Below are 72,089 nucleotides of genomic sequence, written 5' to 3' on the forward strand. Positions count from 1 at the left end.
TTATTATGTTTTTTGAGATATATACAAGAGTTGTTACATTCTTGTACAGCCACTAGTACGCGTAGCGTTTCGGGCAGGTCCCTGGAATACGATCCCCGCCGCGAAGAATCGTTGTTACAACCAAGTACACATTTTACTGTTGCGTTAAACAGAGGTATAGTTAAAGATTTGCCCCCAGTAAATCCTCCCCGGCCAGGATACGAACCCATGACAAAGCGCTCGCGGAACGCCAGGCGAGTGTCTTAATTACCACTACACCACGGAGACTGGTAGACGGATCATACAGTGATTGCATGATCCGTCAAGCTCGCCTATAACGGCCTTCCCGTCATTACCATACCTCAGTCACAGGGCCAACTCCAGGCCCTCCAGAAGTTCTTATACCTACTCCACTTCAACTTCCACCCAGCATTGCATTCTCCACAGAACCCCCTGCATCACAAGCCAGCGCCTATCTACCCACCATAGAAAACGCGCAGACCATCCGTTCAGTGCACCCCATACTACAAGAAACTCAAACTATCGAGCCCACTGCAATACTGCCCATTGCTCTTGTAACAAGTATATTATGTCAGTAATATACTTTTCTCTAAACTCTCATTAGTTTATGTGCAGATAATGAGATGGGTTTGTTAATTCTACTTGGTCCACTAATTACGAATTCATATTTCTTGTTGACCAAACTACACACTATTAATAAATTACTATTAAGTTTTAGCCAAAGCAGCCAAAGGCGTATCAAGTGACCACTGTTCCAATGATTATTATCTCCCTAACAGAGATCGTCAGCATGATGCTTGACAAAGTATCTCAAGCACTGGAACAGACCAACCCTCAGTCAAGGAAGGAAATGTTAACAAAGGTAAAAAAATATCTGCTGAACTTATTTCTTCCACACCTCTACAAGCCCTACCGGACAATGTCGACGAAGTCGAAGAAGGTGACGAAACAGAATTGTTTCAGCATCCAATGGCAGTCTCCGCTTCAACAAAGAAGACACAAGCCGTAAGGGAAATCATTCCATTAGAATCCACTAGGGACTCAATGAATTTAATTACAACAGAATAATGAACAATAACGACAGTCTCAAGATTATGCAATGGAATATCCAAGGATTCAAAAACAAACTTCAAACACTCAGAGCAGTGCTTCTCAAGGACAACATTGATATTGTTTTACTTCAAGAAACACTTACCAGGTCTGAAAGAAGTATTAATATCACAGGATATCAAGGTTACCACTGACCAATTGCACAAGGTGGCACCAGAGGCATTTTAGTACTAGTAAGAAATCATATCAATGCCACGGCAATCACAGAGTTGCCTAACTATGGTGAGGACGTCGAAATTATGGGTGTTAATCTCACTATGAGGAACTCAATGCTAATGAGGAACACACAAATACTTCTTCAATGTATACAGGAACCATTGAGAACACGATTTGGATCTCTCAGCCATCTTTGAAGTTGAGGTTTGTTGAGCTTAAAACCGTTGTTGCTTGTTTGTGTTACATCTGACCTTCTGAAGAAAATATCCTGATCAACATCCTCTTAACTTGTGCAGTATTTGTATTCTTACTTGTGCAGTGTAGTATACACTGAACGAATTCGCAATAAATCCCGCACTATATCACTTTCAGGCCATTCTTAAAGATTATACACGTTGGAAAACGCCCATTGCGAGTACTTGGGGCAAGAAATTGAAATTGAAATAAGTTTATTGAGGTAAAATACACACAAAGGGATGAGGTAGCTCAAGCTATTCTCACCCCGTTCAGTACAAGGTGTTAATACATACATAGACACACATCACAAACAATAAACATATTACCAAACCTTCTGAGAGATAAACATATACATTTCCTCCTTCACAAGTAGTATGTTATCAGACGTACACCCAAATACTTTTATGACCTAGATATACTGTATAGACAATTTGCAAGAGACATGCAGATAATTCAACAAAATATTACAGTCTTGGTGCAAAATTCTTATATCTCTCAAGAATATCATCAACCTTTCCGTTGTGACACATCCAGGCTATTTGTTCAGGAACAGTCCTTATCTCAGATTGGGGCAAGGTTTTTGGAGGCATGACTTTGGATCTTCTTTTGATCTGTTTTGGGCGTTTTCTTTCGTAGTTTCTTCTGACTAATCATATTTCCCGGTTGGCTGAATTTTATGCCCTTTTATATATATATCATAATCTATGATGTTCATCGTTGATTTATACCGTCTCCAGAGGTTCCGATTAGCTAACAAAGCTCTTTTTACTACTTATGTCACCCATCTTGTTCCCTTTCTTTTCTTTTTTCCTTTTTGGCACATATCTTTGAACGAGTTCAGTAATGACCTTTCTGAAACTTTTCCACGATGCTTCCATGTCATGATCACCTATCAGTTCCCTCCATGAGGTGTTTTACAACTCCTCTCTCATTCCTTGATAATCTCCTCGACGGTAATCTAGAAAGTCATCTGCGTGGACCTTTACGCGAGTTTCTGTAATTGTATGTGAATTCAACACCAGTAATTCCATCTATCATACTATCATACAAGAGGCGCCACACATCTATGGTTGATCCAATAAAATCAGCAGACTTCTAGATGTTACTACTGCTCAGCATTGACTCGGTTACAAGTATCTCTGGGAATTCTCATTATCTGCTGATGTAGACCTGACCAAATGTAAACTGTCAACAAAATTATTCGCACACCCTCCGTCACTATGTGATGGAGCGCGGAAAGATACGCGAATTCAGAGACAATTCTATAACCAATGTTCCAACGATGTGTAAATATTTCATTCAAAATGATCTGCTACCAGAAATGTTAGCTAAATATCCCCAGTCTGCTAACTGTAGGTAGTAACTAAGTGACTGTAACCTATCCACCGCTGCCCACTGGATGGGGGGCGGTGTGCAGGACAAACATAAATTGTGACACTAGGTCTCCACATATGTCAGGTTGCTTAATTTAGAACCTGTACTTGTGGTAGATCTCGAACCCATTGATGATGTGACGACTTATACTGAATTTTGTAACTAGCTCATCAAGATTGTAACTTGCTTAGCTTAATAAAATGTGAGGTTCAGTCCCTGAGCCCATTATGTGCCTCTGTAACCCTTTCCACTACCGCCCATAAGATGGGTATGGGGTGCATAATAAATGAACTAAACTAAAAAACAAAATATTCCATCTTAGAATATTAATGTAACAAGTGTAACACAAACAAGGAGCAACCATAATTAATAATTTTGTTGTATTTGTGTCTAGCTTCAGACACGAGCTTGTTACAATTATGTCCTAAATACTCGATAAATTAATTGTAAATGATTCTTTATCATTTATGTAAATGATTCTTTATCATTCCTCTTAATTCAGTAAGGAAGGAGTCTGAAGGGGGTTAATTTCATAGGGTAACGTTTCTATGGGCTTATAACTATTGGTGAAAAATTATCTCCTGTTTTATATCCTACATTGTGGCTTGCTCAGCTTGAGACCGTTGTTCCTTGTTTGTGATACATCTGATCTCTTATAGAAGAGGTCTGGAGTAATATCCTGCAAATTGTTCAGTTTATATTTTAAAAGTTTCGATGAGATCAGCCGTCATGCCTCGTTTGTAGTGCTGTTAGCCCTCTGCAGATATGAGTCGACTTAGTTCAGGAATGATTTTAGTTACCCGTCGTTGAACTTTCTCCAAAGCATGTATGTCTTTCTGAAGATCAGGGGTCAGATTCACGTAAGCAGTTACGCACATACTTACTGAACGTATACATTTTTCCTCGATCTTTAACGACTTTGGTTACATTTATTAAACAGTTTACAAGCATGAAAACTTCGCAATCAACTGTTGTTATTGTTATAAACAGCCTCCTGGTGCTTCGGAGCTCATTAAATGTTTAATAATTGTAAACAAAGCCGCTAAAGATTGAGAAAAGATGTACAGGTTCGTAAGTGCTTGCGTAACTACTTCGTGAATCTGGCCCCAGGTCTCCGTGCTTGGATACAATAATCTAGATGTGGGCACACAAGAGCTTAGTACAGTTGTACAGCTATCTTCTTTTACTTGGTCAAAATTTCGTTTGGGTATTCCTAGGATTTCCTTTCCTTTTTTACTGCAGTTCTCACTTGTGCAACTTTCCGTGATTGATGGATTCTGACTCCAAAATCCTTTATTCTTCATCAATCTGCAGCAAGGTTGAAAATTGAAAATGTTAATTTCCAATTTTGCTATAAATTACCTACTTAAAATTATATGTTAAAATAACGACCTGCCCGAAACGCTATGCGTGTTAATGGCTTTACAAGAATGTAAAAACATCAATGCTATGTACTCTCATAAACCCATTGTACCTTCAAGTTCAAGTTCAAGTATGTTTATTGAGATAAGCAAGAAATACATCTCAAAGGGATAGAGTAGCTATTTCTACCCCCTCTACTTCAAGTCCCTCAAGGGGCGCACAAATTCAGTGAGTACAAATAGACAAATAACATTATAAGAATCCCATTTAACATTGCAGGTTAATATAGTAAGTACAGCATATAATTGTTACACTATTGGGGCAAAATTCTGTGTAGCTCCTAAGTATCCTGTCTACCATACCTTCTTGTATATAAATAAATAAATAAATATATAATAATAATAAATAAATAAATAAATAATAAATAAATAAATAAGCTGCTGTTGCTGATTTAGTAGTTGTGTCGTGCACTGTTATGCCCATATAAATATGTGGCTGTTCTTGCATGATAGCATAATAATGAATAGAAGTGCTAGTTTAAATTTCACTTTGCCTCAAATTGACAAGGTTTTGTTGAAGTTCTTAGTGTATTGCTGTTCTAAGGTTGCTTATAGACAATCTAAAGTTATAGTCAACACCTTTGATGCCAAATTCTTTGGTTAGCATGCATTCAGATGACATCGTGAAATGGAATCCACATGAAATTGACTCTATTAATATGAATAATAGTAAAGTTTAGTATATTCGTGTCTAGCTTCAATGCAACAAGTAAAAATCACGTTTAATGGGGCGGGGGGGATGAGGTTAGTCGGTGTCGGGAGTGGTCGCTGGCAGCGTTCGCCACTGCTCGTCAGGATACTGTCAGCTGCTGGACATCAACAGTCGTCGCCACGGAATATTTACCCTTTCTTTTGTTCCAGTCCCAGGGACATCTTATGTCGAGATATAGGATATTTTCCCCTACCAGGGCGACAGGTGAGAGGGTTTCAGAGTGTGAAAATCTGGCGGATAGGGTAAATATGGGACAAAAGAGTGACGTCCTTGGTCAGCAGGCTGGAGTGGACTTGTTTACAACACCCTTGTTGGGCTGAGGGTGAGTCAACAAGTGTGGCCACTTCCCTCAACACGTATCTGGGGAAAATAGTCCTTTGGGAATCATATTTTATGTTAGAATTGGAGCTGTGTAAAGTGTAAACTGGATCAGTTTACACACTAGTGGTATGAGAAAGTGGGTAGAGAGTTGGGTACAAATGATGCTTTTCTTTGGCCTTGATGCCATAAGGCTTTAAATATACATTAGATACGGCAAACAAATCCATTGTCCCATAGTAAGATACATTTGAAGTCTAATAATTTGTGAGTATTGTATTCAGATGGAACTAGCCCATGTTGGATGTTACTTTTTTCAAGGACTGTACATAACTCCAGTTTACAGTCTCCGTGGTGTAGTGGTTAAGACGCTTGCCTGGCGTTTCGCGAGCGCTTTGTCCTGGTTTCGTATCCTGGCCGGGGGAGGATTTACTGGGGGCAAATCCTTAACTGTAGCCTCTAACTCGACAGTAAAATGGGTACTTGGTTGTAAAAACGATTCTTCGCAGGGGTCGTATTCCCAAGGACCGTAGGATTGAGGACTTGCCCGAAACGCTTTGCGTACTAGTGGCTGTACAAGAATGTAAGAACTCTTGTATATATCAATAAAAAATAAAATGTTGTTGCCTGCTACTCTTAAAATATTGGAAATATTGCAAGGGATGCCGAGTTGATTATATCATCAGTCATGTTTGGATAGTTCTGATGATTTTTTATTTTCATTAATTTATATATACAAGAGTTCTTATATTCATGTACAGCCACTAGCACACATAGCGTTTTCGGGCAAGTCCTTGATCTTAATATTCCTGAAAAATCGCCAAATCGTTTAACAACCAGGTACCCATTTTACTGTTGGGTAAACAGAGGCTACAGTTAAGGATTGGCGCCCAGTAAATCCTTCCCTGCCAGGATACGAACCCAGGCCAAAGCGCTCGCGAAACGCCAGGCCAATGTCTTACCACTACACCATGGGGGGCCTGCTGATATTTGATGATTGGAATATAGACTGATATTTGAATGTACTGTATTGAGATTCTGGCATGTCGGTAACTTGGCCTTGGTGAAGTTCCTATGTATGGACCACATTTTATTATTAGACATTTCAAGTTAAATTACTTTAAAGGTCCTTATTATGTTTTATTTTGCAGTGAGAAACATTTTATTGTGTTGTTGCTCCTCGCATTCACCGTCTTAACAGTACAGTACTGTAGTGGTTAAATCTTAAAGAAAACAAATTTCTTTCTAAATTAAAGAAGTAAACCAGATCATTGTTGAATTAAACTTGGTAAAAATAGATTTTTTTTTTTAAATTATTGCAGTACAGAACTTAAAAAAAAAAAAAAGGAAAAAAAAAGAACCATCAGCTGTAATATTTAAGGACATGTGTCAAAAGTACTATTATTTTATGTATATACAAGAAGGTACATTGGGTTGTGAGAGTACAGTACATAATATTGGTGTTTGAGTGTTACATTTATGGAAAAAACCACTAACATGCATTGCATTTTGGGCAGGTCTTTAATCTAACTGATAAAATTAAGTGATAATAGGTGCATTGTAGCAAAATTTGAGTTCAACAAAGCTACAATATAAATTGATAGCATTGATTATATAGTACTGGTGAAGATGCCTCTCTTAAGTACCAAAATTTTGGAGTGGGTAGTACAAGGTAGTACCATGTGCATTTGGAGCACAAGATAAGAAACTATAAGGATGCAATTGGGTACTTTTTGGTGTTTCTTTTGAATAAAGTATAGGGTGAATTTTTTTTTTTTTTTTTTTTAATTCATTAGGGAGCGAGTTTCATAGACTGGGGTCCTTTCATTTGCATGGTGTTTGCACAGATTTAATTTGACTAGAAATATCAAAGGTATAACTGATGTGGTGGTCTTATTACATCTATCAAGGACAAATTTCAGATCAGAATTACCATTTAGGAATAGGGTTTTGTACATGTATATAGTACAAGAGAATGTGTGGAATGGGTGTATGTTTAGGAATTTAAACAGAGAGGCTGTGTTGTCTGAAGACAGAGTTATAGTTCTGATGGCAGATTTTAGCTGGGTTATAATGGCTTGTTATGGAGAACAGTAATTGAATTTAAAGCCCGTGGAAGCTTTTCACCACGCAAAATATTAGCTGGGTTAGTTTTGGAATGGCAAAATTTATAATCATGTGATTCCTATTTGACTAGTTTCATGGTATTTAAAGCAAATCAAAATATGAAAATTGGAAGAGTTGAAAAATTGGAAGAGTTCTTACAATCTTGTAAAGCCACCAGCATGCATAGCATTTCAGGCAGGACTTTATTCCTAATTTTTCCCAGGAATGACCCGCCAAATAGTTTAACAACCAGGTACCTATTCACTGCTGGGTGAACAGAGGCTACAGTTAATGATTGGCGCCCAGTAAATCCTCCCCGACCAGGATACGAACCCAGGCCAAAGTGCTCGCGAAGCGCCAGGCGAGTGCTTTACCATTGTGCCACGAGAACTGCAAGACCAATAATAACGAAATTGTTTTTACTAAAAATTGAAAAATGGGTGAATCCTAAATTATTCCTGAACGTTTTTATGTATTGTTTCGATTAGGAAAATACTGGATTGAAATGCAGTTACAGTATTTAAATTGGTGAATTGTTATTTAGATGTGCTGTGTCCAGAAAGAGAGATCAGTTTCATTAGCCTTCTTCATGCTGTTTCAGAATTACTTTCCATTTAGGTCAAGGTATCTCTTTTAATGAATTTGGAATATACTGTATGGGTATTGCAACCATTTAGTCAGATAATTGTTTAATAAGGCAGGTTGATAAGAAATTTAGGTTCATTTAGTACATTACTGTGTAATAGATGTAAATACTGTAGTAACTATAACTTATTTGGACCATATGGGAAGGACCGCTCATCAGATAAGCAGGAATTCTTACCGGCAAAGTAAAAAAATTAATATACAGTATTCTCAATTTTTTGTACCACAATCAACATGATTCAAATTTACATACACACACAAACTATAAATAAAAAATATAATTTAAAACAAACTTCAGTTACCTTGATATAGTTGTCTTCTTGAATTATATTGTAGATCTTGAAATATGTGGTTCCTGAAAATTTATGTACAGTAACTTGACACAACACAACACTAGAATTACTGTGCATGAGATTGGCAAGGTCTGTTTTGACTGCTAGCTGCTGAAGCATCACTAGTTGAAGGCTCTTGGTTTTCTGGCGAGGCTTCACTTTTCCTCTTCACAATATTATGCCTTGCTTTAACCCTGCAATGGTGCATTGCAAGCAGGGTTGTTTCATTGATGGTGTGCCCCAGCAAGCATGGTTGTTTCATTGATGGTGTGCCCAGCAAGCAGGGTTGTTTTATTGGTGGTGTGCCCCAGCAAGCAGGGTTGTTTTATTGGTGGTGTGCCCCAGCAAGCATGGTTGTTTTATTGGTGGTGTGCCCAGCAAGCAGGGATTGTTTTATTGGTGGTGTGGCCCAGCAAGCATGGTTGTTTTATTGGTGGTGTGCCCAGCAAGCAGGGTTGTTTTATTGATGGTGTGGCCCAGCAAGCATGGTTGTTTTATTGATGGTGTGCCCAGCAAGCATGGTTGTTTCATTGGATGGTGTACCCAGCAAGCAGGGTTGTTTCATTGATGGTGTGCCCAGCAAGCAGGGTTGTTTCATTGATGGTGTGCCCAGCAAGCATGGTTGTTTTATTGGTGGTGTACCCCAGCAAGCATGGTTGTTTCATTGGTGGTGTACCCCAGCAAGCATGGTTGTTTCATTGGTGGTGTACCCCAGCAAGCATGGTTGCTTTCATTGGTGGTGTACCCCAGCAAGCATGGTTGTTTTATTGGTGGTGTACCCCAGCAAGCATGGTTGTTTTATTGGTGTGCCCAGCAAGCATGGTTGTTTTATTGGTGGTGTGCCCAGCAAGCAGGGTTGTTTCATTGGTGGTGTGCCCAGCAAGCAGGGTTGTTTCATTGGTGGTGTGCCCAGCAAGCAGGGTTGTTTCATTGGTGGTGTGCCCAGCAAGCATGGTTGTTTTATTGGTGGTGTACCCCAGCAAGCATGGTTGTTTCATTGGTGGTGTGCCCAGCAAGCATGGTTGTTTCATTGGTGGTGTGCCCAGCAAGCAGGGTTGTTTCATTGGTGGTGTGCCCAGCAAGCAGGGTTGTTTCATTGGTGGTGTGCCCAGCAAGCATGGTTGTTTTATTGGTGGTGTGCCCCAGCAAGCATGGTTGTTTTATTGGTGGTGTGCCCCAGCAAGCATGGTTGTTTTATTGGTGGTGTGCCCCAGCAAGCATGGTTGTTTTATTGGTGGTGTGCCCCAGCAAGCATGGTTGTTTTATTGGTGGTGTGCCCCAGCAAGCATGGTTGTTTTATTGGTGGTGTGCCCCAGCAAGCATGGTTGTTTTATTGGTGGTGTGCCCCAGCAAGCATGGTTGTTTTATTGGTGGTGTGCCCCAGCAAGCATGGTTGTTTTATTGGTGGTGTGCCCCAGCAAGCATGGTTGTTTCATTGGTGGTGTGCCCCAGCAAGCATGGTTGTTTCATTGGTGGTGTGCCCCAGCAAGCATGGTTGTTTCATTGGTGGTGTGCCCCAGCAAGCATGGTTGTTTCATTGGTGGTGTGCCCCAGCAAGCATGGTTGTTTCATTGGTGGTGTACCCCAGCAAGCATGGTTGTTTTATTGGTGGTGTGCCCAGCAAGCATGGTTGTTTTATTGGTGGTGTGCCCAGCAAGCATGGTTGTTTTATTGGTGGTGTGCCCAGCAAGCAGGGTTGTTTTATTGGTGGTGTGCCCAGCAAGCAGGGTTGTTTTAGGCCTATACAGATTTAGAACTCCCACACGAACATGGGGCTCATATTTGCTTCCTCAGGGCTTCCTCCAGTAACCATCTCCTAATTAAAAAAAAATATATATAAAGTCCCTCTCTTTCCTTGTAGGGCCTTAGTAGGAAGACGAGGACCATGTCTGGCACATCACCATCTTAATGTGCTGGGCTGCCATAGTAGGAACCATTGAACTTTTAACTGCAAATGAGTGATTATCATGTATATACAGTATTTACAGGCAAACTGTGTGCTGTGTGTTATAAGATTTAGGCTTATAATTATATTGTGTAATTAACTAAGTGTAGTTACAGGATGAGCTATGCTCATGGTGTCCCTGTCTTCCTAGCACTGTCATATAATGCTTTGAAACTACTGTACTGACAGTTTTGGCCTCCACCACCTTCTCGCCTAACTTGTTCCAACAGTCTACAACTGTTTGCGAAAGCGAATTTTCTTGTATTTCTTCTGCATCTTTATTTAGTTAGTTTAAATCTATGACCTCTTGTTCTTGAAGTTCCAGTTCTCGGGAAATTTTCCCTATCTATTTTATCAATTCCTGTTACTATTTTGTATGTAGTGATCATATCGTCTTTTTTTTTTTTTTTTTTTTCCTTCCATATTCTAGTATTAGCATATTTAATGCTTCTAACCTCTCCTCATAGCTCTTGTCCTTCAGTTCTGGGAGCCACTTAGTGGCATGTCTTTATACCCTTTCCAGTTTGTTGATGTGCTGCTTTAGATATGGGCACCATACAACCGCTGCATATTCCAGCTTTGGTCTAACAAAAAGTCGTGAAACATTTCTTTAGTATTTTGCCATTCCATGTATTTAAAGGCAATTCTGAAGTTAGAAAGTGTACCATAAGTCCCCCTCACACAATGTTCTTAATGTGATCCTCGGGTGATAGTTTTCTATCTAGAACCACCCCTAGATCTTTCTATATCGGAATTCTTTAAAGGTTTCTCACAAAATTTATATGTTGTGTGGGGTCTGTTTTATTCCACATTCCATAACATGGCATTTATTCACATTAAGTTCTATTTGCCATGTGGTGCTCCATATACTTTTCTGTCCAGGTCTTCTTGAAGGGTATGACAATTATCTAAGTTTCTTATCCTTCCTATTATCTTAGCATCATCAGCAAACATGTTCATATAATTTTGTATTCCATCTGGTTGATCGTTTATGTAGACAATGAACATTACCGGTGCAAGAACTGAACCCTGTGGTACTCCGCTTGTGACATTTCTCCAGTCCGATACACTTCCTCTTATTACTGCCCTCATTTTTCTATGTCAGAAATTTTTCATCCATGTTAGCAGCTTACCTGTCACCCCTCCAATGTGTTCCAGTTTCCAGAACAACCTCTTACGTGGAACTCTGTCAAAAGCTTTTTTAGGTCCAGATAGATGCAGTCAACCCAACAATCTTTCCTGTAAAATATCTGTGGCTCAATCACTAGAAACCGAGTAAATTTGTTACACAGGATCTTCTAGAATGAAAACCATACTGACCGTCTGATATTATATCGTTTGTCTCCAGGTGTTCTATTCATTTATTTATTTTTTATTCCAATACTGTATTTTGACTGTTACACTTGTCAATGGTACAGGTATATAATTGAGGGGGTCTTCCCTGCTGCCACTTTTGTAGATTGGAAATGTGTTAGCCTATTTCCACACGTCTGCCATGACTCCTGTACACAGGGATGCCTGAAAAATCAGGTGAAGTGGAATGCTGAGCTCGGGTGCACATTCTCTCGGAACCCATGGTGAAACTCCATCTGGGCCAACTGCTTTGTTCTTGTTAGCTCTTTAGCTCCACTTCATCTCTAGACACCTCTGTGCTCTTATGTTATTCTCTGGAATTCTTATTGTCTTCTTCTCCGAAGATTTCATTTTGCAGAAACACACTTTGGAACTTTGCGTTTAATGTTTCACACATTTCATTTTCTGTGAATCTGTACCATTTTCAACCTCTGAATATTATCCTTTACCTGCATTTTGTTGTTTATGAATTTGTAGAATAGGCCTGGTTCTATTTTACATTCATCCGCTATCCCTTTTTCAAAATTTCTGAATTTGTGTGCGCGCACCTCACACAAGTTAGGACACTGGTGGTTACCAAGTCCATCAAAATGAGGCTACTCTGTCCCTGGAGACCTTGGCATTCGCAGGTTCAAATCAAATGCTAGTAGACTTTAATCCATCGTTCATATATCTAAGCATTCACAGGCAGAGTTCTATACTATATTGCAGAAACCCCGAAATTTATCACAAGCGCAGTCCACGGCTTAAAGGTTTAATCTAGATGTTTGGTTTCTGGACTCCAATAGTTTGAATTTCAGTGAAATATATTTTATCTAGCCATTGTATTTGAATGGATTTAATTGCCATTTTTTTAATTCAACTTCATTAACAAGATATCAAAAATTTGCTTATTTGAAAGGTAATACTGTATAAGAATTTTAAATATCTTTACAGTGCAATAATTTAATATAAAAACTTCATTAAGTATTTTCCTTTTTATATATTGATTTTTTAACTTTATTTTAATTTACATTTTTGAGATTTGCCTAAGGGCTGCAGTAGGAACTAGTGTTCCACTTCTGCCCTTATTTGACAGGTTTTCTATGAATGTCGGAAGGAACAGTGTCGTGTCGCCTGCCATTTGCCAGCTGTCTGGGTCCGTCTGCAGAAGACTCGGACGACATTGGATACACCAATATGGCGCGTCAACCAGTTATACTCAACGTGTACGATATGGTGAGTACTGGGAAAAATTATTCTTTTTTGATAATTTTAAATTTTCCAGTGCAATATTTGAGTTAAGTTTGTAGTTTAAAGACTATGAAAGCAAAGGTGCTTTTGAACATGTTTGTGAGATATTCAATACTATCTGATGCTGTTTTTGTGTGTATTAGCTTGGAAGAATTTGGAAGTCTTAAGTCGTCCAGGGAAAAATCTAGTATGTGTGTGTTGGGGGGTCTAATTTTCAGCCATGTTATTGTGACTTACTATCTGCATATGGATAATAATTGGAGAGAAATTGTAGCGTTTTTTGTCGACATATGCTATGCTGTTCTTGTATAGTAAAAATCTCTTTTTAATTACCTTTTGTGAAAGGTAAAATAATGCATTTGGGCATAATGAAAAATCAAAAAGCACTTGAATGCATTTATGCAGCCATACAGTACAATAATGTATTCTCAGTTTTATATTTTGTGATTTTTAAAAGTAATTTTTATTTTTTGAATTTTTTTGAGGTGGCAAGTGGATGTGTTAAAAGAAGGTTTGTTCATAGATATTGTGATTGTGCTGTATATGCCATGGTATTGATTCATTTATAACTTCACCTGGTAATTCTTATAATTTCAGTACTGGATAAACGAATACACCTCTTCCATTGGTCTTGGCGTGTTCCATTCAGGGGTAGAAATATATGGCACAGGTAATCAAACTAGTCCATGAGGACTAGTTTTTTGTATTTATATCATCTTTGTGCTATAAATAAATCCCAATAATTGAAAAAAGTAGTCAATGTTAATTTTTAGAAGCAAATAATTGGCAGAATAATGAATCATCCTTCATATTTTTGTGAATAATTTTGGTTACAGTATCATATCTTGTCACTAGTACCACATTTGCTCTTTTTGATTACCTTCTCATTCTCCTATCAAATGTCAAGTTATTGACAGTACAGTGATTGGAACATGCACTAACTCGGGTGCCTTTTCCAGACTTATTTTATTTTTTATCTTCTTCCTCGAAGACTTCCATTTATGATAGTGTTTTATATTTTCAATGTTAATTCCTCTATATTTGATCCTCTTTGACGATGATAATTTTCAAAATCGGACAAATTTATAGATAATTTTTAATTAGTAGTACTGTATATTGGGATATGACTGATGAACTTGCCATTCTATTGTAATGTTAGCTGTATATTAGTTAACTTCTGTTAGCCTTTTGTGTGCATTATATATATGGTACTGGGATCAGTTAAGCCCAGAATTAAAATTGAGTTTGAGAGTATTATTGCTAGGGTTTTATTAGGCCTGAGAATGTTGTGTATAAATGCTGTATCGCAGAGAAATGATGATGACTGTAGATTGAAAGATAAGGTTGTAGAAAGATAAAGAATGTAGAAGTGGAATTGTAGGAAAGCTGCAGATAAGAGAGGTTGATAAAATGGAATGGTGTGTATGGGGGGTAAATGGTGTATATGGGGATGGGGGGGGGTTATGGTGTTTGTGGGGGTGGGAAGGGTGTGTATTGGGGAGGGGGATTTACCAGAAGGTGCACAAAAAAAAAAGGTAAACCTTGCCAGAAGGAAACTTGGACAAAAATAAAAAGCTGTGATTATATTAGTGTATATAATACATAGAGAAACATGTAATGGACAAAGTGCATTGCAGGATAGTAATGGCAAGATTAAATGAAATAATTGAGAAATTGGTCAGTGATGTAAATGGATGGTTTCCATGGTAGAGTAGTTGTGTGGATCAGAAATTTGCTTCTTTAAGAGCTAGTGGAGAAGGAATGTGAAAGATTGTGTGATGTACAAGGTTTTTATGGACACAGAGGAAGTGTGTGACAAAGTTAATAGAGAAGGCATCTGGAAAGGGATGAACATGTTTGAAGTTAATTGAATTCTGTTAAATCATGAAGATATTTTTTTGGTAGAAAGTAGTGCATGCATTATTTAATGGTTTAATGAGTGACTGGGTTGATATTAGTGTATTCCATGGTGCAATGTACCCATGGTTCTTCAAAATTTGAACAACCAATTGTGTAATTTAGAAGACTATATCTTCAAAAATTGTGATCATTAGTGGTATTTGTCTTTCCCAGAATTTGCATATGGCGGGCATCCATTTCCATTCTCGGGTGTGTTTGAGATCACGCCCAGAGACGCGGAAGATCTTGGGGATCAGTTTAAATTCAAGTAAGTATTATTTTCCCAAGTGTACAATACTGACTTCTCTCAAGAATATTTTAACCTGTGTATGTTTTAAATATTTATCGCAAGAAAAAAGGGCAAGCATATATTTAGCAAGATAAGTTGTTTAACTTTGGCGCACACAGGTCTGTATTTGAGGGATATTTATTCTGGGTAAAAGGGAGGCATGTGTGCCCTAATGTGCATGTGTAGAATAATTTGAAATGTGCAAATTACTCTGTAATACCATATATTTTCAGTAGGCTAAACTTATCAAAGCCTAGACATTATAGAAAATGTTTCATGTGTTATTGAACAAACTACATCAGATAATGAAGAGTTCCTTCTCTGGTAATTTTGTTGTCTAAATAATGAATCCCAACATAACCTATTTACCTATTTGGATACAGACTCACGGGGGTGCGTGCGCTTTCATGTAGCGAACGTTCATGGTGTAAATTTCACGTGGCATGACCACACCCTTTCACACCAAAATCTTGCACATCACAAATGTGGTGTGTTGTGCTAATTGGCGAGTTCTTTTTGGTCTATTGTACATTCTTCTGAAAGAAGTTTCCATGTTGTATACATGCCTTGGTTTATTCTTGCAAAATGTTCAGCCCAAACCTTGCTCAACTCCTTCCACATCTTTAGTGAGTGTACAAATCTATTTTATACAGCATATTTGTTTGTTAGGCAGTGGTGAGTGTACAGTATTTGGTAAGACAGTAACATTTAGGTATAGGGGTACTCAGTTTAAGAATTTAATCCGTTCCTGGAGACAGTTCGTAACCCGAAAATTTGTACTGTAAACTGAAGCAAATTTCCCATGAGAAATAATGGGAAATGAATTAATCCATTCCTGACTCCCCAAAAACTTCACATCAAGTAAGTAAATTTTATACCTAATTCACCCAAATCTTCACTACAAAAGTATGTTCAAGTTATTACTTACCCTTGCTGATGACTCCTGTTGGTGTATGGAAGATAGTGAAGAGGGGGGGAAGAGGAGAGATGTTACTGTTTGGAAGGGGCGTCCTCTGCCATTATAACATCTGGCAGTGAATATTTCTCTGGAATGCACTCTCTGGCACGTTTTGCCTGCATACCATTAGGTCCTGGTTGTGGCTCGCTGCTCGATTTTCTCACTTTACTCACAAGGAAACGTTCCATTGAAGATTGCTTTTCCCTTCTTTGCAACACTTGTCTGTAGTGAGGCATCACATTGTAATTAAAAAGATCAATACAATGGCCTACTACAGCTTTACCTGGGTGATTATTTTCAGCAAAACTTTGCAGTCCTTCCCATACTGCACACATTTTCTTAATTAATGAGGAAGGGACATTCTCTACTGCCTCCTTCTTCCCCTAAAGATTTGTTGTACTGCCTAGCTAGTTCAACAACACGAGTACCATTTTCATGCTTATGAATGATCTCTTGTTTTTTCTCTATGGTCATTGTCACATGATTTCTTGCCTTGAACCTTACCACTGGCTTTCTTCAGACCCATGGCGAGATATACAATAACAACTTTTATGCTCAAATAGCCGAAAATCCGACAAAAAACTAAATTCTTGTGAAGAATTCAGGCGGGATAGTCACTGGGCATGAGGCACTGGTAAACTGAGGCGCAATCGCTGTGCCACCATGCGGTAGGTCGGCCGTACGCATATCAACAAACTCGTATCCCAATTCAAATTTTCCTAACAAATCGGGCTCGTAACCCGAAAAGTTCGTAAACAGGGGCGTTCGTAACCCGAGGTACCACTGTAGTTGTTTTATTGTGATGGTGGAAAAGACTGACGTTCATTAGCCTCTGAAACTGGTTTGTTGTTCTATATATCACCTCGTCTATGTAACATGTTTTCTAAGAATTGATCAGAAGAGAACGTACTGTATCACCGAACTGTTTGTTCAGTTTGTTTTATTCTATATTTTTTTTTTTTTTTTTTTTTTTTTGTAGATATATACAAGAGATCTTACATTCTTGTACAGCCACTGGTACGCGTAGCGTTTCGGGCAACTTCGGGCATCCTATGGTCCTTGGAATACGACCGCCACAAAGAATCGTTTTTACAACCAAGTAACCATTTTACTGTTAAGTTAAACAGAGGCTACAGTTAAGGATTTGCCCCCCAGTAAATCCTCCCCGGCCAGGATGTGAATCCAGGACAAAGCACTTGCGGAACACCAGGTGAGCGTCTTGCCACTACACCACGGAGACTGGTAAAACTGTTGGTAACTGGTAAAACTTAAAAAACTGGTAAAAAAATGTTGTACTGTATTCAAATGGTGCAGTGCTCCATAGTCTGTATCCAAATATCACGTTTGCCATTGGTATGTATGCAGATATCAGTTGTCATGGGTATCTAAATAGTGTAATGCAGCACCTCAGGAAACAGTATGCAGCATCTTCATTATTCAAATGGTTCTCAAATTACTGCCGTTTGTGGGTTGACCTTCTGATTTGACCAGATGCCCTTCAACGAGTAGAAAAATCATACTAGAGTGTACTAAATTTACATGCATTATGCATCGAGAGATTGATGTAAAAAAAATTTAGGTCCTTGATATTGCTATATACAGTACTGTAGAGGCATATTATGACAGTGGTAAGTTTGTCATATAATAAGTTGGTTATATTTTCACTGTAAGAATGGAAAAACACTAGTAGAGTGCTGGTAAGCTTCATATTTTTTTTTTTTCCTCTCAGTAGGAGGGTTACAGGTACAGTAGAGTATTTTAAATGTTGGCTGTGGAAGAAGGCGAGTTAGAGATACTGACTGACTTGCTTCATACATTCTTTAGACAAATCCCTTGTCCAACCTGCCACTGGATTGTCTTGCTCCATAGTGGATACTTTTTCTACATCTTGGATTTTAACATACAACTTATAGTTAAAAGAATTTTATTTTTCATATATCTATCTTATCTAAAATTTCAGACAGAGTATCCATCTAGGTTACACCGACTTCACTGAAGACGACACGAAGCGAATTGTTGCAGAACTAGGCAAGGATTTCCGAGGAGATCGATATCATTTGATGAATAAAAATTGTAATCACTTCTCGTCTGCCCTTACACAGGTGAATATAAATTTCTTGTATATTTTATTGTTGATTTTAGATTCTTTGATTTAAATGCATGCTTTTGGTGACTTATGCAATATCTTTTCAGAAAAGTAATTATTATTAATACAGTATACAGTAAATTTACAGGGAATGCAAAAAACTCTACAGTACATAAATTTCATAGTAGGCATTTGTATTTTTATAAAATAAGTGTTTTAGGCATACCTTAAGATTAATGTGTATAGAAGGAAATCGCAATAATGTGATACATCAAATGATACATCGATTGATTCTCATTGTTAGTATTTGAAGGGAGCATATGGTGAACTGTTACCCACTGCAGAGTGCATGGGGGTTGTGTAAAAACTTGGATGGGCTTCAGCTCGAGGCCTCCACACTTCCTGTGGATACAGTGGAATACCAGTTTGTATAATCTTTACCACATGGTGGTCCAGGGGTAAGGTACTCGGTTGGAAGTACCCAGCAACCTGGGAGTACAAGTGGAGCAAAGCAGGTTCGAATCCCTGCATTGCTTCAATTGACTTTCTCAGTGATGTGTTTTAATTAGTACATTTTTGGGATAATATTCTTGATACTATGAGGGATTTTAACATGTCCCTGTCATGTACAGTGCATCTTTTCTTACATTCACAATTATGTCCTCCCTTGAGGCTTTTGGGTACAGAAGAAACTAGGCATTACTTTGAGTTTGTAAACAGCATCCTGAGCTGCATTGTGCTGCTGCTGCCATGGGTTTCACGATCTGTGTGTGTTGGGTTAAGATCATGGTACAGTCGGATAGGACACGTGTGATGCTGATGCTACCAGGCATCAGCACAAATGCATGGTATATCATACCATGCATTTGTAAGTTCATGTACAAAAGGTTAGGGAGTCACCAGAGACCAAATCAATCTGATCAGGATAACACATTCAAAACAGTCTGTTCTCAAGCTTATAGTAATTAAGACCAGCACTGTACTGTCACACATGTGACCATTAATGAGAGCTCAAACTAGTACAAATACAACTCAAAACATTACACCTCATACCCCTAGCCCTTATCACAACCTGTCCTCTTAAAAAGAACGTCGCTTTTGGCCGTTTGCCCGTATGGCCGAATTTGGACGTAATTTGAAATTGAAAAAAATATGAAAATAAATTTGGGATTTTTTTTTTCAACAACAGTAAGTTAAGGGTCCTCTGATAGGTTAGGTGGGCAGGAAATTCTCATAAAGTTTCAAAACGTTATGAAAAACGTTAATTTAAAGTGTCCTGTTATAACCTCTGCGCATACGCCGGACGACTCAAATAGAAAACGGAACAGAACGTCACTTTTGTGAGTGGATTTCATTTCAAATTACGTCCAAATTTGGCCATAGTGCGCATACCAGCCAAAAGTGACGTTCTTTTTAAGAGGACGGGTTGCTTATCATAGGTCTGAGTTTGTAATATTGGGGCAAAGAAGTTTTGTCTGGTTTCCTGCAAGAATATTAAATATCAAGGCTTCATATCAACTCGGACGTTTTATTGCCTTGGCTATACCTTTGTGTGTTTCTCAATCGTCTTTTTTTTTTTTTTTTCCAAAGAATAAAACTAGGTCTATTGGGATAGTTCCTGTTATGGGTAGAGCTTTGTTCGTCAATCCTGTACCATTTATTGTTCAGTAGTGTTTCCATTAGTAACAACTGTCCACAGTTGTTATCAGTGGAACAAAGTGCCTAAAGCGATGGCTCGGGGTTCGACTGAACTTTGGCAGCATAGGTTGTCTGATGGAGTCTGGTGATGCAAAAAGAAATCAGAGATCCGTAACGTCAAATTTTATTTGATGTGGCGCTGTATAGGCGGAGGATCCTTTTATGGAGATGACCTGGTTTGCCTATATGAGGGAGAAATGTTTTTCTGGAAACACTGTGTACTCAACATCTAATTTATTAAACATAAAACATAGAAATACTTATACAATGGGGCCTCGACTGCCAATGCTAATCCGTTCCCAGAGACAGATCGGAAGTCAAAGCGAATTTTCCCATAAGAAATAAAGGGATTTGAATTAATCTGTTCCCCACCCTCCAAAATATTAACATAAAAATACATTTTATACTGAATACAATGTTTTTTTCTAACTACAATACAGTACCAAAGTTACTCTTACCTTTATGGAGGGCTCTTGATGGCGTATGGAAGATGATGGGGGAGGAGGAGAGTTGTTACTGTTTGGAAGGGGAGTCCCCTTCCATTATCACATCAGGCAGTGATGTTTTCTCTGGGGTACTCTCTCTCTCTCCTATGTTTTGCCTGAATACCACTAGGACCTGGTTGTGGTTCAGTGCTTGTTTGTCTCACTACAAATTTGTCAAGAGACATTTGTTTTTCCATTCGTTTTAACATTTGTCTGTAATGATGCACCACTTTAGCACCTATAATGTCCTTTTTCTTAGCTAGTATGGTGGATATCGTTGACTGAGATTTGTTGTACTGCCTGGCCAGTTCACCTACCTGCACACCATCTTCATATTTACGAATGATCTCTTGTTTCTGCTCTATGGTCATTCTTACATGGGATCTCGTATGTTGAGCCTTACCACTGACTTTCCTGGGACTCATGGTGTATTATATAATAATTACTTTAATGTTCAAAATGCAAAAAATCACCACAAAAGCGGAATTTCTTATAGGCGCGATCGTCACTAAGCGGGTAACTGTAGTAAACTGAGGCAGGTCGGACCGCCTGACCGGGAACCACGCGCTCGGTCGACCCGAACGTGTACCAACAAATATCGGATGTCGACGACACCATCGGATGTTTACGACACCATCGGATGTCGAGTCGCATTTTTCGATGAAATTTATATCGTAACTCGAAATTATCGTAAGTAGGGGCAATCGTATGTCGAGGTGCCACTGTACTGTACATGGAAATGGAGTAATTGTCTTTAAAGAGGTGTCATAGGCAAATCTACATGCAGTATGTCATGCTCTAGACTCTGAAACACCTGACAGTTTTGGAGTTTGGGCAGGGTTTAGTTGTGGGTATAGCTCAACTGCTTCCAGAGTTTTGCCCCCCTTCTATCTTGACAGCAGATACAGTTGAACCATCCCTTCCTGCCAGGGATACAAAGCTTTCTGTTTCTCGGGGGGGGGGGGGGGTTATATTTAGCTCCAATCCTTTAGTATGAGATGATGCCTTCCTTTCTGCTCAGGCGTCGGGGTGAGAAACACGGCTCTGCTCTGGGGTCTCTTTCCCGGATTAACTTCCTTGTATGTACTGTCAAGAGTCCTTGGATATATGGGATCAGAACCCCCACTTCCTATATTACATGTAAACCTGTTTTTGGCACAGCTCTGAGGGAGTGTCTTGCAACCCATGCTTTTGCTGCCATTCTGTTTGTAATGTCCAGAGATTTAAACAAGAAAACTCAAATTGTGATTTAACTGCAGGCTAGTAATACATGAAACCTCTTTGCTTCACATAGAAAGCAATTATAAGACAATGGAAGAAATTGTTAATAGGTTAATTCCATTCCAGCCACATAGATGTTTATCAATACAGTAATTTGTATAAAATTCAGGCAATAATGATTAAAATTGGCAAATGAATATAATTGCAGTGCCTTATGAAATGAACATATAATGATTATTGATCTTTAAAGGTAAATGTCACTGCAGTGTTATTCTGGTGCTAGGGAGACACCGGAGAAATGCTTATTCGGCCTAGTGACTACTGAGCACCTAGCTCACTAATAGCAAATTTGCCAACTTGGCTTCAGTTGCCAACAGCCTCTGCTTCGGGACTAGGTCCTTGGTTTTTTTGGCTGGTGGGCAAGCCTTGTTTTTGGTGGGGGAAGTGACTGCAGTTTAAGTCCAAGAATGAAAAGAAGGCCTCTTGGCATTTTTTTTTTTCTCCCCAAAAAATATGGTGCTACCAAGTGGCATTCTGGTAGCACCATATTTGAAGTTCTCCCATTAGTGTAGCTTCACCTCATTGTAGGAGGGGGGGGGGGGCAGCTTAAATTGTACACTCGCTCATTTTTGTGTAATTAAGTTCTTTGCCTGCCAGGAACATTCGACTTTCCTCGGGTGGTTTCTGAGTGGGGTCAAGCTGGAGGATGGTAGAGTAAGTTATTGCATTTGTCTACTTTGGTGGCAACCTTATTAAAGATGCTTGCACTGATCCTTCAGGTTGCAATGCATGGCTGCTGTTGCTTTTTTTTTTTTTTTTTTCTTTACCCTTAGCATTTTACTACAGGAGCACTGTGTTTACTTAGTTCCAAGAGTCTGGATGTTTTTACTGTTAAACTGCAGATGAAAAGTCATAATAATATAGCTGAAGAAATGATGATAAAGCCATTAATCAGAAAATTAAGAAAAGGTGACATTTTGGTCCATCCCAGACCATTATCGAGTAATGGTTCAGGACAGACCAAAACGTCTCGATTTCTTAATTTTCTGATATGTGGTTTGGTCATTATAGTGTTAAACCCTTTACTGTCTCATTTGTGTTTTTTTCCTGAAGTACTTTAGGGTTTGGGTGACATAAGGGCATCCAAATGAAATGCATGATGTGCTCTTTGTACAGAGCTCATTATCTGTTTATTAAAATGTAAACAAAGCAGTCATTATTGAGGAAAGATATACTGTACAGGTTTCTCGTGTAAGTGATTCATCAAGCCCCCAGGGCTTGATGAATCTAGGCCTCGGCCTAGATTTTATTCTATCGCTTGGTTTTCCTCGGTTGTGGGCAGCCGTTCTTTCTTTTACTGTGTTTACATTTGAGAGAGGTTGTACAAAGGTGGGTGGTTGGCATGATTCACTCTTTGGGTTCAATCTTGGTTCCTACCTGTGGTGTAGAAAAACTTGTTCACTGTAGTTTGTCCAATCTCGGGTACATCATACACTCTGTCCTGTCACTTCCTTGTACTGATACAGTATTTTTAAGAATTCGTGGTCTCAATATACGTCTCTTCTTTAACACTCGCACCATGCTAACTTTTACTGTGACCCATGTTTGTTGGCTTCGTGTACATGACTTTTGTAAATTTGATGCTCTCAAGGCATTCCTGCCAGTGATGTCCTGTTTAGACATAAACATTTAAGGCTTCTGGTAGTCAAATTGCAAATGTTCTCTAAATGCTTTCTCAAGAGTGTCTAACTACATTATCAGTGTTCCAACTAGCATGACTCATTTCCAGATAGTATTCTTTTGCACTACTGTCAAATTCCTGAGTACCCTGTAGCATTTTTTTCAGATCTCCATCTGGTATGCTTCTTAAGACAGGAACTAGGCAGAAGTGAAAACTGCATCAAGCAATAAAATGAATGAGGAAATCTTACCAGAGCTACAGAGTGGATTCCCACTTTGCAGCTAGGTTCAGATTTCCTCATTGTTTTTTTAGTGTTTTTTTTCTTGACCATCTTGGGAAGCATCTAAGTGGAATATCTGGAAAATCAGGCTTTGAGTGAATGTGAAATGCCTCTCATTTTTTCCCTCGAATCCTTTATTGTTCTTTTTGTAGTTTTTCTTTGTTGGTCAGAACTGTGGTGGGGCTGGTGAATGGTGACCTGGTGTTTGGAAGAGTGTGGCCACCTGGTTCCAATTGGGGTAAATGGCCAGACGAGCAACCTGTAGCTTGAGAGAGCACAACTTGGCAGGCCTTGCGATGCCAAGTAGGAAAGGTCTTTTATTGTTTGTAAGTTAATTTTATATAGTCACATTGAGTCGCATAGATCTTCTCTAGTGCTTCCATAGCACTAGTATGGCCCAACATGGATGTTTGAAAAGTTCTCTGTTGCTCTGGTACAGAACATCACCCTACCCATACTGTCATGATCCTGACCAATGCCACCTTCAACAATTTTGTTCTTGGGAACATTAAGGTGTCGTGCTCAGGAGGCAGCTTTTCATTTTCACTCGATACCTGCCTTTTATGGTAGAATTTTTAAATGTGTACCAGCATGAAAGTTATGGTATCCTAGTTAGGATTTTTTTTTTTTTTTTTTTTTTTTTTTTTTTTTTTTTTTTTTTTTTTTTTTTTTTGAGATATATACAAGAGTTGTTATATTCTTGTACAGCCACTAGTACGCGTAGCGTTTCGGGCAGGTCCCTGGAATACGATCCCCTGCCGCGAAGAATCGTTTTTTCATCCAAGTACACATTTTACTGTTGTGTTAAACAGAGGCTACAGTTAAGGAATTGCGCCCAGTAAATCCTCCCCGGCCAGGATACGAACCCATGACATAGCTGCTCGCGGAACGCCAGGCGAGTGTCTTACCACTACACCACGGAGACTGCGGATATGCATTTCATGCATACTGTGCTCAAAATACATTATACAGTATATCTTAATTTTGTTAGTATGTGTTTGGTTACATTTGGATAGGTTAGGCTGGGCTGGGTTACCTTAGGCAGTTGGACATGTTTAACCCCTGGGATGCTCTTGTGATTATAGCCTGCAACACACCCAGGTGCAAGAAATAAAAAAATATATATTATTTTTTTTTTGTCTTATAAAAGTGTTCATTTGTTTCCCGACCACATGAGAGGGTGGGGGGGGGTGAATTGTAGGTGACATATTTTGGCCACAATAGGGCAAGGAAGTCTGGCAAAAGAGGTGTTGACAGACTAATCATTGGAGGCGGTCGGCTCAGGCCAAGCTGTCAGGTGAGTTTTCACAAAGATATTGCCTAATTATTTCAATGTCTGATTTTTTCTTATTTTTTTCAGTAATATTCAATAGTGTGTAATGTGATATATTTATATAATAAAATGTGTGAATCATTGCTATACTCAAAAGTATGGTGTGCATATTAGTGATTCAATTATGTTCATAACACAATAAACAAATAGTTTTGCTGTTATATATAACCTGTGTATATAGTGTAATAAGTATCTGCATGTTTTGTTCACCATAATAAGCCACTAACTTGGTATGGTGAGTCAAATCAACGAGTGACCACCACACACACACAAGCCAGCAAACACCGCCACCGTCCCTCCCTCGCCTGCACCTCACTCGCCAACATTCCTCCTTCCATCATACTCTTTTTTTTTGCTTTTATTCACTATATATATATAGACATGTCTGTACATAGTTAATAAAAGCAAAAACGGTATGGTGGGAGGAGGAATGTTAGTGCGTCTGATCTTGAACTAGTAAGGGGGGGAGGGAGGGAGTGTCAGCTGACTGTGTGGCAACCTCTGTTATTGACTGAACTCAATATACCAGCTTAGTTGTACAAAGCTGGTATGGCGAGTTAAGACAGTAACAGAGGTTGCCACACAGTCAGCTGACACTCCCTCCCTCCCTTGTTCAAGACCAGATGCACTAACACTCCTCCTCCCACCATACTGTTTTTTCTTTTATTCACTATATACAGACACATATAAGTATCTAGATGTTTTATTACCATGACTGTACAACTAAGCTGGTATGGTTCCCAAACAGCATAGTGGCCACCCTACACAGCATGACATGTCATGCAGACGACATCACCTCCCTCACCAAAATGGGTCTTCCCAACATACCCCCTTTTGCTGTTATATCACTAGTACACATGTTATATGTAAGTATCTACATTTGTATTCATCATAGCGAACCACTGAGCTGGTATGGTGAGTGCAGACAATAACAGGTGGCCACACCGTCAGCAGACAACACTACCTCCCTCCCTCCCTCAGCATTACTCCTCTCACCGTACTATGCACAGTGCTAATTATCACAACAATCCTGCTACAGTATTTTCAGAATCCTGGTCATTTTTATGAGTCAGGGGTCTTCTGTAATACAAGGGTATCTGGGTTTTCGTAGTTAATCCGTTCCCAGAGACGGTACAAAAAAAAATATGAATACTGAGACGAATGAACAAATCCACAAGGGCCGTGACGAGGATTCGAACCTGCGTCGGAGAGCATCCCAGACGCTGCCTTAATCGACTGAGCTACGACATGGTTCGTAGCTTTTGTTCATTTGATGCATCACGCAATTGTGATTTGTGTGTACCGAGACGAATTTTCCCACAAGAAATAATGTAAATTGAATTAGTCTGTTCCACACCCTCCAAAATATTACCTAAAAAATACATTTTATACAGAAAACTACTCATAGTACCTTACCTTTATGGAGGACTCTTGTTGGCATACAGAAGATGATGATGAGGAGAGGGAGAGGTGAGTGTGTTTGGAAGGGAAGTCCCCGTCCATTATAATATCAGGCAGAGATGACATTTCTGGTGCACACTCTTACGTTTTGCCTGCATACCACTAGGACCTGGTTGTGGCTCACAGCTTGTTTTTCTCACTAAAAACCTGTCTAGGGATACTTGTTTTTTCCCTACGTTGAATCACTTGTCTGAAGTGAGACATCACATTGTCATTAGAAAAGTTAACACAACGGCCTGCTACAGCTTTATTTAGGTGAGCCTTTTCAACAAAACTTTGCATTTCTTCCCATATTGTACACCATTTCTTCCCATATTGTACACCATTTCTTAGTATTGAGGAAGGGAAATCCTCTGCTGCCTCCTCCTCCCCTGAAAAAATGTCCTCGGCTGCCTCTTGTTGCTGCCCCTTTTGAAGGACTAGGAGTTCGTCGGTAGTCAGTTCTTCACTGTGTTTCTCCACCTACTCCTCCACATCAGCACCATCCAACTCAAAGCCCAACTGCCTTGGTTGCTCACTCAGTACTGAGGCTCTCACACCTGGGAATGTTGTCCACAATTTTTTTTTTTAAATGGCATCTGTTTACAAGAGCCCTAAGGAAGCTGACGTGAACTCAGTGCTGCCATGGGTTTTAAATCTTACGTGGTACTCCCAACCATACATAGCTGTGGTGCGCAGTCCCGCGATAGTTACTCACCCCAGCTTACAGATGTATTGCGTGGTTTAAGTGTTAAATAATGGTGATGACGTAAAGTGATGTTGGTACGTACTTTTCTCGGATTGTAGACCCTACTTGATTTTTATAGACGACTGTATTTTAATTTTTTAATGGGTGGTACATTTATCATGCATTATTGGTCAAAGCAACTTTTTCAACAGATTCTGGTAGGACGAGAGATCCCAACTTGGGTAAATCGGCTGGCATACGTTTCTTCATGTGTTCCATTTCTTCAACGGTGTCTCCCTAAGGAGTGGTTAACTCCTGTAGCACTCCAACAATCTATTGAAAGGCCTTCCCCAGACTCCCCAACATCTCCGCACCCTCCCTCTTCCAATTCCCCAAGTTCTGCTACCCGAGACAGGATTCCACACACTGCAACTCCAAGGAATCACCGCTCCACAACCCACTCTCGTAACTCTTTGTAACCTGTAATGTGTGCTATGTTAATGGTGACTGTTCATCGTTTTGCCGATGTTTTTCTGACAGAATGAAGTGTATGGAAGTTATTTGACAAAATGTATAAAGTGAATGCAAGTTTAACGAGTGTTTTTATAAGGTTATTTTAGATATGTTATGATCTGTGTTTTCATGCTACATATAGTTTTGATAATAAAAAAACAAAAAGTTAAATTAACAATTATATTGCATGCCTGGCTGCAGTGCCAATGCTGATTGATGGCCATTGGTTACTGCAACAATGGCTATAGACTACAATGTAAAACAAAGGACGACATGTGACTAAGGGTCGTAGCTCTTCTCGTGAAATCTATAGAAACTAATATTAGTGCCATAAATTAAGCAGTTTAAGAGAAGACTCGCGATACTTGGGCCATCCACACACACGTTGCAGTGGGAGTATCATTTACACATTGCTGTAAAGTATTAATCATAATATTTGGGTTGGAATTTCAGTCCATGTTTAAAATGCTGCTACTAAATGATCTTGTATGTAGCATATGTGCTTTGGGGGAGGGGGGGGGAGGGAAAAGCACAATTTCAGTCCAAATTATGTTAGTTATTTTCTCAGTGAATTCAGTATCCAGTACAGTACCTTGTATGTAGTCTCGTCTTCTTGTTGATTCACAGACATGTTGCATCCTTGTGGGCTATATTAAAAATATACGCATTTGTTAAACATGAAATAGCACTGTTACTTGTTGCAAATGAAATGAATCAATATTTGCATGGGGGAAAAACAAAAGATATACAGTATAATTTTAGGTACATGAAAGTTGTTTCATAGGTGACATTACAGAATCACCATATAGTAAAGGATATTTCCTGAGATAAAACAAAATAGTGTGGTCCCCCAGGGTTTTGGAAGTCATTTTTTTAGCACCCATTGCTACCGTCAAACCTGACCATCCCTGAAATGTGTACATTTACAGTATGTGTATTAAAACGTTATGTGCTTATTATTATGAGCATTACGCACCAAGCTTTTAAATGCATGGTACATCCAGAGTTTTCTAAAAACACTTGGAGAAGGATACCCTTCCATTATAAGGAAGGAGAATATTAACAAATGTATGGTAGTTAACATAAGGTTATTTGAATTCGTCTCTGCTCTCTTTAATTTTTTCCTAGCTGTGTTTAGTAATTTTGCTATATATCAAAATATTTGAGAGCCAAAAAATGTGTAGCTGAGCTTTACTATAATCAGGGGTATTAAGAACAAATTTGTTGCTTTAAAACTATGCAGCTCATGATATATTGGGTTGGTGTGCCCTTTGTGTTATCCCTCAGTGAGGGTAATTTGTTGTGTGTCTTAAAGACATGTAATGAATGTGCTTAATTTCTTGGGGGATGACATTGTTATGTTATGATCCCTGGATTTCACTCTCAGGTCTCACTGCCAACAGATGAAGAGAAATGCAGAAGGGTTGAGTTAAGCAGCCATACACAGATTCACGAATCTGGAAATGGGCCTCGTCATATCTGTAGTTTGGCTCACCCGTGCATGTGTGTGTGCATGTGTGTGTGCGCGTGTATGTGATACCACAGGTTCACATGCTCTGACAGATATCCTTTCTTACTCTGCACAGTACAAATAAACATTTAAAAATGTGCTAAATATTTAGGTACTAAAATACCTTTGGAAAACAAAAGTGACATTCCAATTCTATATTTTAATTATTGTTCTAGATCCAATAGAATATGCTTAGAATTTTCTCAATTTATTGTGCAGTGTCCTTTGGAAGTGCTGCAGTTAGACAGTACAACACCAGCAGGAAGTTAAAGGATAGGGAGTCTCATATTGTTTTGCAATACAATTTTTTGCCAAAACAGTGTTGAAAGTATTTTTAACATACTATAAATAGCATTTATTTTAAATTTGGATTGATCAAACTTGTGTAAATATCCAAAAAGTGTCACATTTTCTAGACTAAACTGACAGTCTGTGCAGCTTTTCTTTCTTTTTGTTTGTTTTCCTTACCAGAAGTTAGGGCATTATAATGCTAAGTTTGGCAGTTTTTACCACATGTACTCATTTTAATAGGACTTAAAGTCCAGCATGCAAAATATTGAACATCCTGCGAAGCCTAGCGTGGCGTAATGAAACGTCATTATGGGCATGTGACTCGCGACAAAGTGTATAAAATTTATTTGACGTCCATTACCCTTTAGTGACATGGAAGGCAGGGTGATACATTTACAAATTTTTTAGCTGAATTTAGAAATCTTGGGTACAGACTTGGGTACAGATTTTTGTATGTATGTTAATTAAATTATAGTTTAATTTTTTCTTTATTTGCTTCTACTACAATTATATATTTTCTATCGAGGTGAATTACTAATTTCCATATTCTAGAGCTGGAGAATGGGACTTATTGTGAGCTTTTATCGCAGGTCATGAATTTAAATGTCCATGTTACCTGTACTCTTGTGCCAAGTCTGTATACAAAGTTGTTCATAGTATTCTACAATAATCTTTGATAAACTAAATTCTCAAATCCCATCCAGAAGAATGGAATATTTGCCTGAACTGCTCTTGAAATGATTGGCGATGTAAATGCATCCGTAGGCATTTTTAATGCGATACATAGTTTTAAAAGTTTTATACCCTTTTTGTAGCTGCCTCAACCAAAAATTAACCAATCAGTATCTGCTGTCTTGGTATGGCATGTCTCCAATGATACTGTTAATGTTTTAAGTGAACAGTCATACAAAATAGTGTGTGTGTGTGTGCGTGTGTGAAAACTTGTCGTTTTTCTCATTCGTGGGAATAATGTAAGTTTTCTAATTATTGGATAAGCTAAGTATAGGACTTTTGCACATCTTCCATTGTATATGAGTTAGATATTGAACTAAACTATTATCAGGGAAACTTAATGTGTCAGATGTGCTGTACATTGTCTTTGTCTTTTAAGCTTTGTGGTATAGATTTTGTACTGATCCACTGTGTTTAATAGCAAAGACACTTTTTACACAAATGAAATTGATGCTATATGCATATGCTGCAGGAAGTTTGCTAACTTACTAAGTAAGCCATGCATGACTGGTTTTTTAGTTCATGATTTTGCTTGCTACAATTTGATGTGTAGCTAGTGTAATTTATGGCACATTATTAGGTCTGATTAGTTTGGTTTGTCATTACAACTTTGTACAGATAAGAATTCGCTTGTTTTCATTTTCAGTTTGTGACCATTATTTGGTTTTAGTAGTTTACTTTGCCTGTAGTAATATTAATGCCTATATATATATATAAATATAATTTTATTTTATTTTTGCTTATTAGCTTTTTAATTTTTTGTAATGTGTATAGTTTGTTTTGGATTAAACTGTTCAAAAATTAAAGATTTTTTTTCTAACTATTAGCATGGTGGCTGTCTATTTTTATAATTGAATCTCTTGCTGGCACATGAAACAACGGCTTCTAATACGAGTCATACAAGTAATCTAATTTACATTTAGTTTGTACTAGATCATGGTTTGTAAATCTGGGAAGACCGATATGCTTCAATTGTGCGAGTACAATCTGAAACATATTATAATTCGTATGAGTTATAAGATGTAGAATTATTAATGATTTAACATTTTGTTGGTGTGCTCGTCAAGTTTCAATTGGGAGCCTGACTTGGCTCTTGAGTACCGCCTCATAGCTACTCGACCTGGTACAGTTAGTCCTCTCGATGTTCCAGCGCACTATTGTACTTCCTCTTGAAGTTGTGATTAGAAATCATGTCTACCACTTCTACTCCCATTCTACTCGCTCATCGTTCTCAGTACATAAGGTATTTTCTTGCATACATGTCTAATTGTTTTAAAATTTTTACCTGTGCCACCTATGTTGTGTAGTTTCGCCACCTGGAAAGAGTTTCTATCCACTTTGTTCTCTTCAGTATTTTGTACATTATGATCATACTGCCTCTGGTCTTTGTATTATTGTTCTCGTGCTGTATATTTTAGATGGACATGATGTACCACACTGTGTATGGTGTTTTAAGATTTCTGGTTTAAGCTCCTGAATGCTATACTTTTGCTAGTTATTATTTACATATGATGATATTCTGTTAATATGGTTTAACTTATGGTTTCAAATAGTCAGGGACAAGCTTTCTAAGATTCTAGAGGTTCCCCTAGACAACTACTAACCTTCCTCACGATGCAACCCCACAACAGTTGCACGACTCCTGGGTGCCTATTTACTGCTAAGTGAACAGAGGCATCAGGTGAAAGGAAACATTGCCTAAACGCTTCTTTACTTCTATAGAAATCAATCTCGGAACTTTTTTTTTGGCTGTGACCAGTCTGCACTCGCCACTGTGCCACTGAACCCTATGTGCCTCGTATGTTAAGGCTGGCATTACATGTACAGTACTGTGTACAGTATATCCAATTCCAGGTTTTTTATTTTTCCCTTTTGATTCTTGTAAATGCTTCCATCTGTATTACACTGTCGTTTTGACTTTCTCTGCCTCATTACTATAATTTGTTCAAATTTAACTAGAGTAACCATGTGTATGCCTATACCTGCAGCTTATCTAGGTCCTGTATAGTCATGCAGTTGCCTTCAGTCTTTACCTTTTCCTCTGAGCATCATCTGCAAACATAGTCATAGGTTTGTCGCCTTTGGTTATAATAAATATTTTAATATCTACATGATGATCTTTATTTGTTCTCACTTGCATAATACCAAGAATAAGTTGTTTACATGCTGGTTTCCTTTGAGTCCTGCATCACTTGATACACTCCATGTTGAACCCAATACCTTTGATATTACTCGGCTTCTGTTGTTTTACTCGTGTTGGCGTTCTGAATTTATGAATTTTTTCTTATTTTTGTGTCGCAGATGGTGTTACGTAGTCTTCCGGCCTTGGCGTCATTTTTTTGGCAATTAATGTACTAGTTTACGTGCATACTAATCTTTCCTCTTTTTATGGAACAAATGTTTTAATGTTCCTTTGTTGCTATTTCTGCTTATTATTGGGGCTTTGTCCATAACCATTTTCTTTTTTGACTATACTGTAATAATAATGTCTCTTGCAGTGTATTCTACCTGTGTGTATATATTTAAGTATACAGTATTTATGTAGAATATTTATATTTGTACAGTTAGAAGGGTACCATCTAGTTGGATTGGGGACCCATAGTTTCTGGGAGGGAAAAAACAAAAATCAAAGGGACCACAATGTGATTTATATTAATTATTTCTGCTTCACCCCTTCTTATATACAGTAAATATATATGATGAGCACAAAGTCAAGATGCAGATCTTAAAAAAGAAAAATGCAATTGAACCACATAGAAAGGATGTATTATTACTTGAGCATGCTTTTGGGAGCAATTTCCTTTGTGTGAGATAAGAGAGAACTAACAGACAAGGGGAGATAGTGAGATTTAAGGTAGAGGAGGAAAGTCATAAATGAGGCATAGGGATGGTGGATGAGAGAAGGGGATGTTGGCACTATGAGGAAGGCAGCATGGGAACAACGATGAGGAAATGGAAGACTGACAGAGCTCAAGCTTGCCAAGAATTGGTGATGAGGAATAATATTAATAGCCTGCAGTGTAGTGTAGAAGAAACAATTTTTTTTTTTTACAGAGAACATGAGATGGGGAAACAAAGAAAATGGTTACATATGATAAACTAACCTATTCAACTCGATAGCAATAAATTGGTGAAAATTAAACTGTTCCCAGGCGAGATAAAACATCCACTAATTCTGAGTTTTCCTGTTAGGAAGTACAGGGCAGGCCAAACTGAAAGCTAGTTACCTAAAGGGATCCATTAAAACAAACCATTACCCAAGGTATTTTGAATATCAAGCCGTGTGGGCTATACTTTGAAGCATCTTTCCTGAGCGCAGTATTTCAATGCAGGGCTTCTTTGCTGTTCAAAGATTGGGGGAGGGGGGAGTTACTGTCTAGGATGGCTAGTTGGTAAATGAATGAAGTGCCACATGCATAATTTTACTCTAATGTTGCTAATTTTGTGTTCCCAATTACATTTTTGACATCCTTGTTCCCATAATAGACTACTATTACTATGAGACAAGCCTTGTAAAATATTTTTGCTGGATATTTCCTCCAATTTCATATTTAATGACTTTCTGAAGTACTGTACAATAATTTAAATGTTTTAATAAATCTATATTACTTTAAGAGATGTCTCGAGCTATAAAAAAAAAAAAAAAATAAAAAAAAAAGACCCAATTGCAATATTTGGGGGGGCTTCTGAGGAAATTGGAAAATTTGTGTTAATCCTCCAGAGCTTTTCCTCTCGGTCTGTATCTTGAGTTTGCATCCGGACCCCTTTATTCATCTCTTATCTCCGATATGATAGCGGGTCTCCCAAGGACAAATACTTCCATCTTCATAATTACCTTTTAATGGTTCAATTCTCGCCTTTCCATGGTTTATTTCGTGCTTTATGTTGATCTCAATATTTGCAGTACAGTACTAATATTTACCTTCTCCAGCTCCTACTTGCTATTGACAGTGGCATCATCCAGGGCTACTGAACACGACTTTAAATTTTCTACTACAAAAACTTGGGCTATTACTTGCTACTAAGGAAACTTATCAAATGTCCACATTTAACACTTTTAAGGAAGTTCAAATGCCTTTTCCTAGAAGTTAAGTGGAAAGGAAATTTGTAGTGATTACTTATGAGACGGTGGAAGTAATTAAGAAGGTTAAGGGTGGTGGTGTTGAGGGCAGGTGACTCTGATTAACAGCTCCTGCACCAGAGATGACCAAGTCAGTGTTGCAGAAATGGTGACACTAATTAGGAGGTGGAGAGGGAAGAAAGTATGCCTTATAGGAAGTATAATGGATATTATAAGCTTCTTAATTTTGGTAAGTGTAGAACTGATTTCAGTACAGTGCAGTACTCAAGAGATAAGGAATATATATAATTCATAAACAGTATTCACATTTTGAATATTAGAAGATTAACACTAAAAAAAAAAAAATTGGTGAGAAAGTGGACATTGAGGTGTTTAATGTTCTTCACCAGGTAATCCTGGTGCTTCAAAATGTATTCCTAGCTCAAATAAAACCACTATAAAAACTTCACCTGAAAAAATAAGTTGTACAAAAATGTCGGTGAAAAATGTTATACAAAAAAGTTGGTGACCTCAAAGAAGCAGTCATGACGGTAAAGAATTTTCTAGCTACACGAGGCACTTGTAGAACATATTATCCACTGTCATCTCTGATTTTAAAATAAGGAAAGAAGATTAAAGATGTTCAATATGATTCCATCCATTCACCACACCTTCCACATAGTACAGGGAACCAACCCCAGCACCATTACCTTCCAGGAAATCTTCTATATCAATATCTGTACCATAGGGGAGCAAGTCCTATTATTACCCCATGGTGTTCCGTGCATCATGAAGACAATGCACAATGTGCATAACATATGTGCGTGCACAAATAACTAGTACACATTCACACGATACTGAATAACTGAACTGGCTCCAGAACTTGACCCCACCACTTCATACACTTTTAATATAGGAAGAATTCCTAAGACCTGGAACTTAAAGAACAAGAGGTCATAGATTTCAACTAACTAAACAAAGGTGCCAAAGAAATATAAGAAAATTCACTTTCGTAAATAGTGGTAGATGGTTGGGACAAGTTAGGTGAGAAGGTGGTAGAGGCCAAAACCGTCGGTAATTTCAAAGCGTTTTACGAGTGCTGGGAAGGCAGGACACCACGAGAGTAGCTCTCGTCCTGTAACTACACTTAATTAATTATTACTAGTTGTAAAAGTGTTGTGTGCAAGTTGTCGTGTACAGAAATGTTCAAATATGCACTGAAAGTATCTGGTTCAACTGGGTCATATTTCTTATCACTCGTTATATATGCTGCCAGCCAATCCAAAGTTCCTCACAATCTTTCCTACATATCTTCTTGGTCTTCTTTTCCTCCTACCCTTCCACTTGGGCTGGACGGTAGAGCGATGATCTCACTTCATGCCGGTCGGCGTTCAATCCCTGACCGTCCAAGTGATTGGGCACCATTTTTAACCCCCCCCCCCCCCCCACCATCCCAACCCAAATCCTTATATTTGTCCCATCTAAGTACTACAGTATATAGTCGTAATGGCTTGGCACTTTCTCATATTTCCTCTCTTCTTACCCATCCATTCACTTGCACACACTTCACCATTTTGGATGTCATTTATTCAACAGGAAACAACTGAAGTATCAGCACATTCCTCGGTTATTTGGCTTAGCCTACCAATTTAGCTTACCAACTACTGTAGTAAGTTTCAATTCAAACCATAATTCTCATTGATATTATGTGGAGCTTACTCTTACAATTTATTAATATCTGATTTACTCTGACCCACTCAACTGTAAATATTCATTCATCTTTGATCTTTATATAACTATACAGCTAATATCTGAAACAAAGCTGACGTAAAGCTGTATACATAGCAACTCGCATTAAAAATTATTCTTGAAATTTAGACCCAGTAAATTGTGCGGTATATGAACTACCTGCCATGCTTAACTTGCAAGTAATTGAGTTTAACATCTTGATTACAATTCATTGTGTCGGGGACAGGAAGCTGGTGTATTCGTACATTCTAGGCTAATTTCACGACCCCCCCCCCCCCCCCCCCAAGGTTGAATTACTGACCCCAGCCAGGATGCAACCACACAACAAGCTGACTAACTCCTGAGTACCGACTTACTGCTAGGTGAACACGTGCATTAAGTGAAAGGAAATGTCCCCCAACCATGTCTATCCCATTGCCAATGACATGATAATGACATAGTATCCCCAGCTTTCCTAATTAGCCTCACTAGGTTGAGTCATATTCATTCTGATTTTCTTGACATTAAAAATACACATTTCTTGATTGCTATACTGTATCATCAGATCTAACTTTTAAAAAGGCAACCAGAATGATAACTTTTGTAGTAAATAATTGTTGAAGGCAATGCAATATTGCATTACCCATCCTGCACCTCTTCCTCGATAAAATCCACTGTGAATCTGATTCCCTTTCCATCATTTGTCTTGTCTTTGTGTTCTTGTATTGGCATCCTGATCAGTTTGTAGGAACTTTTAAATATTCCCCCTTGTGGTTGACTTCAAAGAGCCACCAAAGGGCTCGCCTAGAAAACCAGCATTGAATGTAATGAAATGCCTCTTTCTGGTGGAGCCCATGTGACTCCCTGATTCCTGCCCTTCTCTCTAGGTTTGTCAGTGGGCTGTTCATCAACTCCAGAATTGGCTGGTCAGGGAAGCCAGCTGAGAGCTAACCTACCTGGTGGTGGTGATTGGTAGTCGAGATTTTAGAGTTTGAGTGAATCCCTTGTTCAGTATGAATCGTTTGGCTGTTTTGAGGCTTCATTTTCTGCAAACCCTCCAGTTGTCTGTATAGCTTTGCTGATTTTCTGGGTTGGCAAATTGGCACTCCATGCACCTTTGTGAGAGAGGGCCAGGTTCTGGCTCTGGTCCCCTGTAGTCCAAGAACATCAGTCAGAACTTCTGTAACTGATGTGACTCTGAAGTAAGATAGCTTCAGAGAACCACCAGAGCCTCACCAGGATGAGAAATTTCATTTCATTCAATAATGGTTTTCTGAGGGGAAGCCCTGTCGGCTCCCAAGAGCTTCAGGGAGCCTCTGGGACTCGCCCAGAAACTGGCGTTTCATTACATTCAACACTGATTTTTTAACTGTTTCCTGCACCTCAGCACATATGGGTATGTCTTACAAGTTTTGCAAGCATGTTGACTGTTAATTTTTGTTGTGTTCATTATACATGCTAGGACTAGGTATTCTAACACATTAATTAATTAATATTTTTAGTTCATCAAAGAGAGCAAAGTGTTTAGTTATAAATGCTGGCCACTTACGAATTTTGCATCTGATGGTATTAATTCTTATTTTGAGAAAAAAAATTAAGCTACCAAGAAAATAGTATGTAATCTTTGTTTTATCTTATAAATTACCATAATGGGATTAGATTTTAGAAAGGTGATATTTTAAGTTTATATTATGATTGTGCAATGGAATTTTTTTCTGTCACAACTCTAAAAATCAGTCATACAGTGGAACCTCGGGTGACGAGCAGCCCCATATACAAGCATTTTAGGTAACGCGCGAGTCACTTTCAGAACATTTGTCTCGATTGACGAGCTTCCGCTCGGTAAACTAGAAAACCACGTGGTACTTCCTAGCGTTCCCGCGCTGATTTTCTAAATTCTTGGCCGCCTCTGACGACAGTGTTGTTGTTTTATTGCGTAGTATAAGCATCCCTCTGCATTTATTTGTGCTTTTCTTTGTTTTTGTTGTTGCTTTGTGACTACAATTTGTAACCCACAATGTTACCAAAGAAGCTGCTTGTTAAAGATAGTGTTTTCAAGAGGAAGAAAGACAATTACTGTACACACAGAGATCACACTAACGTGATGCATCAAATGAACAAATCCACAAGGGCTGTGACGAGGATTCGAACCTGCGTCCAGGAGCATCCCAGACACTGCCTTAATCGACTGAGCTACGACAGAGTTAAAAAGAGTTGAAACTGAAGTTCTACTGAACTTACTGGATCTCGTAGCCTCTCAGAGGCACAAACCAGTAAGTTCAGTACAACTTCGGTTTCAACTCTTTTTAACCCTATCGTAGCTCAGTCGATTAAGGCAGTGTCTGGGATGCTCCCGGACGCAGGTTCGAATCCTCGTCATGGCCCTTGTGGATTTGTTCATTTGATGCATCACGTTAGTGTGATCTCTGTGTGTAATGATGTAAGGGCAAAGAGGGAGAACGGCCTATTGACATAACTCGGGTGCAAGGGGGAGTTGTGTAAAATCCTGGTTTGTGCCTCGGAGAGGCTATGGGATCCAGTAAGTTCAGTAGAACTTTGGTTTCAACTCTTTTTTTTTTTTAACCCTATCGTAGCTAATGCATATCAATAATAAATCACATGATAAAGAATATACAGTACAGGGGTACATCGGTTTAAGAGTTTAATCCATTCCTGAAGACGGCTTGTAACCTGAAAACTCGTAAACCGAAGCTAATTTCCCCCATAAGAAATAATGGGAAATGAATTAATCTGTTCCCGACTACCCAAAAACCTCACTTCAAACTAAATTTTATACCTAATTCATCGAAATCTACACTACAAAAGTACAAGTTATTACTTACCCTTGCTGGTGACTTGTATCTCTATGTATCTCAGTATCTCATTAGTTTATTATTGATATGCATTAGTATCTTATTAGTTTATTATTGATATGTATTAGTATCTTATTAGTTTATTATGGGTGCGCATTAGCATCTCATTATTTGTGCTAGAAATGCATTAGTTTCGCTGTACTAATCAATCCTCCAAAGTTTGTGGTGTGAGTCTGCTCAATATTTCATTTTATTCTACAGTCCATTTATTGCTTTAATATTTTCATGAGTAAGTAATCAAGAGATCCATAGGCACTGATTAGATAATTTAATTTCTATTTATTTCCTTATATTATTTCCTTTTTATCTAAAGGGTGGTCCTTCGATATTATTGAAATTTATTAGTATTAGTCTGAGTTAGATTTTCCCACACTCCCCCCCCCCCCCCCCCCAATACATCCCCCTCACCATTGACACCTCCATTTATAATGAATTCTTCATTTTGACTATGGAATATGATAGAGGAATGTTACAAACAATTGAAATGGTAACTTTTTCTCGGCTAATTTGTTGAAAAGCAGACAGTGCATGAAGCATCGAGGCAGCAGCCGACACTAGCCACGTGTTGCCAATTAGTTGATAACTCAGGCTAGAGCTCACTACCACCAACACCACTTGCCTTCCCTGACACCACTATCACTCCCTACTTTCTCTGACCACTTCCACCACTGACACCACCTGCCTCCCCTGATACCATTTGCCTCCCATGACAACTTCCTACCACAGTTTTTTTGTTTGTGAGTTTTTCGAGGGGTGGAACAGATTAATTGTATTGCCATTATTTTAAATGGGGGAATTCGTTTCGCAAGACGAGCGCTTCACATGACGAGCTCGGTGCTGGAACGGATTATATTCGTTAACCGAGGTTCCTCTGTATTTGGGTTAACTTGGCTTCTAATATAGAACAAGCTGGAGGTACAGTATTTGCAATCGTTGGTCTAATCATATTATCAGAGAATTTCTCTTATGTAATTTTGCTTAAAGCAGAATCATAAAGCAGTGCTTGCTCACTTTTGCAAGATGTTGCTCAAGTTCATTACGAGAAAAAATACACAGAATTCACTTAATATCTGATCAGGTTTGTACTTTTTTTTTTTTTTGGTACTTATCTTGAAAACATATTGTTTGTTATGTAGCATTCTTTTGTTATTATAATGGTGTTTCCCACCCTTGCATATGTGTCTTACATTTAATGGCAGGCAACATTTTGCTTCCATTATAAATATGTATTACATTACTTTCATTTGTGTAACGGAAGTCACTGGGAATATTCCAAAAGATAGTTTCCAGAAGGCATATATTTACTTTGCAAGTATTGTATTTTTAGCAGTTAATTTAACATATTTGAGAATGATGTGTTCAGCAATTAGTTATAATTGATCTTCCATTCACCTGGACTGCATGGGTCTCAAACCGTGGACCTTACGTGTGTGATTCCGTAGCTTTATCGACTGGCTCCACGGTTCAAGACCCCATACAGTCCAGGTGAATGGAATGTTTATTTCCACGAAAGTGTGGATGGCAATTTATATAATCGATCTGTCAGTCTCATCCACAGTTACATGTTAATTGAACTGACAACAATGTACAGTAATTTCCTTTTATATTTACTCTTACAGTTCTGTAATTATATCTCCGGGAAATCTTTAAGATATTTCATTCCGTGTAGATAAATCTGTGCATTGTTTGCTATGAAATTCTAAATGAAAGCTGTCTTTTATATAAAGTTATTTTGCTTCACTTGACTACTATTTAGGTCTGCCTACTACTTGGCTACCATATGTACTGCATATCTTAAACACCTCGAAAAAAAAAATATTTTTCTTAAAAAAAAGTATACACAATATGCTACTCCATTTAATGGTTGAATCAAAATGCTTTATTCTGCATCAAATGCAGAACATTTGTTTGACTGCATCAACTAGTCAAACAAAATAATGTTATTTCAGGCAAGAGAGAGAAAGAAATATTAGTGTACTCCCACTTACTGTGGCTTTAAGGTCATACTTGCCCATATATTTGCTCTATTTTTGTTAAATGCATTAATTCTCTTGCATTAAAATTGTTCTCATTTCTTGATAATTTGGAAAGGATTCTGAATGGCTACAAAAGTAATAAGTTCCTCCTCTTTCTCCTTCCCAAATGATTTGTCCTATAATCTGCTAATGTACATATAAAATGTTTTATATTACATATAAAACACGTGACAGACTCACCACAGCAGTAAGTACAGTAGTTAGTATGTGTATAGTATAAATAAAATATATAAATGAATTCCTTTCGGAAAGTCCCTAATGATATCTCTAGTGAAACATGAAGCTCTGTTGACAACATGTATCCTTGTGTGTATACCATGTGTAGTAGTTTGACCCAAACAGGGCTGGAGTTTTAATTTGTGTGTGCATATGACACAAGTCGAGTAATTCACGATGATGGGCCTGTTTTTATTAAATACTGTACTGTGTATCCTTATTACAATCCTGTATTGTCTTATTACTAAACATATTTTTATACATTTTTGTTATTTTTATCAATATTTGTACTATTGATAACAACATATGTTTATACATTATATAATGTATATACTCTATAACTAAATATTAGCATATATGAGTAATGTAGAAGATAGTACAGGTAGTCATATACAATTTATAAGTTCTCTGGAAACAGTTATGCATGTTACATTGCCTTATGCAGTTTGAGCAGTCAAGGTCAAATTATTGCATTTAAATTCATATAATTAAGTTAAACTGGCTGCAGTTTTCAATTCTAAACCTTTGTTAATCATAAAAGACATTTTTAATATTATTAGTGCAAATATTTTTAATAGGCAGATTAGATGTTGCATAATACAAATAATTTTAAATGGTATAAAACCTTTTTAAGTATCCACTAAATAACCTAGAATGGTAAAATAATTGTAATCTGTGTTCCAGTAATGTCAATTTTAGGGAGTCTCTCTTTAATAATTCTCATTCTATATTTAGGGATAACTTATGAATACAGTAGTTGGAATACAGTACAGTATTATATTTTTTACATATTCTGTAACTTTTTTCTCCAGGGAACCTATATTCACTTATTAAATGATTTTTGGATATATTTCCAGTATTACAAGAACAAAGATTTGCTTGTATTGTAGAAATGACAATTAAAATGTTTCTTGTAGTTTTAATTACAGTACAACATTAAGCTTTGATTTATAAATGCATTGTTTACTGACTTAATAAGGTCTGCATAAAAATAAGAATTACAAATAATTATACAGAGTTATAAAAGTTTAATTTTAAATAGATGCATGTAACTATCAGTACACTATTAATAAATTGACCACAATCATTTATCTAATGATTTTTGTTGGCATAATTAACATTTTTATCATTAAAGACTGTGTGAAATAGGAATAATAATATGAGTCATTATTGCTCATCTCACCTTGTTAACCTCAATATGTTTAATTGCTGACTAAGTAGGGAAAAGCACAGAGGGTTCAGATGTTTATATTTAAAATGTGTAAACTCGTGTATTGCAGGTGGAGTCATTTAAATCGTGCCATAGGTTAGCTAAACATTTACTTTGCCTATGATTAAAACCTCCACATTAATAAACATCAGAGGAAGACAATTTAAAAAAAAAGACTCCTTGTCAACTGTCCAAAGCCTCATCACAGGGGATGAGGCTTTGGACAGTTGACAAGGAGTGACACAGGGCCTCACATTCACATACATAGGGGTACCTTTAAAGCACAAAGAGGAATCCTTCAGACACATTGGGACATCTTTTGAGCACAAAGGGGGCACCCCTTCAGATATGAAGGAGCACCCCTTTGGTCAAGAAGACAATTTTGGACACAAAAGGGCACACTTAAGACACCAATAATACAAAAATTACATATATCCAAGCAGGTTATGATAAATTTTAAGGCAACACATATATGGTATCAAATATACTGCACTGAGTACATTTACACAGTAGTATGTCAAAGTATTAAATCAATTTTATGTACGATTAGGATTACACAAAATGAACACTAATCTTCATCGCTATACATCTATTTAATAAAATAAAAGGCATCACTTTCAGCAGTAAGACATATTTATCTATTCCATTCACTTGGGCTCTAGGCGACTCAAACTGCGGACCCCACGCGTGTGAGGCTGAAGCTCTATCGACTGAGCTATTGAGTAGTTTTAATAAGGAAAGTTTCCAGAGGCAGCTTCCTGCTGCCAAATTGTAATTTTCGACTTTACCTATAGGATTCTATTCATCTATAGGATAATTCCGTTTCCGGTCACCTGTTGGTTGAGTAGTGTCATAACTCGACAACATTTGGAGACCCTGGTCACAGATATTCTGACACCTGCTAAAACCTAACCATGGAAAATTTACTCAAAATACTGCCAACAATCTCTCTTAAATATATTAAAGTATCACAATTCCTTTTATGTGGGAAATAAATGTCTGGCATATTACAGTATGGCAGGCATATACTGGCAAGCATAGGGCACCTGACAGCTGAGTGGACAGTGATTCGGATTTGTAGACCTGAGGTTCTGGGTTCAATCCCCGGTGGAGGCGGAGACAAATGAGCAAAATGTTTCTTTCCACCCTGATGCTCCTGTTACCTAGCAGTAAATAGGTACCTGGGAGTTAGACAGCTGCTATGGGCTGCTTCCTGGGGGGTGTGTGTAACAAAAAGGTCTGGTCGAGGACCAGGCCGCGGGGACGCTAAGCCCCGAAATCATCTCAAGATAGCCATATTTCTAATGCTGCAGTTTATGACAAACTATAGTACCTAAAGTTCATATAGGCAAAGGAAGAAGCTAAAAAAAATTTGTCATTACGACAATTATGCTGGAAGTCGGCTTCAAAATAAATAGTGGGCTATAACATTATAACATCCTCACAACACAATACACAAAGGTGCCTAAAACATGCATGAATGTTCTCTTGCAGACAAGAGTTGTAAACTTGGAAACAATGTAAGTGGTGGATGGCAAAACCATTAATAGTTTCAAAGGGCAATATAACAAAGATTATAGGAAAGATATCCAACCCAGAACTGAAAATTAAGAATCATCATCATCATCACAGTCCGTCCTGGACCATTAACAAGTTGTGTAATGGATGACTATACAGTGAATGACAAACTCAAAAAATAAAAAAGAAGTGTTAAGTATATAGACACAAACAATACTCTCTTCTCATGTTAGGGACTCTGATCATCCTATAGATTGGTCTTCTTAAATAATCTTTCCTGCCTCTACCCTTCACAGACGCCGTCTTGATGAATCGGCTCTGATACACAATATATCCATCATGAACCTTAGTCCTGGCTTTGTTGCTCTCGACTCTTCCTTTCAAAGTACATACTTAAATGCTCTAACCTTGTTAACAGATGTGATCAGACTTAGCTTTGCTTTCTCTAGGCTCTCTCCTTTGTCTCTCTTTTGTTACTAGATTTTTATCTTTGCTATTTGGCTTCTTACAGGTTTCTTTTCTGTATTTTTTACTTTTCTCTTTGTCTAACATTTCTTATTTATATCCTTTTTCCTATCCCTACTTCTAAACCTTTCTTTACCCAATTCTCTTTTATTTCCCTTTATCTTCTTGCCTTTCATCTTTTTTCTTTCATCTTATTCTTATCTTTTTTTCTCCTCCTTCCTCTCACTCTCATCCCTTATATTGCTTTCTCTTCCACTGTCTTTCCATTACATGACTTGATAATAGTCCAGGATGGTCCAGAACTTCATTTTTAGATGTGGGTTAGATATTAACTCTTCAGCCACATTACCGTGACTCTTCTGCATTGTAGGGAAGATGGGACACCACGACCATAGCTCTCATCATGTAACTACATTTAGGTAATGTAGTTAAAGAAAGAGAGAGAGACAGACAGACACAGACATACAGACAGATACAGACCGAGACCGACTGATGATTCAATCTGGAGGTTTTAAGACACATTGTTTTTCAAGAAGGCCAATGTGTGAAATTATCTTCCTCTCTGAACCCCTTTCACTGCTCTCCTCAAAAGTTAGTACTGTACAGTATTACTCTAGTCTGGCAATGATAAGTTTATAACTCATTATACAGTAATTATGGATTTCACAAGATGTCATATAGGAAAATCTTATAAGATGCCAAATGATCAGGGTAAAAGGCAAACAAATTTCTTGCAGTATTAACAGACTATTGATACTACATCCTTTGAGAAACTACTGCGTCAATAGCTATTTGGTCAAATTTTGAAACTAATTATGCTCAATTTCCAAATATTTTAATCGGTAATTGTTCATGATTATAAACATAGTGTGCATATGTATGATTTGTAGTCACCTTTCCTGGTTTGGTGCCTTCTTTTTGATAATTACTTACTTGTAGTCACCTTTTTTTTTTTTTTTATTGATTTCCCATAATCAGGAATCGGAAGCCTGGTAGGCTTATTGAGGTTCCTCTACCCAATGATGAAGCCCTTCTCTCAAATATTTTACCTACAATTTATTTTTATTTGTACACTATAAATATATATGTTTTTCAATGCTCATCCACTTAAGTTCCCTGTATTACATACATGATGCTCATGATGATCCTGATTTTAAGCAGGACTATAGAGAGGAATCAAAGCCAAACTAACCTCGCTTTAGGAAGACACAAAAATGTGTGATCGGGATATTACCTCAAAATAGAATAAAGATGGGACAAAATAAATTGTGTTGTAATCGTGAAATATTTGGCAAAACTTAATAAATGAGGCATGATCATGTCATTCAAACAAATGCATAGATGAAATACTGTAATGTAAAGATTTTTGAGAAACAAAATACACTGTAGTTTAAATGTAATATATAAATACATATACAGAGGAACCTCGGAACTCGAACAATTCAATACTTGAACACTTTGTTCATGCTCGGTAGTCAAACGTTTGCTCAGCACTCAAATGTGAACATGCATAACAAACACGTCTGTTTCTCATTAGCTTTGTTCAGTGCCCAATCCCACTAAACTTCTCTTTGAACTTTCTTGTGTTTTCTTGGATATTTGTTATATTCATAGCATAAATAAGTCACAATGGCACCTAAGAAAGCTAGTGTTTAGATCCAAGTGAAAAGGAACTTAGAGCCACAATAAAGATGAAAAATAAAATATGAAAGTGGTGTCCATGTGTGTGTCCTTTGGTATGCCTAAATCTAGTTCCCTAATAAAAGAAATGTGCCAAATAGGGGGGGAAGTGCAAAGTTTTCTTGAAATATATCACTCTGACAAAGCTGTGGCAATCTTACTTTAGAAATATTTTAAAATGCAGGCAAAAACAATTATTATTGGACGAGTTTCTTGTAAGAAAAGCATGCAGCTAGTCTCGGAAGGAAAACAGAAAAAGACAGGAAAGAGAGAGAACCCCAGAAACACACTTACCTGACTTTTCATGGTAGGGGACTCCCCTGCCAAACAATAACATCTCTCGTCCTCTTCCTCACCACCTTCCATATACACCATCAGCTCTCCTAAGTACAGATACAGTGATAATAAATTTGCACTAAGGACATGATGAGTCAGTTCAATTTGTATATGAAGCTTTTTTCAAACAAGAGCAAAGGGAATGAAACAAGTTTCAGTTCAAGAATCTTTTTGCAAAGGCTTCCAAGAATGTTCACTCTGAACTACCTGCACCTCAAACACTATATGTTGACCTAAACACTGAGGTTACCACCATTATTCTCCACTTTTAGTCAACCCAACACCCTCAGCATCCACCACCACCTCTTCCATCTAAATAACAATGCTCCATCAACAACAATCTTCAAGTTAACAAGCCCATTAGATATTCACATATTAGTGGGTATTGTACAAACAAAATACAGTACTGTCAAATTTTTGCCCTAACATTTTACAAATTTTCCCCTAGATTTTCAGGATGACAAACTTTTTACCCAAACACAACAGGTTATTAGTTTAGTCTCGGTCCCGAGGCAACTAGAAAGCATGTGGTGCTCTGTATATATACTGTACTGTATATACAGTATATGCAGCAGTGCCTCACTTGAATAGAATAATTGATTCCAGGCCACTTATGGTATACTGTACTGCAATGACACTTTTGTTGCATTTAAACTATTTTTATCATTTATTGTCCAGAAATCATGTGTTTACATATTTCAATAGTATAAATGAAGGAATTTGCTTTGGCACTTATTTTCATAAAATCGTTTTGAACAATTTATTTCTAATACAGTACAGTATTTGTTTTTGTAATTTGGTGTATGGTTTTTGGTACCACATAATGGAAAGAAAAACATCTGCAGTGGGACTCCCAGTATCTGACTTCCCCGTCCCCCTCCTTTACTGATCCTCGTGTTATCCAGAGAAGAAAATAAGACAAAGATAAAGTTGTCCACCCCTGTTTCTGGAGGATGTCTGTTATATGGCGTTTACCCCTATTTTGCATGACGTCTCCATTGGTGTGCCAGCAAACACTCATTTGAGTCAAATAATTTATATAATAATTCATTTTGTTATTCACAGGCAACAGGTGCATATACAGTAATACAGTACAGTACAATATATATGTGGGGCTTATATTGAGGTCCCCTCCACAAGGCCAAATTACTAACCTTCCTCACGATGCAACCCCACAACAGTTTATTAACGCCCGGGTCCTTACTTGCTGCTAGGTGAACAGAGGCATTATGTGGCAGGAAATGTGCCCAAACATTCTGTCCCACCTAGGATTTGAATCTGAAATTCCTGATTGAGAGTTGAGAACTAACTCTGCTAATGAGACCCCCTAAAGATGTCATTGAGTTCTTAATATATATTGGTTATTCCAGTTAAAACACCAAAACAGGTATTTCTGAGGAAGGAAGTGGTGATGGAGGGGGTCCTTTAGTAGCACCTCATAGCTCTGGTACTGACTAGCCTTAGGTAATAGCACATAGCCTCTCAAACCTATCCTCATCCACCAGAAGCTAGGACCAGAATCTGGTTCACTCTTCAAGGTGATGTGAGCTCAGCATTATAGTGATCCAAAACTGGGGAAAAGTCCTTTGAATTTTAGTTGATGTGTCATACATAGCAAAATTGTAGAGATACTGATTCAGGTATTGGGGTCATACTGTCGTTGTCAGAAGTTTAGCTTTGTTTTCCATTGCAAAGAAATGTAGCACACTTATGACAGGAGCAGAATTTTCTGTTGTATCCAGATTTATTGTTTTTTTTTGTGAGATTCCATAATGTGTCATTATTTTGTTTTTATTACTGACTCTTTATCACCAGTAGTTTAATTATCCAGCATCAAGTTAATGTATTCCTGACTACATTATTTACATGTTACTGAGTTATATACTAAGTGTGTGTAACTACCTAAATGTGTGTGTGTGCGTGTGTGCATGCTCCCACACACACACACACAGACACACACACACTGCAGGTGTATTTGTGCATCACATTTAAGGCTTGTGCATTCAAGGTAATCCTATATTTAACAACGACAACTCTTAAAAAGAAATATGTTGGTCTGGATGAGTAAATGTCAAATGCATTATGTTGATATTAGGTAAATGGGAGAAAATTTTCCTTCCATTGTAATTTGGGATTATCACAATATTTTCATTTTAAATCTTTACATAAATCTTTAATATTCTATTTTATTCGCATGCATATTTTTGGTTAAGATATTTGATTTAACTGGAGTATCAACTTTTAACTTTAAATAAATTTGTTATGAAATGTGACAGTTTTTCACAGAAATTAGTAATAAAGGGATTTTTTACATTATAATCATTCCGAAGTATTAACTGGTCTTCCGCAGTGGTAAGATAATGTACTATTTTATGGAGTTTAAGAACCATATACAGTACAGCACTGTACTTGGAAGAGGTATTTTAAACAACTGACACAATCATCTATGTATATTCTGTCCCTTCTTGTAGTGATGAAACATAACACACACTTAATAGTTATCATGGTAAATATGAGTGTATGGTAGCTAGACACATTGACAAGTTTAAATGGGTAATAAAATTATACAGTGCAAAGTGTATTGACAGTCAGCTGACTTAGAGAGTTTTTACATGCTCAAGTCAACATTATATTGTACCAATTTTGCCATGTAGCATTATTGATTTATTATTGTATCTTCTTATGTAACTGCTGACTGTTGTTGCTCTAATGCAGCATATGGAGTTTTATTATTTTTTGACATTTATATTTTGCAACTTAAGTACTGGTAGTCATAAAATTTAAATTTAATTGTTTTTTATTGAGTTTATAATTTATTTGAAATCTAAACAGTTCTTCTATCAGTGGTGATATTGATGTTTGATGCATAATGTTATCTTGATTACTGCTTAAATATCTGGAACATTTATGATTTTATAATTTGTGCTATTTTTAATAGTTTATCTGGCACTTTAATTTGTATCTTTTGTGCCATGGTGAAATATCTAACTATAATTATGAATATTTGACTGTTTTAGGTCATTTATCTGGTGCATTATCCATGTCTGCAGTGACAAATTAGATTCAAATTAGCCGACTCACGGATAACAGACCAGCGATTGTATGCGATTCACACAGTAATAAGCCGGAGCTCGTTTTATTTTCATACCTTGCTGTGTACGCTTGATGAGTCTAGGTTAAGTCTCATGTTCCCTATTAGTGCCTCAAGTTTCTCCTTGTTATGGGGAATTTGGAAAATAAATTTTTTATCAAACAGGTAGTGGATCACCTGATCAATGATGAATTGGTTCAAGTGATGAAGCCTCTTTCAAAATAGATATTAATTTTCCAAATACAACCACTGTTAAATCATTAATATTATCCCAAGTTTTAAAGTTTCCTAATGAGTTGTGTCAATATTATTAATTAAAAAAGTTTTCATTGCATTTATTATAATGCAAACATTTTGTTTCATTAATAATTTTTCAATTAATTTTTCATCAATAGAGTAAACTAAGGGATAGTGTCAAACTTATACAAAAACACAAGACTAACTTGTAATGTATCATAATATACTGTACATAGTGTTTCTGACCAGGCCTGGTCAGAGACTGGGCCACGGGCCGTTGATCCCTGGAAGCTACGCAAGGTAGGTAGGCTTTGACTCAGAAGAGAATGGATTTATCAGCAATGATTAGTTTTTAAGAGGATAACTGATGGCAACAGAAATTAATTTTCAACAGGCTAAAAATAATTTGTTGAAAATATTATAGACAAGGTGCTATTAGATAGAGAAAGAATAGAAGCACAAGTCCTCTTCTGGGTCATAGCTTCTGAATTCCGGTGTTATATATATTCTATAGTGTACACCACATTTTGTCTTCAGAGTCCAACATAAGCAAATATTTGCCAAATCTGTACAGTTAGAATGAAGGTTAAAAAAAATATGGGGGATATTTGTGTTCATGTCTTAAGTATGGGGGGCCATGTTTGTCCACTGTGTGCCCCCAGACTACCATTATATATATAATATATATATATATATATACAGTATATACATACATTCATACATATATATACTAAATATGTACTGTATAGATATATAGACTTACATATATACATACTACATATACACACAAGTACGACTTCTATATTTTGATAAGATATGATAACTGAATTTTACTATGGGTTATTCATCACTTCATTGTAACCAAATATTTTCATCAAGGTTGGGAATGTAATGCTGCAATGTTTGCATTCTTTACCGTTTGTTACAGTAACTTACGTTTATGTTTTATTCACTCATCTATGTTGATTTCGTTGGTAATTTCAAAAGCTTTTCGCTTATTTTGTAACTAATGAACATATTAGCTTTTATTACTTGGGAATGTCACTTATATGGTTTACTTGCTGTCAAACTGTAATCAAGAAATAACAATCCTTATAATCATGGCTTTTACTTAATCCTTAGCTTAGTGGGAAATTGTACTCACTACGATATAGTAAATAAATTTGATGCATAGTGTGCATACACTGAGGCTTAGAATCCCAACATTATTGGCATCAGTGAAACAAGAGGACATAATAGAAAGGAGAATTACATTTCACAGGATACCAGCCACTATTCAAAAAGGATAGAACAACAAGAGCAGGTGGGGCAATGCTATATGTGAAAGAGGACCTGAATGTAACCACCCATGAGGAATTGAATGCCATGGGATCGTCAGTCTGTATGGTAAAACATGCTAGCTCAAGACGATAGCAAATTGACAGTGGGAGTATGCTACAGGGCTGACACGTCGGCAGCAGAGGAAGTTGCTGAAATGCATAATGTAATTATTGTAGCATCAGAAACCTAAAACCTTATAATGGGGGGACTTAGCCAGGAGACCACAGACTGGGTAAATCTAACAACACAAGCAGGAGAACAATTTCTTGACCTGATTTATTTATATAAGTACAAGAAAGTACATTAGGTTTATGAGAGTACATAACATTGATGTTTTTACACTCTTGTAAAGCCACTAACATGCATAGCATTTTGGGCAGGTCCTCAATCTAACATAATTTTAAGTAGGCAATTTGATGCAGGACTGCTTTCTCAAACAGCATATGGCAGAGCCCACATGAGGTAAAAGCATTCTAGATCTTGTGCAAACATCAGCAGAGGGTATGATTGATCAAATTCAGGTAGGAGAAAAGCTAACCCCCCCACCTTGTGTGATCATATTATAAGATGGATTATTTTTTTATTTTTTATTTATATATATACAAGAAGGTACATTGGGTTTGTGAGAATACATTGGATAGTACAGTATTTACATTCTTGTAAAGCCACTAGTACGCACAGCGTTTCGGGCAGGTCCTTAATCTAGCAGATAATTTTAAGTAGGTAATTTCAATCAGAATTGATAAATGATAAAGATACATTACAAGAGAAAAATGAGATGAGAGAGATAAGTAGGTATATTAAAGCACATTGTTATATTAAAACTCTGATTAATTACATTGACAGCTTGATTAGTAATTTAAACAAGGTTAAGAGACACCAAACAGCAGATTGACAGCACATATAAGACAGCAATGATCACAATGGTAAAGATGTTCAGATTGGGTACATAAAGATTGGGAGACTGGGTAGCAAAAGATACAGATAAACAAGATTTATAAACACCATACAACAGATTGGCAGCACATATAAGAAAACAGCAATGATCACAATGGTAAAGATGTTCAAATTGGGAACATAAAGGTTGGGAGATTGGGTAGCAATTGATACAGTGCAATTTTAAGGCAAAAAGTGAAAAACTATGAAGATGAAATTAGGTACTTTTTAGTATTGATTTTGAATGATGTAAAAGTTGGACAGCTTTTCAATTCAGTAGGGAGTGAGTTCCATAAACTAGGTCCCTTTATTTGCATAGAGTGTTTACACAGATTAAGTTTAACTCTGGGGATATCAAAGAGATATTTATTTCTGGTGTGGTGATAATGGGTCCTATTACATCTGTCCAAGAAGAGTTTCAGACAAGGATTTGCATTTAAGAACAGGGTTTTGTAAATGTAGTTGACACAAGAGAATTTGTGGAGTGAGATTATGTTTAGCATGTTTAGGGAGTTAAACAAGGGGGCTGTGTGTTGTCTGAAAGCAGAATTTGATATTATTCTGATAGCAGATTTTTGCTGGATGATGATGGACTTGAGGTGGTTTGCAGTGGTTGAACCCCATGCACAGATACCATAGTTGAGATAGGAATAGATTAGTGCATAATATAGAGAGATGAGAGCAGAGTTAGGAACATAATATCTGATTTTGGAGAGTATACCAACTGTTTTAGAGACTTTCTTAGTTATGTGTTGTATGTGGGTACTGAAGTTGAGTCTCTTGTCTAGGAATATGCCAAGAAACTTTCCATCATTCTTATTGCTAATGTTTACATTGTCAATCTGAAGCTGAATTGCATTTGTAGATTTGCTTCCAAATAGGATGTAGTAGGTCTTTTCTATGTTAAGTGTTAGTTTGTTGGTTGACATCCATAAGTGGACTTTTTTTAGTTCATTATTAACAACACCATTTAGTGTATGTGGGTTGGGGTTGGAGTAGATGAGGGTAGTATCATCAGCAAACAAAATAGGTTTCAGAATGTTAAAGACATTAGGCAGATCATTAATGTATATAAGAAAAAGAAGAGGTCCCAAGATGCTGCCCTGTGGCACTCCAACAGTTATTGGTAGAATGGGAGAGATTATATTATTGATGGCTACACATTGGTGTCTATCACTAAGATAGGATTGGATATAGTCCAGTGCATGGCCTCGGATTCCATAATGATGGAGTTTACTTAAGAGGTAATCGTGATTAACAGTATCAAAGGCCTTTCTCAGGTCAATGAAGAGTCCAATTGGAAACTCATTTTTGTCAAGAGCTGAGTAAATTATATCAAGGAGACTAATAATTGCATCATTGGTACTCTTTTGAGAGCGGAATCCAAACTGACAGGGGCTAAGAATGTCGAATTTTACGAGATAGGAGTAGAGCTGTTTGTAGATAATTTTTTCAAATATTTTTGATAGTATGGGTAGGTTCGATATTGGTCTATAGTTGTTTACAAATATACAAATACAAATTACAAATATAGAAACCCACATGAAGGTCCATGATGATGAATTTCTAGATTACTTTCGAAGTGACTATCAAATAATGAGAGAGGAACTGTAAAACACCTGGAGGGAGCTAATAGGGGATCATTGTATGAAAGTATCATGAGAACATTTCAAGAAGGTCACTACTGAATTCGTTCAAAAATATAGTGCCAAAAAGGAGAAATAAAAAAAGGAACTAGATGGATGATACAGGTAGTAAGAAAGCATTGATAACTATGTATACCTTCTGGAGAAGGTATACATCTATGATGAACATCACTGATTTTGAAATAAATAAAAGGGCACTAAACTCAGCCACCCAGGAAATTAGTTCAGCCAAAAGGAACTAGGAAAGAAGTCTTGCCTAAAACATAAAGAAAGATCCTATGTCGTTCTATGGCTATATAAGCCTTAAAAGTCTATCTATACCTTAAAAGATGAGACTAACCAAGTTATAATGGACTATAAAAGGGCAGCCAACACACTGAATGAATACTTTACATCAGTGTTCAGACTAGAATGATTAGATGATTTACCTCAATCATGATGGCGAATTCAACGGCAATCGAAGCACAAGAATAGTCATTGCCTTAGAATGCAACCGGATCATCAACCAGCTCAAGACCTCCCCTGCCTTTCCTCACCCTATGTTTGTCCACCACGAGACCGTGGAACAATATGTAGATCTCAGCGCTCTGAAGAGAGAATACATCGATCCTAAATTCGATTTCAAGAAAGGACAAGTGACCTTCCTGGAAAAAGATGAAGACCCGACAGGAACACCAATACCAGCGCTGTCATTTGGGAAGTACATGCGAATACCTCGAGGCCAAGACACCACCAAGCAACAGTGAACTTACCTCTCACCACCTCAATAGGGAAGACACCTCCTCCAAGCCTGACAGACCACCTCAAGTGAACCAGGACGACATCACTCTGCCTCACCACTAGCCTCCTGCCGCTTAAGAAGAACTCAAGCTACAGGCTTTGACTGAAAAAAACATCTCCAATCCACGGTGGACAGGCCACCGAACTTTCAAGCCTCCTGTCTCCACATCCAAATCTTCTTCCAAGAATTTCATCGCCCCATCCTTCTTCCTCCCACATCCTTTCCAAGCTCTTTGGACATCAAAGCTAAAGCTAAAGCTAAAAGTTAGCGAGTTATAATGTTATAATGAGTTATAACTATACCCCTCATTATAGTTATAATGGGGGGCCCGGTAGTACAGTCGGGTTCATTCTCGACTCAATCGAGAATTCCGGGTTCGAATCCCGGGACAGAAATGGTTTGGCGCATTTCCTATCACCTAATATCCCTGTTCACCTAGCAGTAAGTAGGTACTCAGAAGTCAGTCAGCGTGTTGTCGGGTTGCATGCTGGGCGGGGTTAGTAATTCGGCCTTGGGGGGGGGGAGACTCGATACAAGTCTACCGTGAATGAAGACACTGGCTGCCTGTCCCCCGACACAATGAATTATTATTTTTATTATGTCTAGCCTACGCCTGAAACAATACAGGAGTCCTGGGGCCATATTATCTCACCCGCTGATATATTCCATAAACCTGCGCTCCTATAACCAAAGCAGTATTAAAATTATATATTTTCTGCATCTAAATTTATGCAATTTGTATCCTATTTTATGTTTATATATTTGGTGCCATATTAAATGTCTCCCTTACGGGCTATTCATGCCCGTGCCACCTCTTGGGTGGCTTAATCTTCATCAATCAATGTCTCCAGTGTTACGGGAGACATCTCCCGTCACGCAGGGTGCAGCCGCAGCTCCACAGATCTCCAGTATCAGCTATTGATACTAGTAATGGCTCAAAAGGGCCACCACTTACGGGCTATTCATGCCTGTGCCACCTTTTGGGTGGCGTAATCTTCACCAATCAATGTCTCCAGTGTTCTTCCCTTCATCCATCTGTACACTATTATCATGTCCCCCATTACTCTATGTCTTATTGGAGAAAGTAAAGAAACGGAGGAGGAGGAGAACACAAAAGGGAAGGATAAATAAACAAAATGTGGAAGGAAGAGCCACCCTGTGATGGGAGGGGCGCGGCCACACCCAACCCAGAGGGAGCAAGGTCTTCCCCAAGGTGACACAAGGATCCCGCTCTGTTTGCTGCTATTTCTCCCACTCTTCTTTCTCCCCCCCGTCTACACCCAACACCACAAGGATAATAATTGTGGCTATGCAATAGGATCGAACTCTCAGACACATTAACACCCTTATAAAATATCCTCATATCTTTGGTTTGGAGTTGGGTGTAATGTCTATCAACCTCTGGAGGATTACTAAGGCCGCCACAACAGTTCACTCTCTAACCTGCAAGTATACTCTAGTCCTGAGCATTGACCAAGACTGAAGTGAGCGCTCAAGTGTACTAATAGTGAGGGGTGTGGTACACATATGTAGCCGGCTGTGTTGTTTAAGTCTTTCTCTGGAGGCCGAGTGCTGACTTGAAGGTGTAATGACGCTGCCGGTCGCATGACGCAAATTTATATGGAATATTATTTGCTTCCTGGTGTGTGTGTGTGTGTGTGTGTGTGTGTGTGTGTGTGTATGTGTGTGTGTGTTTACTAGTTGTGTTTACTAGTTGTGTTTTTACGGGGGTTGAGCTTTGCTCTTTCGGCCCGCCTCTCAACTGTCAATCAACTTTTTACTAACTACTTTTTTTTTTCCACACCACACACACACACACACACACACACCAGGAAGCAGCCCGTGACAGCTGACTAACTCCCAGGTACCTATTTACTGCTAGGTAACAGGGGCACTTAGGGTGAAAGAAACTTTGCCCATTTGTTTCTGCCTCGTGCGGGAATCGAACCCGCGCCACAGAATTACGAATCCTGCGCGCTATCCATGTGTGTGTGTGTGTGTGTGTGTGTGTGTGTGTGTGTGTGTGTGTGTGTGTGTGTTCACCTAATTGTATTAGCGAGGGTTGAGCTTCGGCTCTCTGGTCCCGCCTCTCAACTGTCAATCAACTGGTGTACAGATTCCTGAGCCTACTGGGGTCTATCATATCTACATTTGAAACTGTGTATGGAGTCAGCCTCCACCACATCACTGCCTAATACATTGCATCCGTTAACTACTCTGACACTGAAAAAGGTCTTGTGTGTGTGTGCCTTTTTTTTGTTTAAGATTTTGTTCGTACAAGACGCGACATCCACTGTTGCGGATATCTCTCTTAACCTCCCACTGCTCTCTTATACCTATACTTGATCCCATGGACGGAGTTAGGTCCAGGCTCCTGGACTCGGGTTTTCCAGCTTCTACCTCAAATTTCTCTTTCGAATGAGACAAACCATGTTTCTGTTTGTTTTTGTCATTCGAAACAGTCACTACTTGCTTTGTTTATGTCTCATTATCCGGCCCGTCCTCTGGTTCTTCCGGTGTGGCTCTTGCTGAATGAATACTTACCTATTTGTGGCTTCAGCTCTTGGACTCCGGCTTTCCAGTCGTCAGCTAATGCAATGATTTCACAAATTTTTGGCATCATATAAATTTTTGAAATTATGTATGGGGTTGGCTTCTAGAAGCTACTCTTGTAGTTCATTTCATATCCTATTATTCTTCTACAACACGCCTCTGCGGCTCGTCTGGGTACTGGCTTCCCAGCCATGGTTTCTCGTCTATTGGTATTCAATGGGAACATTTCATCCTACTAGTGACCTTAATTAAGTATTTTATATGCCTCTTGCGTCTTCTCTCTCTATTTTCCACCTTCCTTGTACTCACCTGTGCTTGCGGGGGCTGAGCTTCGGCTCTTTGGTCCCGCCTCTCAGCTGTCACTCAACCTATGAACAGGTTCCTGGGCCTATTGGGCTCTATCATATCTATACTTGAAACTGCGTATGGAATCTACCTCCACCACATCACTGCCTAATGCATTCCATCTGTTAACTACTCTGACACTGAAAAAGTTTTTCTAACGTCTCTGTGGCTCATTTGGGTACTCAGTCTCCACCTGTGTCCCCTTGTTCGTGTCCCACCGTTTGAGGCTGGGGTCCCATGACTACTCTCACACATGCAGTTTGACTCGCCCTAGAGGAAGCAGCCCCGTCCAGGACAACCCCGCCTTAAAAAGCACGCAAGGAAGCTTGAAGAGCCTTGCATGGAGACTCGTCCTAGAGTTACGTGGGACGGGTGTGGGTGCGTGTGCGTGTGTGTGTGTGTGTGTGTGTGTGTGTGTGTGTGTGTGTGTGTGTGTGTGTGTGTGTGTGTGTGTGTAATTACAATGCTGATATTCTCGCACGTGGAAGACGCAACAAGAGCTCTGATGGGTCCGTTGGTACAGCTGTGGTGGTTGTGGCGGCATAACTGTGGTGGAGCTCACTCTCCTCCTTGACTTACTGGTCCAGTGAAGATGATGGGAAGGCGCGGGGAAGGCGCGGGCCGGGCGGGGAAGGCGTGGGTCGGGCGGGGAAGGCGCGGGTCGGGCGGGGAAGGCGTGGGTCGGGCGGGGAAGGCGCGGGTCGGGCGGGGAAGGCGCGGGTCGGGCGGGGAAGGCGCGGGTCGGGCGGGGAAGGGGCGGGTCGGGCGGGGAAGGCGCGGGTCGGGCGGGGAAGGCGCGGGTCGGGCGGGGAAGGCGCGGGTAGGGCGGGGAAGGCGCGGGTCGGGCGGGGAAGGCGCGGGTCGGGCGGGGAAGGCGCGGGTCGGGCGGTGAAGGGGTTCAACAGGCGCTCAACTCGGCCTTCTTGTTGCTGGTGGAGCTGCGAGCAGTGAGGGCGGGCGTGGTGGCTGGCACATCTGCCCTCCGCCGCCCTCACACTGTACAGGTCGAGCCCCTCTCCCTGGGCTCTGCACCTGGAAGAAGAGCCTCTATGAAGAGAGACACACGGGCCAGACTCCAGAATTAACTGTTCTGCAAGACAAGAGCATCCAACCCACCCGACCTTGCCTTAGTGCGTGCGTCAGCCCTCGCACACGCGCGCGCTCAAGCACACAACAGAGAAACAATGAAACATGTAATATACAATAAAGAGTTTCCCAGAGATGAATTAAGGGTGCGCCTAATAGAACTGTAAGGCGATATGATCAGTGAAGTGAAGACTAAGATCCTCTTAGTCTGACTAATTGTCAAGATGCGCAAGTCAGTCTGACTCGCCTGGCGTTTCGCAAGTGCTGTGTCCTGGGTTCGTATCCTGCCCGAGGAGGATTTACTTGGTGCGAATCCTTAACTGTAATTCTTGTACAGGAATCCTTCCTGTACAAGAATGTAAGAACTTTTGTACATATAAAAAATAACAAAATAAAAATAGTGGGCTAAGTCGTCGGCTTACAACCAATCCCGGGATTCAATTCCCGCGGCACGACAGAAGGCAGACGCGCGCGCGAACACCCACACAATTGATATGGTAGATAAAGACAGGCTATCTAACTCAAGGGGCACACACACTATGGGACACGGGTGGAAATTGAGTGCCCAAATGAGCAACAGAGACATTTAGTGTCAGAGCAGTTGACAAATGGAATGTATTAGGAGGTGATGTGGTAGAGGCAGACTCCATACACAGTTTCAAGTGTAGATAGAATAGAGATAGGAAAGAGTTCAATAGACTCAGGAACCTGTACATCAGTTGATAGACAGTTGAGAGGCGGGAACCAAAGAGCCAGAGTTCAACCCCCGCGAGCACAACTAGATGAGTACACAACAAGACTAGATAATCTCGTCACATGGGGACGTTAGTACATCAGTAAAGAAGGCGAATAATTTAAACTTCAGCACTTGTACTAATGTATAAATAGTCCAAGGTGGTGGAGGTGTGGTGGTGGTGGTGGTGGAGGTGTGGTGGTGGTGGTGGTGGACGCTGGTACAGATGCACCGCCCAAAGAGCCGCGAAGGTGGGTGAGCGCCAAGGACCTCTCTGACGCAAGCCACGTAGGTGTTGGGTGTGGCCGGATGGTCCTGTGGCCCCGGGGGCCCTGGAGGCTCGTGTCGGGGGCCCGATGGCTCCTCTCATGGTCCCAGGGCTCAGGAGAGGGCTCCTGTATGGTGCTGTGGTGCTGGTGGCCCTAGAGATGCCGCAGTATGACCCCGATGGCCTTGGAGGTATCCTCTCGTGGCCCTGGAGACCACGAGGCCCGCTTTCATGCTCCTCGTCATTTCAGATATCCATTTATATGATAAATTCCGGGTAAATAATGGATTTGAAATTTGGCCTGTTGATTTATGGAGCAAATTACCGGGTAACTTGACAGACATTGGGCCGCTGGATTGTTTCAAGCGTAGGTTAGTCATACATGAATGAGTTGGGATAATAATAGGAGCTGCTTGGTACGGACCAATAGGCTAATTTCTACAGTTTATGTTATTATTATGGTTCGGGAGGACTCAAAGGGTCTTGGCATGGTCCTTGATGCCTCAATGGTCTCTGGTATGGTCCGGGTGTTTCTGGAGGGCGTGTATGTTGTGAGGGAGGGACCTGGGGTCCCCACCAGGTCCAGGGCAGGGGGTGGGGTCCCCACCAGGTCCAGGGCAGGGGGTGGGGTCCCCACCAGGTCCAGGGCAGGGGGTGGGGTCCCCGCCAGGTCCAGGGGAGGGGGTGGGGTCCCCACCAGGTCCAGGGCAGGGGGTGGGGTCCCCACCAGGTCCAGGGCAGGGGGTGGGGTCCCCACCAGGTCCAGGGCAGGGGGTGGGGTCCCCACCAGGTCCAGGGCAGGGGGTGGGGTCCCCACCAGGTCCAGGGCAGGGGGTGGGATCCCCATCAGGTCCAGGGCAGGGGGTGGGGTCCCCACCAGGTCCAGGGCAGGGGGAGGGGTCTCCACCAGGTCCAGGGCAGGGGGTGGGGTCCCCACCAGGTCCAGGGCAGGGGGTGGGGTCCCCACCAGGTCCAGGGCAGGGGGTGGGGTCCCCACCAGGTCCAGGGCAGGGGGTGGGGTCCCCGCCAGGTCCAGGGGAGGGGGTGGGGTCCCCACCAGGTCCAGGGCAGGGGGTGGGGTCCCCACCAGGTCCAGGGCAGGGGGTGGGGTCCCCACCAGGTCCAGGGCAGGGGGTGGGGTCCCCACCAGGTCCAGGGCAGGGGGTGGGGTCCCCACCAGGTCCAGGGCAGGGGGTGGGATCCCCATCAGGTCCAGGGCAGGGGGTGGGGTCCCCACCAGGTCCAGGGCAGGGGGTGGGGTCCCCACCAGGTCCAGGGCAGGGGGTGGGGTCCTCACCAGGTCCAGGGCAGGGGGTGGGGTCCCCACCAGGTCCAGGGCAGGGGGTGGGGTCCTCACCAGGTCCAGGGCAGGGGGTGGGGTCCCCACCAGGTCCAGGGCAGGGGGAGGGGTCCCCACCAGGTCCAGGGCAGGGGGTGGGGTCCCCGCCAGGTCCAGGACAGTGAGTCACGGAAGCGCCAACACCAGTTTTTACCACCTGCAGCTTCACTCATCTCCCAGCCAGCATCCCGGCTTCAGTATCTTCTCTGCTCGGACATTCTCTCACCATATCTGACTATAGTTGTAACCATTACTTTACGTTCTTCTGCTTTTCTGCTTGTCCGTCTGTCACCCAACCACTTGGGCTGGACGGTAGAGCGACGGTCTCGCTTCTTGCAGGTCGGCGTTCAATCCCCGACCGTCCAAGTGGTTGGGCACCATTCCTTTCCCCCGTCCCATCCCAAAATCCTTATCCTGACCCCTTCCCAGTGCTATATAATCGTAATGGCTTGGCGCTTCCCCCTGAAAACTCCCTCGCTTGTGTGTCTGTCTCTCCTGCATGTTCTCCGCCGAGATGGACACATGTCTCACCATGTCATTCCTGTTGTCGGGGGAAGAGGCAGTACTCTTGTTAGCAGGCTGAGAGCTTTCCCATCGTGGGTACAAAGGCACAGTTCTCAGTTAGTTCATTCCTAACGAAGTAATTATATTTGGAGTATGAATTACTGACCTAGGTTAGGTTAGGCTAGGTTAAGTTAGGTTAGGTTAGGATAGCATTGGACGGATAGGGTTGGAGAGGATAGATTTGGATAGGATAGTTTAGATAAGTATCGGTTAGGTTAGTACACAAGAGAGTAAAATACTTATATGTCTGGCTGGCTGGAGGCTGGGTGCACCGTGGGTATTGTTTGTGCTCAAAGGTTAATAATCCCATTCAAGTATATATATATATTTTCAACCACACAGAGAGAGAGAGAGAGAGAGAGAGAGAGAGAGAGAGAGAGAGAGAGAGAGAGAGAGAGAGAGAGAGAGAGAGAGAGAGAGAGAGAGAGAGAGAGAGAGACAGAGAGAGAGAGAGAGAGAGGGGTAGTGAGTGGTATTGGTAATGATGTAGTGGTGATAGTGGCATGGGTGTGTGTGTGTGTGTGTGTATGTGTGTGTGTGACCTTGGAGAGGGGGACCACACCCTTAACCTCCAGTCTTGCCTCACTCATCAACCCGTCGTCTTATAATCCAACTATCCTGACGTCACAATTCTTTGTTGATTCTGGCCTTAATGTTATCGACGGGGATGGCTTCCACAACTTCTTCTTTCACTTCATTCCACTGGTTGTCCACTCCTACGGGGGGGGGGGGGGAGGAGGGGGGGGAGGAGGGGGGGAGGAGGGGGGGGAGGGGGGGGGGGTACACCTGTTGCCTTATATTTTTCGACTTTTTTTTGTTTCCAGCTTGTATCCTCTTGTCCTACCTCCTATCAGATTAAAGGGTCTATCCTTGCCCATCTTGTCTATTCACCTTAGTATTTTGTATGTTGTGATCAAATCTCTTGTAACTGATTTATCCCAGAGATCATTAGAAGGAAGGTGAGCCGCCATGCATCGTCAGACAAAACACACAACAGCATTATTACCCGTCCCAACTATTGGAACATTCTATAGGAACTTCTCCATGGCACAAAAACCTGTAACCATTCGAACTCTGCCCTTGATGATGTTGACAAGGGTCAAAGAAACGCATCTCTTAGTGTAGCTGGCTCTACCACTGAGGAAGGGAGAGGCTGGTAGTGTCCTAACATATTATTATTAGTATTAATTCATTATTATTATTTCTTTCTCTTTTGGAGAGTCTCTCAGGTGCTCCCGGCGGGAGATCATTCTGGCCATGAGATGCAAAACGTAGAATAATTTACACTCTGACTCTGGATAGTAAATAAGGTTGACGCCACTGGCCTAGGGGGCGGCAGCAGACGGTGTGTCCAGCATGAGAGAGAGACGGGCATGCCAGGGGTGTGTGGGAGGAAGCAGGGCTCAGGGCGGGGTTCAGGCGTGTCCCTGAATGGGGGTTGATGGGTGGAAGCCACAAGGTGGGGGTATATATAAGGTCCGGGCAGCGGGCATCTTCACCATTCTACTCCTCCCTGGTACAGCAGGAACACCTCCTCCTCCTCACACCCGCCGAGATGATGAAGATTGTGAGTGATGGTGCTCTGGGTTACGTCACTATTTCACTGTCTCGACTCTTGTGCTGCTCTAGAGCCAAAATGGTGTTGTTAGTGGTCAATATGTCAGTGCTTGTGTGTTGTTTAGTGGTCAATATGTCAGTACCTGTGTGTTGTTAGTGGTCAATATGTCAGTATCTGTGTGTTGTTTAGTAGTCAATATGTCACTGTTTGTGCTGTGAGTGGTCAATATCTCAGTACCTGTGTGTTTAGTGGTCAATATATCAGTGCTTGTGTGCTGTGAGTGGTCAATATCTCAGTGGTTGTGTGGTGTTTAGTGGTCATAATCACAGTGACTGTTGACTATTATTGGTCATCAACTCAGGTGTTTGGTGGTCAGTATCTCAGAGTTTATTTGTCAATATCTCAGTGTTTGGGGGTCAATAATTAGCCCAGTAGCTTTGGGCGACTATAGTAACTAAGCGAAGGCTGTGCGGTGGTCAATATCCACGTGTGTGTGTGTGTGTGTGTGTGTGTGTGTGTGTGTGTGTGTGTGTGTGTGTGTGTGTGTGTGTGTGTGTGTGTGTGTGTGTGTGTGTGTGTGTGTGTGTGTGTATTCACCTAGTTGTGTTAGCGGGGGTTGAGCTTTGCTCTTTCGGCCCGCCTCTCAACTGTCAATCAACTGTTTACTGTGTGTGTGTGTGTGTGTGTGTGTGGGGGGGGGGATTATGGCTGTCAATAACTTGGGAAATGGCCGTTTGAATTACGTGAAGAACAATAACGCGTTTTGAACTCAAGTGACAGAAAATGGTGAGTATTTTGTGACGAGGAGAAACCCATATACTTGACCCATTAGTTTGGGCCAAGATCCTGTGGACTAATCTAACAGGGAAATGTCACAGTGGCTACTGTTGTTATAAGTACTGTTTATGTCAGGTGTGTGGGCTCGTGGGTCGGAGCTTTACAGGTGTTTGAGTGAGAGAGAGTTGTTACATTTACGTGTGACTGATTGATTGGTTGATGAAGATTAAGCCACCCCAGAGGTGGCACGGGTGTGGATAGCCCCGTAAGTGGTAGATTTTTTGGAGTGAATGTGATCTTTGGTCGTGTACATGTGACTAGATGGGGGATAGTCGGTCCTGTGCCCAGTCCTGTCTCGCAGACCTACCCCCACACATACCCTCCCCCCTCTACACCCCCCCCCCAACACACACACCCTCCCCATCTACACCCCCCCCGACACACACACCCTCCTCATCTCTTCCAACGGGCAAGCTTCACGTCCCGCCCCTTCTACACCGTCCTCATCAGTGTGTGAATGTCCCCGACCACCCTCAGACTCTCCATAAACTAACCAGTCATCATGCAAAGTTGCGTGAGACTAGCCCCAAGCGTCCGGCTGCCAGCCTTCCGCAGACATACATTCTCTTTTGTAAATAGATGACGTACCCAGCGGTGCCCGGGTCTCTATCTCCGTCCCTCCCTTCCTCCCACCCTTCCAATATCTTTCACTTTCCGTCTCCCTCCCCCTCTTCCTTTAACCTTCCCGTCCTCTCCTTCAGTGGGAAAAACACGCTGGAGTAACGTTGAATAAACGTTATCAACGTTGATTTGATGTCGATCACAGGAGTAAAATCGGTTGGTAAACACTCTACGGACAATCAAACCCACATATCAGTCTTGATAGGAATTGTCGTTGCTGCATTAGGAGTCCCTCCTACCTAGACAGTGGCACGGGGACCAGCCCCAACACCTCCAGGATACTCGGTATGCAGTCACAGTTCACCGTGGAAAGTTGCGCGAGGCTAACCACAACAGTCTGGCCGCCAACCTCCAACAAAGTGACAAACAAATAAGACATTTTCTTTCATAGATTTAGACTTTCATGACTTTTTTGGGGGAGTGCCAGAGGTCCATGATAACATCACGGCCTAACACTTGTGTTGTCTTTGTGCCTGCAGGTGGTGCTGGCACTCGTGCTGACGGCAGCCTCTGCCGCAACGGTCTACCATGCTGCCGTCCCATTCCATGGCCTGCCATTCGCCGGCCTGCCATACACCGGCCTGCCATTCGCTGGCGTGCCATACGCCGCCGCCCCCGGCCTGACCTACACCGCCGCCGCCCCTGCCCTGACCTACGCCGCCGCCGCCCCTGCCCTGACCTACGCCGCCGCCCCCGCCCTGGTAGCCCCGGCACCTTACAGCGTCCAGACCGGCGTGAAGACCGAGGTGGCGGTGGAGCCCGTAGAGCAGCACGGCTACGTTGTCAAGTACTAGACCCCCGCCACACACCGGAGCCTCAACACCCACCACGCCAGCCATGACGCTACAGGCAAGCAACAACGCCCGCGGCTTCCCACGCCAACACCACGGCCGCAAGCACGACATCTACTGGGCCTAACGTCTCGCCCATGAAGCCGGAAAGGACGCCCGCGCCGGCACAACACGCCCGTGCCCCGACTAGTGCCCCGCCCACACCTGTACCCGGGCGGGGTAGAGTCCGGGGCGCGCACTTCATCTCTCCTCCCACGCCAGGATCCTAAATTTCTTCTGTACTTAGCTCTAAATATATTTACAAAAAGGCTCAAATGTTTAATTTCCTCAGAACTGTTAAGCAGCGTCCACTCTACTCAACCCGGTCACAGTCTTGTGGTATAGATCACTACTGCTCACTTGTATGACTATGTATGTATACTGTGTCTCATCTCGAAGCTCACGGTGCTTGCGGTGTTATCTGGTGCTCTTCCTCAGGAGAAGTTTCTAAGAAAGATTCATAATGGGAGAACACCCCCCTCCCCTCCCCTCCCCCCCGCAGTCTTCAATTCTGTATATACTTACAAGGGAAGTCACATTACATCTATAGTACCCTGACCAACCTGTCCTCAGGCTCGGCTCGTCATAGCTGAGTTTCATCCCAGAGAAGAATTCAGAAAATTGAACCTAAACTTGCTCTTCATTTAAAGTAGGAATTTTATCAAATAAAAATTAATAATATTATATGTTTGCGTATGGTGAAGATATCTCAGCGTTTTAATGTTTTAATATTTTAATTTAATCTTAGTAATCTACGCTCACTTAGGAGTAGGTTAGGTTAGGTGTTTAGGTTCTGTTGGCGATTATTTGCAATTGAAGTACGTGGGTGAAGCATTTACAGCGTTGTGGTTCGAATATTGGTCACCAGCGAAGCACTGTTCAAGCAATGTTCGAACGTCATCAGTTGTAAGTAATGTGTAAACCATTTTTCATTCATAAACAGACGGTTTGGCGGCTGGATTAACGAGCATTTGGTATTTATTGATGAGGACGGGCTGCGCAACTGATGACGTTCAAACATTTCCCGAACAGTGCTTCGCTGACGATCTCTGTTCGAACCACAGCGCTGTAAATGCTTCACCCACGTACTACAAATACAAATAATCGCCAACAGAACCTAAACACCTAACCTACGCCTATCTATACACAGAACTATAATAAATAATAACGTAAATTTATATATACGAACACCCTATTTTTTATATACAGCATGTTAAAATTGATGAATGCGTTTAGGGGAACGGCCGCCGCTTTAACGAGCTTGGCCTGAGGACAAGAACGTTGGTGTCGCACCTCTCAAAATGCTTCACCCACGTACCAGAAATACACATATTTACCCGAGCACCTTCCCTAACATCAGTTCTAGCTCCACTCCTGTGCCAGAGAAGTCCACTACGGGCTCGCCATAGCCCGTGCTACTTGCACCTTTTGGTTCCCAGTAGCTGAATCTAAAACAACAACAACAACAACCTTCCCTAACCTACGCCTAACTATATATTAAAAACGAAGAATGTGTCATGGGGTTGAGCCCCCGCTTGGATGAGCCTGGCGTGAGCACAGGTTAATGAATTGGCCCGTTACACTCAACCTAGTGAGCAAAATACTAAGATCACTCGAGCAACTGTGATTAGTAGCTGACATAAACGCGCTACTATAACGTACAAACGACAAACAAGTTTCAGCGTTGATAAATGCAACATTAGGGTATGCTGTACCAGCATGGAACCCCACCTGACCAAGCACCCCATATATAATGAGGACCATAAGATATCGATCCCATAGGAGACATCTCCCGTCACGTAGGGTGCAGTCGCACCACCACAGACCTCCAGTATCAGCTCTTAATACTGGTAATGGCTCAACACGGCCACCACTTACGGGCTATTCATGCCCGTGCCACCTTTTGGGTGGCTTAATCTTCTTCAATCTTCTATCGATCCTACGGGCTCACCATAGCCCGTGCTACTTGGAACTTTATCTTCCTTGTAGCTGAATATAACAACAACAGCTATCGATCCACATGCTCACCGTAGCCCGTGCTACATGGACATTTCGTTGAGTAGCTAAATCTAAACCAACAACAACAGCTATCGATCACGTTACACGACCAAAGATCACATTCACTCCAAAAAATCTATCACTTACGGGCTATTGGTATTTGGATTCGCTCGCTGACCACCAGGGGATCAAGACGTGCTCACCTGACCTGCCAGTTGTTGCCTGGTGTTGCGTGGAGGCGGGTGTGGGTTGTGGTGCGGTGCGCCCGCTGGCCGGAGGACCAGGCTGGCGGTATGGTTGTTGGTGGTGTTTCCCGCGTCAGGCGGGTTGACACGGCGTGCCTCGACTTTTCTGGGGCTGTAGACTGGCCGATAGTGGAAATTGCGGTCATCGATGAGCTCAAAGTAGACGTTCAGGATTTGTTAGGGCTGGAAAAGATCTCTCCTACTCGGGTGGCGTTGTCCTTCCACTCGAGTCTGTTGTACCGGGAGTTTGTGGCGCGCTGGGACGGCCGCACGGTTTCAATCTCTACCTCGGCTGTGTCTGTAGATGTTTCGGATCCCTGGGGGGCCGTGCAATATGTGAGCATTCATGGTGTGCCGGTGGCTTTCCCCGCAGACGAGCTGAGGGCGGTGTTTGCAAGGTATGGGGTGGTAGTGTTTCACCGCTTCAACACTTTGAGTGCGGGCCGGCTGCGCGGGCTACGTACGGGCACTCGTACGCTTGTTATGCGGGGGTTACTTCGCCTGTTCCGTCCAGACTTTTGTATCGTGGGCTCTCGCTCCGGGTCTTTTATCAGGGCCAGACACGGACCTGTTTCCGGTGTGGTGCTGAGGGCCATGTGGAAGCCGGCTGTGACGCTCCTCGTGCTGAGGCTCCCTCGTTTTTTTTTTGGACGGTGACTTTCCCTGCGTGGATGATCGTAGAGCTTCCTCGTCGCCTACACGCTCTGACCTGGTGCCTGGTGTGGTTCCTGCGGCGGTTTCGGCGGGGGCTCCCTCTGGCCCTGCTTGGTCTGGCCCTGATAAGTCTGACACACCGGTATGCTCTGTGGACCTGGGGGCTCCTGCCTCGGGTATTCTCCATTCGGTGGTTGCGGAGGTGCATCCGCGGCCGGTTGCTTCCGTGCGGTCCTTGGATGCTGCTGGTGGGGTGGTGCCTGCCTCTCCTGCCGCCGGTGTCTGTTTCCCGGGGCTGCCGGGGTTGTGGTGAGTGTGCCCTCTGCCTCTTCCCCGCCCTCTGTCTCTGCATCGACTCCCTCGTCGCCTTCGGTGGGCTCCTCGCCCCCTGGTCCGTCTTCGCCTGCGCCTGCCGTGTCGTCCGTGATGGATGCCCCCCTGTGTGCTGGAGTGTGCTCTCCCGCCGGCTGGGCCTGCTCCTTCTCCGTCTTCAGTCTCCGGGCGTGGTGGTGGACTTGTGCCCCGTGCTGTGGAGGCTTCTGTTCTGCGTGGGCGTGCTGCCTCGGCTATGGGGTCGCCCGCGACGGGTTCTTCTGGGGCGCCCCTTGCTGGGGGCCATAGTTCCGACGATCAGCAGCCTCATGTTAAGCGCCGTCGTTCAGCTCGGGCTGCGTCGCCTCGACGGTTGTGGGCGGAGGGCCGTGATGCATTGGAGGATGAGGGCGTGGACGTCGCCGTGGTGTCTTCCGTGTTGGAAGTTGTGCCCCCTGCCGGTGGCTCCCCTTCGTGGGCGGTTGCCCCTGGTGATCGGGACCTGGTGGTCGTGTTATCTAAGGATGGACGTCGGGGAGCTTCAGCCCATGTTCCGGTTGGCGGGGGCCCTGAGGCTCCGGTGGAAGGCTCCTCCGTGGGGCTTGGTGCAGTGGCTGGTGTCGATCGCTGTGCGCGCCCTGGGGTCCAGGCTGATGTGCGGCCGGTGGGTCGCGACGGGTTGGGGGTGTCCTGAGGTTGTCTCGATGGCGCCCTCTGTTGGCGTCCTTGGATGTTCGGGGTTTGGATGCTCTTGGGGTCCAGTTGGGCCTGTTGGATGTTCTGCGGGAGCAACGTGTGGATGTGGCTCTCGTTCAAGAGCATAATGTTCATGATGTGTCCGTGTTGCAGTGTTTGAGTGTGCATTGTGTGGTTGCTGTGGCTCTGATGTGGTTGCTCCTGTGGTGGTGTGTTTGGTTTGGTGTGTGTGTGTGGGTATGCTTCTTTCCTGGCTCCTGCGTGGGCCAATGCTTTTGCCCTGTGTGGGTTGTTTACACTGTTTGTTTCCCCTATTTTGTACTTTCTGGTGTGAGTATTTGTTGTGCATGTGTCACTGTATATTGCTGTTAGTCCCTGTTTGTTTCTTGGGGTCTGTATGTTACTGTGCCTGCGCCTTGGGCGTCTTTTTTATGTTTTTTTTTTTATGTTAAGTATTTCGTGTGCCATGTGCTTTTGCCTTGTGATGTTTTTGTGGTTGTGTGCGTCGTGTGTGCGTCGTGTGTGCGCGTGTGTGCGTCGTGTGTAGTAGTAGGGAGTAAGAGCCACAGACGATTTTTTTTTTTGGGGAGAGGACCCCTGTGGACTGTAAGAGCCACAGACGATTTTTTTTTCTGGGAGAAAAAATCGTCTGTGGCTCTTAGGGGTTTTCAGGCAAATTTGGGGAGTCACAGATTTGGAAGTAAGGAATTCTTATGAGAAAAATAATTTCCGAGATCTTAGAAGTTTGTTAATCATTCTTATGATGAAAATAAGTAGGAAAATCTTAAAGAAAAGTTTTAGAAAAAATCGTGTTTGTGTCACAGCATTTCCAGGTAAACTCTATGGACAACCTTTGCCCGTTTTCAATCACACATTTGTAAAAGGACCATTTTCAGAGAATATTGTCCTAGATGTTTTGTTAAGGAAAACAGACAACTTATCCATAACATTTAGTTTTATATCCATTTACGGCTATTTCGCCTGTAATCTGTGAAAACTTGTCAGAGTCCATTTTATACCCAATTTTCGGCAGAGTCCAGTTTATGCTCAAATTCGCCAGAGTCTACTTTGAGAGCAAAATTAGTCAGAGACAGTTTTAAGCTCATATTTCATCAGAGTCCAATTATCAACAGAAATTCACCAGAGTCTACTTTGAGAGCAAAATTAGTCAGAGACAGTATTTAGCTCATATTTCATCAGAGTCCAATTTATACCTAAAAATGAACAGAGTCTACTTTGAGAGCAATATTAGTCAGAGACAGTTTTAAGCTCATATTTCATCAGAGTCCAATTATCAACAGAAATTCGCCAGAGTCTACTTTGAGAGCAAATTTCATCAGTGTCCTGTAATCTGTGAAAATTTGACAGAGTCCATTTTATACCCAATTTTCGTCAGAGTCCAGTTTATGCTCAAATTCGCCAGAGTCTACTTTAATAGCAAAATTCATCAGAGTCCAGTTTTCTAGCAAATTTCATCAGTGTCCTGTAATCTGTGAAAATTTGACAGAGTCCAGTTCTTGATCGAAATTCATCAGAGTCCAGTTTATACCGAAAATTCGCCAGAGTCTACTTTGTGCCAAAATATTCAGAGTCCAGTTCATGATCGAAATTAATCAGAGTCCAATTAAAGACCCAAATTTGACAGAGACCACATTTTCGCTACTAGCAGTCCAATCCCCCTGAAATTTTAAACAGTCATATTTCAGACGTAGTAAATAAGATCAAGTCAGTTACTGAGCTTCAGCTCTTGTCCCCCACCCTCAAGTCTTTGTAAATAAACCATCAATTTCCCCGAAATTTTTACCCTCTGTATTTCAGACATAGTAAATATGAAGTAACAAATATAAAACTCTAGCTCTTGTCCTCTGTCCAAGTTCACTCATGTAAATTCATTACTATCAGTCCAAATCCCCCTGAGATTTAAACACTCAACTACATTTTCAGACATAGTAAATAAGATCAAGTCAGTTACCGAGCTCCAGCTCTTGTCCCCCTGTATTTGCATATTTTCTCTATATTCAGCTGTGTTCTTCACTTTTTGTCCGTGTTTTCTGTGTTCATTCCATGTTCTACAAATGTTCACAGTCCCATTCAGTTCATATTTTCACAAGTATCTCCATTTTTTTTCTATAATCTTTCTCTTAGTCTCATTACTTTCTCTACAAATTCTAGTCATATTTTCTATGTTTTCATGTTCATCACATGTTCTCTTTATAACTTTTATACTCAATATTCATGTTCTCAATGTTCTAGCTTGTTCTTCACACGTTCAGTGTTCATTCTTTGTATTCCCTATGTTCTTTGTCAATATTCATGTTCCTCTACAAGTTCATATTCCCTGCATGTTCACTGTATTCATCAACTTTTCTTACATATGTTCTTTGCCATGTTCCCCATATGTTCTCTGGGTTTTTCCCCTTACATGTTATCTAACGTTCCTTAACTAAAAAATCTTTCACCAATCAACTAAAAACATAGTCACTTTCGTCATTTCTCAACTAAACTTATTATCCAGTCAACTAAAAATAGTCAGAAATAGCCTCGTTCAACACTGTTCTTAACTAAAAACAACCTTTCTCTTAGCTAAAATTGTCAAAGGAAACTTTTTTTCAGCACTTTCTTAACAGGCGCTATGTTTCATCAAGAAAAAATTGTCAAAGGAAACTTTCCAAAACTGTTCATAACTAGCTTTTATCCATCGTCAATCAACTAAAAATAATAACTTTCATCATTTCTTAACTAAACATATTCCCCATTCATCAGAAATAACCGTGTTCATCATGTTTCATTGTCATTTCATAACTAAAATTATCTGCCAATCATCAGAAAAGTCATGTTCATCATGTTTTGGCTTTTGCTCAACTAAAAGTATTCATCGGTCAACTAAAATAGTTACTTCATCATGTTTCCTTGTCATTTCTTAACTGAAATATCACTTCTCTCATCTGAAAATAGTCAGGATTAACCTCATTCAACACCGTTCTTAACTAAAACAGCCTTTCGCTTAGCTAAAAATTGTCAAAGGAATCTTTTCAGCACTGTTCATAACTAACTTTATCCATAGTCAAGTAAGAAAATATAGTCAAAGATATCTATCATCGTCGTTCTTAACTGGCATTATACTTTGTGGAGCACTAAAATAGTCAAATGTAACTTTTTCAACACTTTCGTAACTAAAATTATATGTCGCTAAGTAAGAAAATAGTCAAAGGTGCTCTCCGTTACACCAAAGTTACTCTTCGAGAAATCAAAGACACTCTTCAATACATCA

At 40.5% G+C, this 72,089-nt stretch overlaps 3 protein-coding genes across 7 annotated transcripts in view; all 3 read left to right on the forward strand.

Annotated features, from left to right (window-relative positions):
* The first annotated feature begins 5,055 nt into the window (after positions 1-5,055).
* Positions 5,056-30,852, forward strand: LOC123747694 (deubiquitinase DESI2). Of its 5 annotated transcripts, none has more exons than XM_045729907.2 (6): positions 5,056-5,214; positions 12,788-12,927; positions 13,540-13,612; positions 15,016-15,109; positions 18,049-18,190; positions 27,213-30,852. In XM_045729907.2, exons 2-6 carry the CDS (start codon positions 12,799-12,801, stop codon positions 27,477-27,479), a joined length of 705 nt encoding a protein of 234 aa, XP_045585863.1. In that variant the 5' UTR covers positions 5,056-5,214; positions 12,788-12,798; the 3' UTR covers positions 27,480-30,852. The 5 variants fall into 5 exon arrangements, with proteins under 5 accessions (XP_045585863.1, XP_045585861.1, XP_045585862.1 ...); XM_045729905.2 differs by having other exon boundaries at positions 5,057-5,214; positions 12,809-12,927; XM_045729906.2 differs by having other exon boundaries at positions 5,062-5,214; positions 12,815-12,927.
* Positions 30,853-62,496: 31,644 nt separating this feature from the next.
* LOC123747693 (cuticle protein 16.5) lies at positions 62,497-65,189 on the forward strand. Its single transcript, XM_045729904.2, has 2 exons — positions 62,497-62,634; positions 64,563-65,189. Exons 1-2 carry the CDS (start codon positions 62,509-62,511, stop codon positions 64,875-64,877), a joined length of 441 nt encoding a protein of 146 aa, XP_045585860.1. The 5' UTR covers positions 62,497-62,508; the 3' UTR covers positions 64,878-65,189.
* Positions 65,190-68,240: 3,051 nt separating this feature from the next.
* The window catches only part of LOC138364908 (uncharacterized), a 35,357-nt gene continuing 31,508 nt past the window's right edge, over positions 68,241-72,089 (forward strand). Inside the window, exon 1 of the mRNA XM_069324988.1 lies at positions 68,241-68,786. Within this exon, the coding sequence (XP_069181089.1) occupies positions 68,241-68,786 (546 nt within the window). The remainder of the gene's footprint in view (positions 68,787-72,089) is intronic.

This window comes from Procambarus clarkii, chromosome 15 (assembly GCF_040958095.1).
Source record: "Procambarus clarkii isolate CNS0578487 chromosome 15, FALCON_Pclarkii_2.0, whole genome shotgun sequence".
NCBI classification, from domain to species: domain Eukaryota; kingdom Metazoa; phylum Arthropoda; class Malacostraca; order Decapoda; family Cambaridae; genus Procambarus; species Procambarus clarkii.

Excerpts from the sequence above, each read along its gene's own strand:
- LOC123747693 (XM_045729904.2), top strand. The coding sequence starts at position 62,509 with ATGGGTGGAAGCCACAAGGTGGGGGTATATATAAGGTCCGGGCAGCGG. Across the intron at positions 62,635-64,562 it reads CCGCCGAGATGATGAAGATT|GTGGTGCTGGCACTCGTGCT; the intron begins GTGAGTGATGGT and ends TTGTGCCTGCAG.
- LOC123747694 (XM_045729905.2), top strand. The coding sequence starts at position 5,175 with ATGTCGAGATATAGGATATTTTCCCCTACCAGGGCGACAG. Across the intron at positions 13,613-15,015 it reads GGTAGAAATATATGGCACAG|AATTTGCATATGGCGGGCAT; the intron begins GTAATCAAACTA and ends TGTCTTTCCCAG. Across the intron at positions 18,191-27,212 it reads TCTCGTCTGCCCTTACACAG|ATTCTGGTAGGACGAGAGAT; the intron begins GTGAATATAAAT and ends CTTTTTCAACAG.